The 71074-nt window shown below is 52.2% G+C and overlaps 2 protein-coding genes across 2 annotated transcripts; one reads left to right on the forward strand and one right to left on the reverse strand.

The window, feature by feature from the left end:
- Positions 1-9425: 9425 nt before the first annotated feature.
- Positions 9426-40915, forward strand: ANGPT4 (angiopoietin 4; the record flags this gene model as incomplete). Its single annotated transcript, XM_084248350.1, has 9 exons — positions 9426-9734; positions 23976-24131; positions 25506-25627; positions 28462-28694; positions 31580-31695; positions 33702-33803; positions 36037-36203; positions 39570-39700; positions 40643-40915. 9 exons carry the CDS (start codon positions 9426-9428, stop codon positions 40801-40803), a joined length of 1497 nt encoding a protein of 498 aa, XP_084104476.1. The 3' UTR covers positions 40804-40915.
- Positions 40916-61371: 20456 nt separating this feature from the next.
- Positions 61372-62259, reverse strand: FAM110A (family with sequence similarity 110 member A; the record flags this gene model as incomplete). The annotated part of the gene is made up of 1 exon (XM_084247323.1): positions 61372-62259. The coding sequence occupies one exon, from the start codon at positions 62257-62259 to the stop codon at positions 61372-61374; it is 888 nt and encodes a 295-aa protein (XP_084103449.1).
- Positions 62260-71074: the final 8815 nt, after the last annotated feature.

Below are 71074 nucleotides of genomic sequence, written 5' to 3' on the forward strand. Positions count from 1 at the left end.
AAGCTCATGGCCGGAAGATGCTGCTACTGTGAAGATTCTGTCCTGTGGAAAGTGCTTGGACACCCCGTGGGCCTCTGTTTTCTCATCTGTAGAATGGGATGGAGCCCAGCTGTGGAGAGGATGAAATGACGCCAGGCCTCTGAAGCAATCTTCCCAGAGCCTGGCGAGTGCTAAGTGCGCTTGCTAAGTGCACTTGCATTTTGGCAGCGATTCCCATTGTTATCACTAACATTGTGATGCCACATTAGTCTCCCACCCCAACTCCAGGCTTGCCCTCCCTCATGGATTGGTGTCTAATGGCCACAAGCACCAACCACCAGGGCTGAAAGAGAAGGCGGTGTCAGCACCAAGCAGTGTGGTGACCGTAGGCTCTTCAGGCCTCCTAACCCGCCAGCCTCCACCTTTGTGAGGCCCGCATGGAATGCCCTCCCTGGCTGGCATTCCTCGCCTCTGTCTGAATTCTTGACCCATCACCTAAAGCCCTTACAGGCCGCCCCCGGGCGGTATGAGAAGGAGGGCGAGATGGGAAGCTGTGTGGTCCCTGGAGTGGTCGATGGGCCAGTTGGCATAACCCTCCCTGCATCCAGGACATTTGGCTCAGCAGTGGGGACAGAACCCCACTGGCGCACACACGATCCTTTTGGGGTGAAGGGGACCCGATGGAGAGGGGTCATGGTGAGGAAGGCTCTCAGCTGGTAGCAGTGAATTTAAAGCAAGGGCTGAAGCAGCAGAGGTCTATTTCTCCCTCTTAGGAGGGAGGCTGAAGGCTGAGCCAGGACTGGGCGGACATCAGGGCCAACGACGTGATGAGGTTTGTGGCCTTTCCTTCCTGGCTGCGAGTGGCCCCTGCTCGCAGCGTCACACTTGCGTTCGAGGCAGCTGAAGTAAGGGGTAACCCCAGCAGCAGCTGCCCCTATCAGAGCAGCAAAACACCCCTTCCCACTCACTGCTGGTTTTATGGGCTGGACCCAGCACATGTGCCTGCAGCTGCAGGACACACTGGAGAAGTGGGGGCTCCGTGGGAGCAGAGGCTGAAAGGGCTGGACGCTGGGTTAGTCAGCCCCAAGGCCTCTTATCTGATATCCCTTCCCTCGGGACTTGGTTTTCACTTTGTTTTTTTGTTTTTTAAAAGATTTATTTTTATTTATTTATGCATACAAGAACTGGGGTGCAGGCCAGAGGTGCAGAGGGGTGAGAGGATTCACCAGAGACAGAGTGGGGAGCAGAACAGGTGGATCCACCAAAATACACCGCTGAGGGGAGTAGCAGGTGAGACAGGAGAGGTCTGCTGTGCCACATGGGTAACTCCCTGGCCAGGATCAAACTCATGCAACAGTGGCCGGTGATAGCCTGATAATGCTGAGACTTAACCCCTGCACCACCAGGAAGGCCTTTGGTTCTCACTTTGGTGAGATGGGGAGGGCAAGAGTGGGCGGTGTGGGTGGTCACTCCAACTTGATGTTTTTATTTCCTTTGCATAGACACCTAAGATAAACATCGCTGAGTCGTATGGTAAGTTTATGTTTAGCTTTGTAAGAAGCGGCCACACTGCTTTACAAATGCCTGTGCCATTTTACATTTCAGCCAGGGAAGAGGGGCAGCTACTGCTCTGTGTCCCCACCGGCGCTCACGTCAGGCTTCCAGCTCACAAGCATCCGGTGAATGTGCTGTGCATCTACTTGTGGTTTTAATTTGCATTTCCCTGATGACTAATGATCCAGACTAACTTTTCATGTGCTCATCTGCCATTTGTGTCTCCTTTCATTGAGAGTTTGTTCGACATTTTTGTCCATGATTTTATTGGGTTGTTTTCTTTTCTTTTTTCTTTTTTTAATTTTTTTTAAAGATTTATTTATTTATTTATACAAGCACTGGGTACAGTCAGAAGTGCAGGAGGGTGAGAGAATTCACCAGAGCCAGAGTGGGGAGCAGAACAGGCAGAATGACGAAATATGACTGTTGAAGGGAGCAGCGGGCATGGCAGGAGAGGTCTGCGGGCCATGTGGGACCCTCGCCGGTGGCCGGGGATCGAATTGGCACTGCAGAGGCTGCGGGCAGCTTCGCAGCCCAGCGCTCAACCGCTGTGCCAGCAGGGAGGTCCTGGGATGTTTTCTTATTACCAAATTTCAAGATTTCTTTATAAACCCCGACTATAAATCCTTTATCAGATGTATGCTTTGCAAAGATCTTCCCCTCATCTGTGACTTGCCTTTTGTTACTTAAAAGTATCTTTAGAAGAATAAAACTGAATTTTGATTACGTTCAATTTATTAATCTTTTCTCTGAGGATTCATGCTTTTGGGTCCTTGCTATGAAATCTTGGCTGCAGTTGTTTTATTTATCATGAATCTCTTTCTCCCATAACAGCACTTTTAATAGCTTGTTGGTTTTCCAACCCATGATCTAGCCACGGTTTCCTGTTCCCTTTCTGATAGACTAAGGTCCAGGCAGAGAGCCTCCAAATGTCCAAGGGCAGCCCTCCGGGACCTCCTTCCCATCTGTCCAAATGTCACCTCCACAGATCAGGCCCATGTGCCTCCACCACCTGCTCATCCTGCGCGGCCTCTACCCCTCCACGTGGCCAGTTCTGTGAGGAGGGGCTTAGGCTATTTTGTTCTCTGTGCTTCCCCACTGGCAAGAGAGAAGTGCTGGGAACGCAGCAGACACACAGATGTAGTAGTAGTAGTAGTAGTAGTAGTAGTAGCAGTAGTAGTCGTGGTGGTAGTAGTGAGATAAGTAGGTAATTAATAATAAATAACTTCACTTGATGAGTGAGTGTGTGGAATGGCACCTGGCACATAAAAAGTATCACCAACAGACACTGTGACTTGCTCCCAGGGATTTGTGCCCAGTGAGCATGCCAGGGTCCCCACAGCTGTTTGGAGGTGGGAAGGGGTGGTGGGGGTTCCCGATGCTAGAACAGGGTTTTGTAGAAGTCACGAGGCTCAGCCTAATGGGAGTCCTCACTGCCCCCAGGCCCTTCACCGAGCACCATCTGCCCTTCTTTGCCATCTGGACCAATTAGGATCCATCGTCCTCCACGGGCTCAGACTACAGGGGTTGAACAAGATTTTGTTTTAACTCTGCTTCAAATAAAGTGAGGTTGGTGGCTTTGCTCTGTAATTGTGCCGGGGCCTGGCCTCTATCTGTCCACCTTACAGCGACCAGCTGGTCCTGTGGTGTTTACAGTGAGCTAAAGAGCAGCTGAGAGGGGAAGACCCTCCCACCACTCCTGGCACATGGGAAGTAGCACACGTGGGTGCTACTCACACTTGGAACTGGTTTGCATGGCCACACCCAACAGCCAGGAAGGCTGGCAAGAGCAGCCTTACTCTGTACAGTCACCCATATGCAAAAACCCTTCTAGGGGAGGTGGGGCTGTGGATGCTGGGGCACAATGAGCAGTCTCTGAAAAAGATGTCTCTGTGGAACCAGACACACTTGTGACTAACAATAGGACACTTAGGTGATGACTGTGTGAGGGTCCTTCGCCAACCAGCGGGTTAGCAGGAAGGAGTATGTGTTTCCTGGGGCTGCCATCGCAAAGCACAGTGAACTGGGTGACTTAAACAGTGGGAATTCTTTCCTGGTTCTTGAACCAAAAGGAGGTGATAAAGGTCACAAGTCTAGACCACAGGTGGGTTGAACAGAACCCCTGGGTACTGAGCTGCCTTTGCAGGTGACACTCCATGCCCATCTTTCCAGATTTTCACGATGACTTTGGGGGATACAGAGCCCAAGGCTTGCAGGCACTAATGAACTGCTTGGGGGCTCTGACAGCCATCAAACAATTCCCAAAATCTAGTTGCTTAAAACAACAAATGTTGGATTATCCCCCACATTTCTGTGAGATGTTTCTTCTGGTCTGGGCTGGTAGTCTAGGCTCCCCTTACTTGTGGATCTGGGGGGTCAGCAGGGTGACAGGAAGACTTGGCCACATGGCCCTCATCATCTAGGCAGCTAGCTGGGGTCCCCCTGGGGCCCAGACCAGGGTGAGAGCCTACCACATGCTCAACCCCTCTCCAGCCTCTGAGCCTCCCATTTGAAAACATCCCATTGGCCAAAGCAAGTCACATGACCAACCTCAGCTCAAGGGCTGGAACATGGACCCTTAATGGGAAGCCCTGAAAAGTCACAGTGCAAAGGAGCATGCTCTATAAGGGGAGAATCTGTGGTCAGTTTTGCAACCATAAAAACAAAGCCAGAGTCCAACAACAGGGAATCAGTTACAGAAAGGTCAGCAGGCCTGAGTGGAGGTTTATACCACCACCCAACATGTGCTCACAGAAGACACTTCTGCGGAGGAAAGTAGCTCATAACACAGGGTTAGGTAGGAAAAGCATGCTGGAAAGCACATGCACCGTTCACAACTGCCAGATGCCACAAAGTCAAGCCCCATCATAGCAAGTGGCATCCGGGGTGCAGAGCTATGGAAGCCCTCACGCTCTGCTGGTGTGAGGTAACTTGCTACAGCTGCTTGGTGGCACAATTTGGCAATTTTCTCAAGCTGACAATGCATGTAGCCATGTCCCAGGAAGAGCGCTCCTCCATTGGTGCCTGAGAGAAACCCTAATTCATGGGCATAGGATTTATGAATAATCAGATCGCCTCATTGGGAATAAAAGAAGACTGGAATGGACCCAAATGTTCACCCGCCAGGGGTTGGAGAATTAAAGGGTAGTATAATGAGACGATGTAGAGCTGCAGAGCCAGGAAAGGAAAATAACCTTTCACTGTCCAAATCTGCATGTGTGATTTGGACAGATCTGGAAAACTGTGCACAAGAGGACAGTGCATACAGATTAATAGCATATATTTAAGTTTAGAAAATAAAAAATAGTAGGTATCATTAATGGATATATATGTAACCTATGGACACGGAGGAAGAGAAAACAAGACTGAGAAGGAGCTGTGAGGGATATCAACTTCACCTGTAATCATATTTCATATTTTTAAAAATCTGGAATACACTTGCAAAATGTTAGCATGCATCCATTGAGGTGAAGGGCATGTGGGTTGTATTATGTTATACTGAGCATTTTTCTGATCCTTTTCTTCCAAAGATTCATCCTGGAGAAGTAAAATAAAATTTAAAATGGTTTTGTTTTTCTGCTAGAAAACCCATCCTAAAATATACGCACCCATATGTAGAGGAAACAATCAGGGGGAAATACTCTAAAAGCTTAGCAGTGGTTTTTGCCTCTGGCTGGTGAGAACACAGGCAACATTTCCCGCCCCCCCCCCCCCGCCCACCAATTGCTAATATGGATTTCTGACTTTTCTACAAGGGACACACTGTGCTTGTTTAATAAAAATAAACAAAATACAGAGGGGCCTGTGGATTCTCTGGGTCACAGGCTCCTCTGGGCCTCCGAGGGGTCCTAGGTTCCAAAATAGATCTGACCTCTGACCTGGCGGGCTCATTCTTTGCGTCCTAGAGTGAGTGCCAGAAGCAGGCCCAGAGGCCCCAGCTCCCCAGGCCTGAGAAAGGACAGGCGTGGCCAGTGCCCGGGCAGTGCAACCAAAAAAGATGCCTGTCTCTCCCCTGGTCCTCTCTGCTGCTGGGGCTTCACAACCAGGGCCCTCCCAAAGTTCAGAGGGGAAACTGAGGCCAGCAGGGAGAGAGAAATGTTGCTAAGAGTAGAGGCAGCTGTGTCTGAAGCCCACGTGACTGAGACTAACCTGGGTGCTGAATGCTAGGTCGTGTTTTTCCTCTCTGGCTACAACTGACTAGCAAGGGGAAAATAAACTAGGGGTAGAAGGGAGTGGTTTTAAGTAATTGGAGACAAGACATTTGAAATTCCCCAAACAGAAGCTTCCTTTTATCCCTGTCCTGGAAAGGAAAGAGTGACTTACTTAGTCTCTGCTTTGGGACTGCAGCTCCAGCCTCAATCCTGTCTGTAGTGAAGACTAATCATTCAACACTCATGAGAATTCACTATGAATCTAACCTCAGTACAGGCAACGGACGCAGAAATGAAAAGCGTGGCCAGCGCGCTGGGTGGGCTTCGGGCTAGCCGGGGGTAAAGCGGCAAGTACGCTGTTACCAGGCAGGCTGAGTGTTTCCATGAGGGTGCACAGGCAGGGAGCCTTGGAATCCAGGAGGTGAAGGCGAGACTCCCACCAAAGGAGAGGGCAGGTGGGGAAAATCTTCCCAGAGGAGGTCACCCATGAGATAATACCCGAAAGACAGGTAAGACGAAGCCAAGGAGTGAAGTTGCGCCCGCGGGTCCAAGCAGCAGTTACGGAGAGCAAAGCCGCTGAGGCCGGAGGCAGCAGAGAGCTTGTGTGCGAAAGCAAGACTACCTGCATCCCTCAGCACAGAGTCCTAGGAACACGCGATAGGGCTGGAGACCAAACCCCGTAGGGAACGGGAGGCCACACAAAGAGCTTGGAGTTCTGGCTCGAAGGGCTTTAAGCAAAGCATTTGGGGGCCGGAGTGCATGTTTTAAAAAGCCCCTCTGACTGCAGCGTCAAAGATGGATGAACAAGAGCTCAGTTCTGAGACTCTTATTCCTCCCTGGCAAGAGGGGAAGCACCCTGGGCTAAGAAAGTGACAGGGGGCTAAGGATGCCATTATGGGCTGTTACTTAGTGGGCACAAGGTTTTCTCCATGCTCTGTGTTAACCCACTTAACGGAATTCTTCAAAGAAGGAATATTGCTAAGTAGTCACCAGTCTCAAACCCCATCTGACAGCTCAGCTGCCATCTGACTGGGATCTCATGAGAGATCTGAGCAGACGGCCCAGCTGTGTTGCTGCCAAATTCCCAATCCACGGAAACCTGAGAGATAATATGTGGTTGTTTCTGTTCTAAGACATTGAGTGTTGGGACAATTTATTGGCAGCCACAGTAACGGGAACATTGATGAAGGTGGGAGTAAGGGTGGATGGACAACAGTGTTCTGCATGTAGAAGGCAGTTCGTGCAAAGGTCCTGAGGTGAGAGAGAGACACTGAAATGAAGGTTCAGAGGTGGGCAGGGCAGCTCCCAGGCCTTCTAGATCTCTTCCTTTGAGCCTAACTTCATGTCTCCTACTTCCTCTTCTGTGCAGAAGGCCCCATGCCCATTAAGTGAAGTCTGATTAACTAAACTTGAGCAGGAAAGAAATGACTTGTCACTCTTATTCATTCTTTGACTCAGATTAAATGCATCACCTGTCCCAGGAGCTTCCACTGTCATCTTGATGACATTCTGGACAAGGGGTGCCCCCAGACCCCACAAGGAGGTTAATAGCAGAACGGGAGGTGTTTTGGTGGAGGGTGAGTGGAACATGTGCACATCTGGAAGAGCAAAACTATAACCCCGAAGTTAAAATTAAAAAAAAAAATAATCTCTCTCCAGTGCACAGATGAGGAGACTGACTGGGGCACGGAGTAAGTGGGAAGGCGGGGTGTGCCTGGCCGCTCAGCTGCCCTCCTTCCCCAGTTTCAGGCCCGGCACTTCCAGGCCGTGTGGCTCTGGGCAGATCGCTGTCCTGCTCTGGGCTTGCTTCCGTTTTCTCTGCAAAGTGAGGAAAGTGAGACACGGGCCTCGGTGGGATCAAGGCAGCTCATCTGACACAACCCCAACGACAGCGCCCTTTCCTCTGGTGCATCTGTGCCAGGCACTGCAATAAACATATGACCCCAAAACAGCTTCTTCCTCGAAAGGTCAGAGGAGGCGTGACGCTATCTACAGTGGAGACAATTGAGGCAGAGCTGGGCAAGCCGCGCTCTGAGCAAGCACAAGGGAAGCTTGGAGAATGCCGGTGGCTGATAACCAGCTGCCTTTCCTTTTCCTGCCAAAGCTCCACACACCTGGTTTAATGTTGTCAGGCCCCCGGATGAGCCCCTAAATCGCCACCTCGAGCAGCCTGCTGGGTTCAAAACTCCACCAGGATTTGGGAAAACAAAGGGAGAAAAACAATACCCAACATCCAGATTGGCCTCCACTCTGGGAAAATGAGCAGAGTAGCGGAAGGCAGCCTTCGGGGGGGAGGCCCAACCAACTCCTGGGTGCCAAATCCCTACCCATTGGGCTTTACATTCCGGCAGGTTGGAGGAGGGGAGATACATACTAACTGTGATGCTGACAACAGCAATAAAAGATACTTATTTAGTGCTCACCCCATGCCAGCACTGAGCTAAGTCACTTAATTTTCACACCTTCAGTTCCAAAAAATTCAGTTCATCAAAAGGAAGCACAGAGAGGTTAAGTGACTTGCCCAAAGTCACAAAGCTTATAAGTGGCAGAGCCAGGATTTGACTAGGTAAACAAGTAGATCAGGTAATCAAGTAGATCAAAATTCTTTATCCCCAGGCTGAGTGCTCACACACATTCCTCAGGGGAGAGATGGCGTCCCCCTGACTTACAGATGGGGATATGAAGGCCCAGAGAGGAGAAGTTGCTCTCCCAAGGCCAGCAGTTGAAAACGGGGATTTGGAGCCAGTTGCCTCTGACTCCTCAACCAGTCAGGACACTGCTGCACCCCAACTTCTTTCCCCACTCTAGCCAGAGGCAACCCCAGGACAATCTGCCACAAGGACGACCAGTTACTGTCACAGCCACAGAGACAGCCACAGAGCCGGGGCACCCCCAGGGGTATGTCCCCAGGCCCCAAGGGAGGAGGAAGACTAGAGCCAGTTGCCTGCTGGGGCAACCACTCCCTGGTCTTACAAGGATTTTTCTCGAGGAACACATCGAGCTGGCTGCCTCCTCCCTGGCCTCACCCCTCTGCCCTTCCCCTCTCTTTGTGCTCTCTGGGGGTCACTTCTCTTGTGTTCCAAGCACTAACATGAGCCGGAGGGGGGAAGGTGGAGGGAGAGAGAAGGGGAGGCGTGGGGACTGAAACTTGAGATCCCAGCCTCAGTGGGGGGAGGTTAGAGAGAGACCGAAAGACAGAGACAGGAAGAGAGAGAACTCAGTTGTGTTTGATTTTCAGAAAGGGCGGCACTGTGGGATTGGTATTTGTGTGTGTGAGTGTGCATGTGTGTGCGTGCGCATGTATGTGTATGGGGAGTGTTTTCTGGCCTCCCCTCTCACTGGGAGGCTAGACCCCCACCTTGGTTAATAGATGGATGCAGAGGCCAGGGAGAACCTGCCGCTAGAGCAAGGCCAGGCCAGGCGTGAACCAGCAGCCCTGGGGCAGAAGTGAGCAGGAAGGAAGGGAAGAGGGAAGAATAGAGGTGAGGGGGTGCCTGGGGGCGGGAGCAGGAGGCAGTGGGAGGAAGCTGAGCAGCTGTGGTATTTGGAGCAAGTATAAATAGCTGCCTGGACGGAGCTGGTCAAACAGGGGTTTGCAGCTGCAGCAGCCTGCAGGGCAGGCCTGTCCCCTCAGGGCCACGGAGGGCACATCCTGGGCACGGAGCCTGGGCACGGAGCCTTCGGCAGGCAAAGTCCCCGGGGGCTCTGACCGGACACCCCTCGCCATCGCCAGATCTCCAGATGCTGTCCTGGAGAGCCATGCTGCTGGGTGGCCTCCTCCTCATTGTGGCCACCATGACCACAGCCCAGCGGAGGGGGCAGGAGGCGGGCGGGCGGCGCCGGGCACACCGGGTCCAGCATGGTCAGTGCAGCTACACCTTCGTGCTGCCTGAGCCAGAGCCCTGCCCGCCAGAACCTGAGGCCTTTGGGGGCTCCAACAGCCTCCAGAGGGACTCCCCGGCCGCTGTGCTGAATTTAGGAGACTGGTCAAACCAGCGGGTGCGACAGCTGGAAAAGGTGCTGGAGAACAACACACAGTGGCTGCAGAAGGTAAGGGCGAGTCCTGCAGGGGATGAGCGGTGGTGGGCAGGTGAGCAACCTCCCGGGCCTTCCCTGGGCACATGGGCCAGGCCCTTGGGATACTCATCTCTGAATTGTACAGATTGGAATGAGGCCCGGAGAGGGGCAGGGACGGGCCTGAGGTGGCACAGCAAAAGTGGGTAGGGTCAGAACTGGAGGCCTGGCTCTCCAACTGCTATTCATTCATACCTCTGATAGAAACCCATTGAATGTGGGCCAGCTGACCTCGGGCCAGGCAATAGTACACAGGCTGTGAGGTGGGAAGACAGGCCGGCGGCCTGGAGAACAGGAGGGCAGCAGTGTGGCTGGAGCAGAGAAAAAGAGGGATATGGGGGAGCCAGAAAAGGTCTTGGAGCGAGGGAGGGCAGACCATATTTGGTCTTGGGGGACACAGGAAGACTCTGGCTCCTGCTGTGTGCATCATGGGGGCCATGGCTGGGTTTTGAGAAGGAAAAGACACACCTGACTGGGCTTTAACAGGATAACTGTAGGAAGCAGAGGGGGTGCAGGGAGCCCAAGGAGGAGGCCACCAGACAAGAGGTTTTAGAGTCCTGGAGCAGAACCGCGCTGGGAGAGGATGTGTCCTCAGATTCCAGAATATTCTGAAGGGATAGCTAATCAATGGTACTAATGAGCTGAATGTGGGGTGAGAGAGCAGAGTTCTCCTGTCTTCATTGTCTCAGCAGACACTCACCACCTGCTGTGTGACAGGGGAAAGAGGCAGGCTCAGCCCTGGGTGGGGCTGGGGGCAGGGAAGTCATCCTGTGAGGTTCAAGTTGGGGCTGACCAGAGAGTCCCTAAGCAAGAGCTGCCCAGGGAGAGAACTGGCCCTGGGCCCAGGCACAGGAGACAATCTGGGCAGCGGTGTGGGGCGGAGGAGGTGGGCCGTTCTCAGGCTTCAGAATGTATTGAACAGTGGTGACAGGATACGAGGGAGAGAAGAGCAGACGAGAGTGTCCCTCAGGTGCCTCTCCAAGGAGCACCTCCTTATCATCCACGGTTTCCCACCTGTTCAAACCCATGCCCAATCAGTAAATAATGCCCACCCCCTGCTATGGGCATATTTATTTAATATTTATGCCCATACACCCATATTCATGTAATGGGCACAGAGTAACACGCAAATGAAGACAGAACTTTAACAAGATGACATGGCGTCATGGACACATGTTCTGGTAGCTTCCTCCTGTTTACCAACGGGTTGCCATGAGCGCACCCCTGTGTCTCCACGGTGGAGGCTGCTTGCGTGCATGGAACCACACTCCTGCACATGCACTTAGCCTGTGCCTTGTCTTGGTCTGGTCAGCTGTCCCCTCAGCTCCCCACTCACCATCTTCCCTGAGCCCCTTGCCTGCTTGCCCTCCCCCTGCCCGGCCACTCACTCTCCTGCCCTCAGGTCCTGGTGAAGGAGCCCTTGGCCCCACACACTGGAGCCCAGGGGGGCGCCACACTGCCCTGAAATCTGCGGTTGTGTCTGCGGCAGCTGTTCCCACACCCATAGGGTCACCCCGAACTTCTGCTCCTGGAGCCTCCGTCTCACCCTTCTCATCCTCATGCCAGATCACGGACTCCCACATCAACGAGAGACGGGTCTAGAGCAGAGACTCCTCAGCTCCGGCCCGATGCTAGCAGGTTCACCCGAGCAGCCGCGGTCCCCAGGGCCTGGCTCCAGGCTCAGCGGGCAGGAGTTCCTCCACCGGCCAAGCCCATTCTTTTTTCCTCGGGATCCCCTCTCCTGCAGACCCTCATGGGGCAGGCTGGAGCTGCAGGAGCACTGGGGGCGGCCCTGGGGCCTCTGCTGTGAGGCGTGAGAGCAAGAGAAAAGCAGACGCTGAGTCCTGCCAAACACCAGCATTCAGGATGCGGGAGAAGCAGGTGTGTCTTGCAGGTGAGCACTTGCTGATGGAGTCGGTTTCCAGAAAGATGCTGTTGGTCAGCTCTACTGGGGTCTAGGAAGATGAAGACATGGAGTCATGGACACTCACTCTGCTCAAAGCAACCATCCCCTCCCACGCCGCCAGCAACTCTCCTCCCGCTCGCTTGGTCTTTCCCCTCCATGTTAATCACATCCAGTGTCTCCCTGGTGGAAAAAGGCAGAGGAGGAGGAGGGAGAGGAGTGGGAACAAGCCTCCTGTCCACCCCTCTGACCTCAGGCCTGGCTCTCGGGAGGCCACGTGTTCAGCCTCCTCTTCCCTCACGTTCCAGGTGCTCCTTCCCCTCACATCACCTCCCACGCCCCACTTCCCAAATCCGGCGGCCACAGCTCAGTCTTCATCTTCCTAGAGCCCTTGATGAATTTAATATAGCTGGCCAACAGCATCTTTCTGGAAACCGACTCCATCAGCAAGTGCTCACCTGCAAGACACACCTGCTTCTCCCGCATCCTGAACGCTGGTGTTTGGCAGGACTCGGCGTCTGCTCTTCTCTTGCTCTCACGCTTCACAGCAGAGGCCCCAGGGCCGCCCCCAGCGCTCCTGCAGCTCCAGCCTGCCCCATGAGGACACCAAATTAGCATCTAACAGGTCCTGACCCCCAAACCAATGACCCTGACCCTCCAAAGCCTCCCCGTTCAGAGCCTGTGGTGTCTGAACACTAACACCGCCTGAAACTCAGCAACCTCCCTTCCCCGCCTCTTTCTGCTTAAGGTAGTACCAGCCTCCTGCTGCCCTGGGGGTGTCCTCTGTCCCTCCTACGCCCAGGTAGCAAGTCCCCTCCTGTCGTCTCACCTCTTCTGGTCCTCCATCCTCCCATCTGCCTGGCTCACGGCCCTTCATCTTCCCCTCGACACTGCTGTCACCTCCCTCCTGGATTCCCTACCCCTAATCTCACCCCCTGTTCTCTTTGACTCCCCTGAGTGCCTGGGGCTCAGACAACACTGGCTGAGCCAAAGGGCGCGCGCATATAAACCAAGGCTTTCAGGCCAGAAAGAGGTGTTAGAGTCCAGGAGGACCGGGCAGCGCCCTCAGGGGGGTGTACCCTCCTGGTCCAGCCCCCTGCTGGTAACCCTGGGAGTGCCTGGGAGCGCTGCAGGGCAAAGAGTACTCAGGCCCGGCTGGTTCACGTCCCCTCCCAGCACTTGCCACGCGGTTGCAGACAAGTGAGGCTCAGCTTCCCTGTGTGTAAAATGGAGAAAATGACAGTGTGTAGGGGTGGCCGGGAAGGCCATGGGGCAGCTCCGGCCGGCCGTTCTCAGCCTGCTGCCCGCCTGCGGTGTGTGCCTCATGAAGTCGTGGGGTGGCTCAGTGGCAGGAGGACAGTAGCTCGAGGGGCTTTTATTTCAACACAATCTCTATCTCGAGCCCCGCTCCTCTGGGCAGAGGAAGTTCATTCTCAGTCAATTTGGAACAAAGGTTGCAGGTGACCGGAGGGCTGGAAAGCCACTTGTCCATGCCAATGTTCTCAAGGGTCCACCAATCCCGCCTGCTCTCTGGTGGGGTCCAAGCATGTGTCTGCAACGCCATCTCTTAGGGAAGAGGCCTTTTGGGTAGTGACCCCCTTATGCCCTTTGGTGTTCGGGTCCCTGCCAGGTCACCCATGCCCTTGGGACCTGGCACCTCTTTGGGCAACAGCATTGCCTAGAAGTTGAGACCCCTAACTCTGGAGTCCTCTTGGGGTTCTAGATCCATTCTACCCCTTCCTACTTGTGTGAGCTGCGCCGAGTTGCTTCACTTCTCTGAGCCTTGCTTCCCTCGCCTGTACGAGGGCGTGATACACTACCCACCCCCGAGGAGTCAATGAGATGAGGCACTGGAAGTCCCTGGTCCCCAGGGACATAGTAAACTCTCCGTGATGGTGACTGTTTCCATGAGGGTCTCTCTGGTACTAGAGACTCCAGTCCTGTAGTCCTTGGGGCCTTCCTCCTCCACTTGAGACACGTGACCCCGGCACGGGCACACACACACTTGGGTAGTCACGGCGCCCTGCAGTTCTCCCGGCCACAGTCACAGACACTGGCCACCTTCTGTGGCTATGCCGTGTCCTTAGGCGTGATGTCCGCTGGCTCTACTCTTGTGCGTTCTCTCGGCCAGGGTATACCTCAGAGTCTTTGATATTCGAGGGCCTCTTTTGGCTTCTGCTCTGACATACCAGGAGCGAAAAAATATGCACTTCAAAATATTCTTATCTAGTGGCATCATCACGATCGCCACTGGTGACACCCAGGCCTGGCTGCGGGGGACAGGCCTCCCCAGACCAAGCTCGCAGCAACATTCCATTCATCCGGGTGGGTGCAGGGTGTTGTGAGCTCCCTGTTGTGAGCTCCCAGAAGCGCACGCCTGCTCAGCCCCTACCCCAGTCTCCCCTCCACCCCCACAGCACACAGATAAGGAAACCACGGCCAGGAGAAGGGCCTTGCTAGAGTGGCAGCGATGAGAGCCACCCCAGATTGTCATTCCGAAGCCCAGGTTCTTTCTCCTGATTCTGGAGGGTGTCAAGTCTGTGGGGGAGGCAAGACCAGAGAGACAGTGGGGCTGTTCCTATCTGCCTCTGAATTCCGGACCCCCGGATCCCCAGCCTCTTCTCCTGGCATGCTGCTGGTCAGTGACCTCATGCCCGTGCCCAGAGCGGGTGGAGGGGGCGCCCTGCCCTTGCTCCCTCCCCTTCCTTCTACTGTTCTCCCCTTCCTCCACCTTTCCCCCCTCCTGCCCCACCCCCTCCTCCTGGGAAGCCTCTGCTGCCATGACTCATGTCTGGAGTTGGCCATCAGCGAGGCCATCGGTGGGCTGCACTTCAGTGCTTGGCTCTGCTCCACCTCCCGCATCTGGGTGAAAAGCTGAAGGAATGTTGAGGGGGTGGAGGACAGAGCCAGCCACACAGCAGGCTTCCCGAGCTGGGCCTCGCAGGCAGTGGTTAGGCACATGCCCGCGGGCATCCAGCACGGACCAGCTCTGGCCCAGGGCCTGCCCTTCTCTCAGTGCCTCGTCGACGACACCCGGGGGCAAGCCCTGCTCCTGACATTTGATATGGGGTCCAGAGCCTGTCCACGTAGCTATTTGATTCATGTGTAATGGTGGCTCCCCCAACTACATCGGGCCTCCCAGACAGAAAGTACCAAACTCACCAGGAACCCTTCTGCACAAAAGGACCAGACTCAAGTCCCAGGCTCCCCACCCACCTCCTGCACTTGAGGGCAGCCCAGCTTCCTCTGAGTCTCTGGGATCCCAGGGGCAATGTGGGGTCCTCCACCTTCTTGCCTGTTCAGGCAGGAGCTGGTCCTCTCTGCCTATCTCCCTGTATGTCTCTGACTCTCTGTTCTGTCTCTGTGGGTCTCTCTCCTGGGGCCCGTGATGGGGGGCGGAGGCTGACTCACAGTATGTGCTCCTATTGCTGTCTGATCCCCTCTCCTGGCTGGCTGGCACCCCCCTGAGTCTCTCCCTGTCTCTCCGATCCTCCTCCCCTCTTGCCTCTACCTCCCCCAGCGGCTTCGTGCTCTGTCTATGCCAGAGGACCCAGTGCACACAGGAGAGCCAGGCTGCTTGGCTGGGGCTCTTTCTTTTCTCGTCTGTACCCAAAGCTGAGCAGGGAAGGGTCAGGGGCTGGGCAGGAGCCTCCCAAACTGGCACTGCCCTCAGCCTCGCTGTTTGCTCCAGGTCCCTGACGTCAAACCTCAGAATAACTTGGCCCCCAAGCCCCACGGTCAAAAAGCCTTGCCTGCCTGGACATGGGTCAAAAGCGCACCCAGGGGGAGCATAGCGTGGGGTCCTGGCCCAGCCCGAGACCCTCCCTAACTGGAATGGGACTCCCAACTGCTCCGGCCTCCTCAGGCTGCCCGTAAATTCTTGGCATTTTCGGCCTTTAGTTATCCAAACAGAAATGAATCTCGGTTGCAGAACAAAATATCTTGGGATTTGATTTCCTAACCTCACCACTGGCTCCTTTCTGAGTGTGAGGCTGGAGGATGGGAGCACAGCATCTGCTTCTTGGAGGAAGGGGGCTATTTTTCCAAGAAAGGGGCCTATAAATGGCTGGCACAGATGGCCTCAGCTGAGGCATGACCCAGGCAGCAATGACAGGCCCTTGCACAGCCTCCCCAAGGACAGATTTATTTGTTCAAGTGGCTTGGCCAGGCCTTCCCAAGGGGACAGGCCACATGTTTCTGGCTCTCTCCTTCCAGGCCCCAAAGCTGAGCCGACCTGGGATGTACACAAAGCCTCTCCTCTTCTCTCCTTGGGCAGGAATTATGAGGAATCAGGCCCCAGAGCCTGCTCCTCGGCCCAGACTCTGGTCATTGAGCACTTGCCTAACCTCAGAGTCAGCCCCGACAGCCAGCTGTGGGGTCTGAGGTGACTGAGCCCGGGGCGGGGGAACCCTGGGGAAGCTACCTATTAACAGATGAGAAAATAGCTACTCACCTATTAACAGATGAGAAAACTGAGGTACCAAGAGGTTGGGTGACTTGCCCAGGGCCACATGGCCAGGAGGTGTGAGGTCAGACTCATACCCAGCCGGTCTGAGGCCAGAACCCACATGCTCAGCACAACAGCCAGTTTCCGGGCTAATAAACAAGACATTTCCCTCATGACCTGGTCCCCTGGGCCCCCAGTTGGCGCCTGGGGAGCAGAGAGCCGCTGGCCACCAAAGGGGAAACTCAGGTACTAGATTTTTCCCTTCCCAGGGAGCCCCTCAGCCAAGGAAAGCCCTGCTATGCTCTTTCACAAAGGCTGGGCTGAGCCGTTGGAACTGAGAGGACCCAGGGCCTCCATCTGGGTGTCCTCATGTTCCACCCCCATCCTTGGCCCAGGGCCTGGGGTAAATCCCACAGATGCTGAGTGTGGGCCTCAGGGTCCAGCGGACTCAAGTAGAATCCAAGCTCTGCTGCTTCTGGCCTGTGTTGTCAGTCACTTGGGCACTCTGGGCCTCGCTGTCCTTATCTGCGAAATGGGCTCTAGTGGAAGCTGCTTTGAGGTTATCTCCGGGGCTTGGTAGAGGGCTCAGCAGGGAGTGAGAGCCTCGTGAAGGCCAGCTCAGCTTGGTCAGGAAGGGAGTTCACTCCAACTTCTCTGCTTCCTGCCTTGTATGACCTAGGGAGAGCCCCCTTTTCTCCTCCCTGGGCCTCAGTTTCCTCATCTGCAAAGTGAGTGTCATGACCATAAACACCTCAGGTGAGGACAAAACAAGGCAAAGCATGGGGAGATCTGGGGCTTCTATAGGTGAGGTGACTGGGGGCCCTCGAAGCTGGGGACCCACCTCCCCTTATACAGAGAACAGCGCCTCTGGAGTTTAGGCCCCTCACTCCTGACTCCAACTCTACATCCTTTGGTCTAGAGTGTGGCCACCAAGTGGGGCCCAGGAAGGAAGATGAGGGGAATCCCCCACAGGAAACCTCCGTGGGAAGTGCAAAGGGGCCCACTGGGAGCATAGATGAGCAAGTAAGAGACTCAAGTGACAGAGGCAGACGTGGCGTGTCCTCCCTCCCTCTACAGGGCTCTCCCCAATATACCTTGTCCTCTCCCTGGCCCCCTCGCCTTGGGCAAACCCTGAGCACCATCCATTCCATGCAAGTTGAGGCTCAGAAGGCAGGATGGCCACAGATACTCAACAAATATTGATAAGCCCTACCATGTGCCGGGCACTGTACGGAACAGATAAGCTCCAGACCCCTTGGAACACACAGACCCTCTGCAAGGAGAAAACATGAGCCCTGTTTGATGAGGCTACTGAGGTTTTGAGAAGCTGCATCACTGTCAGAGAAAGGGAATGGCAAGGCTGGGACTGGAGCCAGGGCCCGACGCAGTGCTCCAGGCCACACTGGACTGGGCTGCAGCTGGGAGTGGAGAAGCCAGGCCTGTGCCGGGAATGGTGCTTGGCTGAAAGTGGACAAGTGCATCCCTCCGCGAGAGCCTGTTGGCCCCCGACACTCTCCAGCCCTGGCTCCCTGCCCACCGCTCTGCAAGCTCTGAGCCCTAACCTAGAAGAAAAGCAACAGAATCTTGTGTAGGAGGGAAGACAGCCAAGGAATCCTGGTCTGGCTGCTCAGAAAAAGCCAGTATGCATTGAACACAGGGTCAGGGCTTGTGCATTCCAGGGTGGCGAGTGGGGACCCTAAAACAAGGCAGAGGAGGAGAGGCCAACCCTTAACATCAGGCTCACAAGCTGCAAAATTAGCCCAAAGACACCGAGGCTGGGGGTGATGGGGTGGGGTTGTGACCAGCCAAGCAAGGGGAGCAGAACCTAGAAGCAAGAGGGCCAGACCTCTGTAATCTCTGCCAAGAAGTCTCTGCTATCCGTTGTGGAGCAACAAATTACCCTAAAATATTTAGCAGCTTAAAATAACAAAAAACATGTAGTCTGTCCGACAGTCAGGAAAATTAAAAGGAGCAACTTAACAGGTAGCTGTGAACTGGGGTTTCTTCCTGAAGTTACACTCAGATGTCACTTGGGGCTGATGGCATCTGAAGGCTCAACTGGGGCTGGGGCACTGGCCTCCCAGTGATCTGTTCACAGATAGGTGGGAACTGTCAGTGGTGGGACCTCTCAGCTCCTCTCAAGATGGGCCCCTTCACAGGCCTGCTTGTGGGTCCTCAGCCTCTTCCAGAGCAGGGGAGGAGGCAGAAGCCAAAATGTAATGACATCGCACTCCAACATTTTGACAATATCCCCATTGATCACGGGGGGGTGGGGGGGGTGCTGTTGGGGGAGGCGGGCCTGTCCCAACTCAGCAAGGGAGGGACTACACTCGAGTTGTCAGAGGAGGGATCTCTGGGCTCCTCTTGGAGTCTGGCTGCCACAAGCAGCTCCCCTCCCCTCTACCCCTAAGTGGTAAGGATGTAATCTTTGGGCCCCAAAGGCCCACTTTCCAATCCAACCTCTGCCACTCATAGCTGTGTGACTTGGGTAATGATCTCATTCTCTCTGTGTGTCTTCTTCATCTGTCAAATGGGAACGAGGAGAGAGTGGAGGACTTAAGGGGCCATATTTGTAAGGTTGTAAGGCCTCGGAGCCATGCCCAGCACCTCAGTGGTTCTGAGATCTGCCTGCGGAGGCCATGGCAGCTGACAGAGCAAGTCCATCCTGGCCACTGCTGTCTCCCAGCACAGATGTGTGCAGCCTCTGCACAATGTACAGATGAATGAGCCCCAAACTGTCTCATGCTCGTATCTAGAACATTCCTTCTTCACACACCCCATGCTGGTTCCCCCCTCACTGTGGGCCTCCTTCTGTTCCTCTCCCTTGGCAGCTTCCCTTTCTTTCCTGATCTTGTCTATGTTCAGTCCTGCTCTCTGGCCTTCTGGCCTCCTCTTTGGCTTCACCTCCCATCACAGGCTCTAACCATGGCTGGGCTGGATCAGCAGAGCCAAACTAATTTTTAGGAGCCCAAAAATCATTTTATGGCAATCCATTGCCCCCTACGTGAACTGACCCATTTGCTCTCTCAGCAAATAGTCACTGCGTACCTCTTAATGTGCCTGGCACTTCTGGAGGCAGGAGTGAGTGTATGGCCATGAACATGGGGACTCCCCTCCCTTCTACCCCACAGAGTGGTACTGTTATCACACCATCTACGGAGGGGGAAATGGAGGCACAAAGGCGGGAAGCGGCAAGTCATGAGCCAGCATGGGCTGGGGCTTAATTTTTCTATAAAGGCTGTTCTTCCCTTTCTTGCTGTTCTGTTTCCTGATGGCTGGACCACAGAGCCTTCTGGCATCCTTCATTTCAAAGCCAATTCTTCCAGGAAGGCAGGGGACTGGGCAAGGGGTGAGGGCAGGGTCCAACCCCCTCACTCATTCAATGTAACAAATATTCATGAAGCACCTGTGACTTGCCAGGCCCCTTTCCAGCAGGAAAGGCCCTGCACTCTTGGCCCTGTAACAGTTGAAGACCCACTGGGGGCTCCGCCGAGGAGCCCTCTAAGATACATCCATGTTGTTGCAATTATCAGAAGTTCAGGCCCTTTTATTGCTGAGTAGGGTCCAATGCACGGATGGGCCACAGTTGCATATCCACTCGCCTGTTGAAGTGTGTTTATATAAATAATGCTGGAGAAAGCAGATTTCCTTCTGCTAAGACTGTTCATCCATCGATACCCATCTCTTACCTCTCCAACACCCTTCCTCCCTCCACCCCCAACCCCTGCCTGTCAAAACTCCCTTTCTTTCACTGTCATTTTCAAATGCTCTGTCCCCAACAGGAGCAGGGTTTACTGTCCCCGTGTCACAGATTAGTAAAGAGATTCAGAGAACTGAAGCCACAGCTAGAAGGTAGAAGAGCCAGGCCTCAAACCCAAAGCCAAGGGGAGTGGCTGGTAGCCGAGGGCCAAAATTCAGCCCTTTGCAGGATAGAGGGTGACGGGGGTCAGGCCCGCACGCGTCTCACCTGAGAATTTGTCACCATGAGGGTGACAGAGAAGGGGCAGGTCTGATCCTGGAGGTTGAGGGAGGGTGGCGATCCCGTCCGGGTCAGTTCCTCCATTGCTGTCCTTACCCCACCCTTCCAGCTGTTGCCTGAGGTCTGGGCCATACCGCTGGGTCAGACCCAACCCCCACCACCACAAATGCTGACATTAGTCACCAGAATCACAGCGTGGCCCAACTGTGCCCATCTGGGCCACATTATCCATCCCAGAGCCCATGCTGGTGGGCGGGTATGGCAAATTGGGTGATGGGCCCCAGCTGTGGGTGGCCTCTGCCCCACCCACCCAACCACTTGCAGCCGCCATACAAGTGAGGGACCAATGAGGGCAGTGAGGTAGCTCACATCACTTGAGATGACCCCAAGTAACCCAGAGTCCTCAGCCTAACTCTGCAGAGCTGAAGAAGCCCCTGCGCTAAGAGTCACAGAACCCAGACTGCCAGGCGGTGACCGTGGGCAAGTCTCCTCGGCCTCAGCTTGTCCATCTGCAAATGAGAGACTTGGGAGAGATGCCAGAGAAGGTCTCACTGCAGAAACGAACTTGCTGCTGGACCACCTAGGGCAGCTCAGGTTTTACTGTCAGGTCTGGGAGTCTGCATCTCAGCAGGTTCAGTTTTGTGACTCATGGAGAAGTCCCAGTGCAGCCTCAGCGTAGCTCTGCTTACCCCGTCCACCCTGGCAGCCCAGCCAGCCAACATTAGAATCCCAGCGGAGGTGGGGGTGGGCACTGATAGAGGCTTGGTGGGGACGGTGAGAGGCTGACCAGGGGGTGGGGGTAACTGGCTCAGGGTGGAGGGACAAGATCGGATTCGAAACTCAGAGAGAGATAGTAGTGAGAACTTACTAGTGGACTGAGCGCAGCGGGAATAGAAAAGAGTCAAGGATGAGGTCTGCGTTGGGGGTTTAAGACCTGGAGGAGGCCACTGAATGAGGGGAAAACAGAGGAGAATGAGGTGAGCATGCGGAGATGGGGCAGTGGGAGCTGAGGAATCAGGGTTCCATGTTGGATGCTTTGGCATGCAACCCCTGCTGGACACCCGCACGGAGATGGCAAATCGGTGGACATTCACGGGGGAAGTTTGGGTGGGAGGTGGAGACGCCCCCATCAGCACATGGGATGTGGGAGCCCCACGACCAACTCTAACGCCTGCCACGGGGTTCTGATGCATTTGGGGCCTCAGCCCTTTGGTATCTGGAGGCGGAAGCAGCTGGGTGAAGCTTATGGATCCTCCTGTCAGAATAATATTTTTAAAGGCATAAAATATAAGCATAGGAATACCTAATAATATCACAATCAAATCAAAATACTAAAAGTTAAATCTGCACTATAATTGTAGTGTTACCCAGTGGTGAGTTTGAGTATCCATTATTCTAAAATCTTAAGTAAAAATAGCATTTGAAGACACTGTAACTATGTTGTGACACGAAAATATTTTTTTTTATTTCTATCCTAATGAAGTTGCAGGGTTAACTAATAGTGCTCCGGTTTGTGGCCTGGGCTCATAATTGAAGGAAATGCCAAATTTTTATTACGGGTTCATGAACAAAAGATGTAAATTTTTTTCTTACACAAATTTATTATCCCTGAATTCTTTTCACAGAACTTTGTGGGTTCTTAAAGGGTCCCACATTAAGGACCCTGAACCTCAGGAGATCGTGTACAGAAAGATGAGGCATCAGAGAGGGGGTGGCCAGAAGGTACAAGGGGTACATGGAAAACTAGGAGAAAGTGCATCTGAGAGATGATTCCAGAAAAAGGAGGTTGCTCTCTGGGTTGAAGGCTGCTGAGTTGGAGAAGATGATAACACAGATGTCTCCCTTGAATTCAAGGAGGATGACAAGGAGGCAGTTTCAAGTACAGAGGGGTTCCCAAGAGCTAGGGAAGCAGACCTGGGGGTGCACAGGACTCAGGTTACATATTTTTTTGAACTTGGTAAAACACACAGATTTCATTACATTATTCTTTATTGTAAGTGTGACATAAACTGTAAGAATATAATATTTTTAAAGATAAGGGTAAGTATGGAGTTGAGAAAATTGTTCATTTGTTGTTGAGGGGAGCAAAAAATTTGGAACTGCTGCTGGAAGGGGCTGCAGGAATCAAGGACATTGTTCTCTAATTTTTAGAAGACAGTCTTTATTAAAAGACAGTACGTGTGTGCAACAGGGGACTGAGAGTCGGGGAATGGACAATGCAAGGAGGAGGGACAGGGCCAAGGGCACCAAGGTCTTAAGAAACCTGGACGTGCTTGTTTCCCTCAGGTCCCTTTGGGACCTCTGCGCCATGTTCTCACATTGGAGGAAGCTTCAAGTTCACCTGCAGGGCTGGGCAACACTGCTGAGTTCGTTATTCTAGGGGTGGGGTGGTATCTGGGGTGGGACCCAGAAATTTGCATTTCCTATAAGTTCCCAGATGATATTGATCCAAGGAGCACACTTGGAGAGCACACCGGGAGCACACCAGGCCTAGAATCACTCCCAGTCCTGCCCATGTACGCCCCCTTCAGGATTTGACATTGCACTACAATGGAGTGTGCTCCTTCACAAGCACTTGGAGGGGCGGAAGGAAAGAGGGATGGGAGCAGACAGTGGAAATGGAAGAGGGAAGAGACACAAGGAGGAAGCAGCTGGAGCCTGGCCCCCCTGCCAAGGTCACCACCTCCCCTGGAGAGCATCAGTCTTCCCAGGAACCCTGGGAGCTGCCCTGTTGGACCTCCAGGAAGACTGAGCACGAGGGTGAGAAGGAACCAGGGCCAGGGGTAGGGAAGGTGGCGCAAGGCCAGAATGAAGAGGGAGTGGAGGAGGGGCACCAGCACTCTGCCCATGGGCACTGAGCCCTGAGAACACACTGTTCACCTTTGCAACTCGATCCTGGCCTCAAGCCAAACCAGCTCTCCTGATCTTGGGAAAGAAAGCAGCCCTGTCAAAGAAATGAACGTTAGCATATTGGATCAGAGCTGGGAGTGCCCTTGGAAGCTGGCTGGTTCAGCCCTGTTTGGCAAATAGAGAGAACCATAAAGCAGAAAGTTCACTTTGGCAGAGGGATCTGCAAGATTGTATGAAGGAAGATAGGGCCCCCCCATCTGCTGAGTGGCTTAGCCCTAGGAAGTTGGGTGATGGGCATGACATTGGGGGCTATGCTCTGACCCTTACCACTCCCCTCTTTCCATCGATTCATTGACCATATACTGATTGAGCACCCAGTGTTCACTAAGCATTGCGCTAGATATGAAGTGGTGAATAAGACCAAGTCCCTGATTTATATCAAACTGACAGTAGACAAATAAGCACTATAAAGTCAGAGTGTGATAAGTACTAGAAAGAAACATGAAATGACTGTAGCAAGTGAGCCATGCAGATGGGAATGGGGGAGGGGGTGAGCTCCAGGCAGAGGAAACAGCATGTGCAAAGGCCCTGGGGTAGCCACATGTTCTCTCTGTTGGAGAGGTGTCATACAGGCCAGGTTTCTGGGGTGGGATGAAGGAGAAAAAAATAGGAAGGAAATCAGGTGGTGGCAAAAGGCTAGGTCATGGAGCAGGCTACAGTCACGGGGAGGATTTTGGCATTTCTTCTGAATGTGATGAAAACCCAGGGAGGGTTTAGAGCAGAGGACGAATATAATTTGACTTAAGTTTAACAGGATCCCTTTGGCTGGCGAGTGGAGGATGGACTGTGTAGACCATGTAGGGGACAAGAGAGGCCAGGGAGAAAACTTCTGGAAAAGTCCAGGTGAGAAGTAATGGTGGCCTGGCATATAGGGAGGCCTCCCCTGTTTGCTCCGTGTCCTTCCCTGAACACACGTGGAGAAGACAGGAGCTTTCTTCTAGACCCTACCCATGACCCCAGCCCTTGGTCTCCCCACAGCTAGAAAGATACATCCAGATGAACTTGAAGTCAGAGCTGACCCAGGCCCAGCAGGACATGGTCCAGAACCAGACAGCCACCATGCTGGAGCTGGGCACCAGCCTCTTGAACCAGACCACCGCCCAGACCCGAAAGCTGACTGATGTGGAGGCTCAGGTACCCAGGGGTGAGCGGGTGGCACTGGAGGTGGAGCCTCTTTGGGGGCAGAGGGTGGCCAGTAAGGCTGGCTCACAGCCCAGGTTGTCTTGCCTTGACCTTTGTCCCTGGCTGAGTTTAGGGCCTCCTCTGGGGCTGGAACCCCTGAGGCCCCCACCATGATGCTGTTGCAAAACCCTCCCACCAGGCCACGAGCCCCCTGAGGGAAGGCACTAGATTTGGCTCTTCTGCCTGTGACTCTAGTGTCCAGGGATGTGCTGGGCCCTGGAATGAGGGGGCAGCAGCACATTTGCCCCCGCCCTCAGGGGACTTACTGTACACTAGAGAAAATGGATAATAAAATATTCTGTCTGAGAGAAGAGGCACTGGGAGCAGAAAAGAGGGTGGGGGGAACAGGTGAGTAAATGAATGGATGAAGAGATGAATGACACGAGGCCCGGGTTTTGTTGAATCCCCATTACATGACAGGTGCTGTTTGACGTTTATAGCTGTAGATAAAATGGGCATAGAGCGTCCTTTCTAATAAACACCAAGAAAACAACTAGTATAAATAACACGTGTGTGTGTGTGAGCTGGTGAGAGTGCTAAGGAGAAGCAGCGTGGACGTTATACTGGAGCAATGAGGAGTATGTGCTGGGAGTGGCAGCAGGGAATGAGTTGCAAGTTTCGACAGTGAGGCCAGGAAGGCACACTGAGAAGGTAGGAATGGAGCCAGGGCCCCGGGGACAGTGTCCCAGACAGGAACCACAGCGTGTGCAAAGACCCGCAGGTGGGGCTGTGCTGGCAAGCTCCAGGAACATGCAGGAGCCAGTGCAACTGAGGTGACCTAAGGAGATGGTGGCAGCAAAGGGTTAGAGGGATGATGGGGCCATACTGAATCAGCAGGACTTGTGGGCCATGGAGAGGCCTGGGGTTTTTGCAGTGTCCTGTGGGCAGCACAGGAAGATTTTGAAAAGAAGGGCGACATTTAAAATGCTGCTGAGCAGAGACTATACCATAGGGGTAGGGGTGGGTACAGGCACCCATTTGGAAGGTGGAGTTGGCAGGACTTGCTGATGGACTGGATATGCAGGTCAAGGATGACTCTTCCTGGGGCCTGATCAGCAGGAAGAAAAGAAACGCCATGTGCAGTGACAAGAGTGAAGAAATTTAAGAAGCAGATCCTAAACTCAATGAAGACCAATGAATGAATGAATGAATGAATGAATGAATGAATGAATGAATGAAACAATGACCACAGTAACCAACCACTGGGAGGGAGGAAATAGGTCAGCAAGTTTCTGGAATGACAATGCCTTTGAGTAGGGGGTTGCTGCTGGGCAGGTTATGTGCAGGGCATGCTTAACCCCCACCTCCTCCTGCTTGCTGGGGCAGGTTCTAAACCAGACATCAAGGATGGAGATCCAGCTGCTGGAGACCTCACTGTCCACCAACAAGCTGGAGAAGCAGCTGCTCCTGCAGGGCCATGAGCTCCACCAGCTGCAGGGCCGCAACAGGTGGGCACTGGCACCCTGGCACCAGGCTGGGTGAGGGCTGGGTCTGGGGGCCAGGGCCAGGCTGGGTTCCAAGTGGGCTTGGGGCCCAGGGTCAGTACCAGAGCCAGGACCGGGCTGGGGCCAGATCTAAGGGCCTGGGTTAGGACTGAAGTGAGGGATCATTTCGGGGATGTGGACTAGTACTAAGGCTGGGGCAGGTCAGGCCAGTCAACAAAAAGTGACTTCAATATAATTAGGACATAGTAAGTCATCCATATGCTGAATAAGTGATGTGATTGAGTCTTGAGGGACAGAAAGATATTTATTGCATTGGGCCACTGATATGTTAGGCACCGGTTTCTGTTATTATTCCAACTCTTCTACAGTCTCTTCAGCCAGAGACACTCGAGAAACCTTGTATTGAAACACCTATCTCAAGAAAACTAATTGGCTTGAATCTAGGGCCTTGCACTGGAAGCCAGGAGAGAAGGTGAACGCTGGGGCTGGGCTGAGGGCCAAGGAGTCACAGCCTGGCTACTCTGAACTGGGTGGTGCAGGGACAAGCATTTTCCTTGTACTCAGAACACCCTGATTCTTTCTCTTTTTCCTTTTTCTTCCTTTTCTCTCTCCCTCCTTCCCTCCCTTCCTTCCTTTATGTATTTTAGAAATGTTTAAAGTTTTATTGAGCTACAAAGTACTTACAATTTACCCTGTACATTTTAATTGATTTACTTATTTAAAATTAATAAATCTGATGTCACCCAACAATTCCCCTCCCCAGAAGCAACCATAGTTCCCAGTTTCTTGTCTATCCTAGCAGAGTCTCTGCATTTATAAGCAAACATGCATGCAGGGAACACCCTTTAAATTACAAAGGAAAAAAAGAGTCATGGGGAGCAGATAAGGCCAAAAAAACCCCGGATGTCTGAGGCTGATTTATCTTAGTTTCCAGCTGAGCAGAGGAAAAAAACTGCCTAGGTCAGGGAGCTGGAGAGGCAATGCCCACGCAGCCACTAGCAGCCTGTGTATGGGCGCAATGCTATTTTACACCTGCTGGGTCCTGATAAGGCCCCAGGACAGGCCAGCTCCCTCTCGTCTGTGCACGGTTAATGATAGTGTGCCCACTACTCATTCTGTCCTCCCACCCCAAGGTGTGGGAGAGCGAGGACTGGGACACTGTCAATCACTCTAAATTGGCAGCAGATGCCTAGAAACCAGTGAAGATGGAGTATGTCATGAATAGGTTCTGGGCCCAGACAGACAGCTAGGGCTCCAGAATCCAGGTGTGCCCAAATTCTCTCTGCCTGTGCCATATTTGGGGACCCAGGGGAAATTCCTTCTGCCCTGGCTGGCCTCTTTTTTTACTCTGGAGAATGGGCCAGCACAACCTCAGATACAGGAAAATGTTTCCCTGCCACCCCGCCCCCTCAGCCACCCAGCAGAGAGACTGCTGCTCCATACTTCTTGTGTGTTCTTACATTCATTCAAGCAACGTTTACTTTTTGAGCTCTTACCATGTGTTAGACGTAATTGTAAATACTGGAGTTACAGAAATGAACAGACAAAAATCCATGTCCTTGAGGAGCTGATATCCTATAACTTATACTCCAGGGTTTCTCACGGATGTGCAAACAAACGTGAAAGTATAGGCCCCTTTTTGCTTTCTTAAAACGCAAATGCAGCATTCCATCTCTTCTACACCTCGGTTGTGTTTTTTTCAGTTACCCTGAAAAAGGTTCTATAATTGCATGACACACTTGACTATTCTTTTCTCCAACTATATGAAGTCTGGCTGCGTGGCTGTCCCTCTAGTTACACCCCCCAGTCCCCAGGGAGCAGGCAGTGAGGTGGTTTCCAGTCTCTCACACTCCAGCCAGTGATGCCACCGATAATATTCCGAGATCTCATGGCACACACCTGTGAGCAAATCTGTAGGCTAAAATGACCAAATCAGAAGTGCTGAGTCAAAAGCATCTTTCTTTTTTAAATTCTTCTTTTTTTTAAACCCGTTACCAAATGCCTCCTGTGTGTTATATCATCAGACGACAGTGATCTACACGGAATGAAAGAGAATTTGGTCCCTCCACCTGCCCCCTCTTTCTCCTGCCATCTCCATCCACTCAAATCCTGCCTTTGAAGTAACAGCACGTAGTGGATTTCCCTTCACTTTCCCTACAAGCACAGACACCACTGTGTCCTCCTCCTTTCTTTCCACAGCTTTCCTGTGAGCTCACCGGTGTCCTTCTATATGGACATTAATACTTTTCTTCTCTTTCTTTTTTCTCTTCTGACCAGTGGAGTTAGACTAGAGGCCCTGATGTGCCAGGGTTGTTCCACGCCAAGTCCTGGGCATCTTACCAATTCTGTGCAAATGCACACCGCCTTCTTCCTCTCTGTGGCTCCAGAACATTTTCAGGGACATCAAAACAGAACAGACTCAGGCAATCTTGGCTGAGCATTTAGGCTGACTTCCCCTCCCCCCCCCCATTATGCTCAGTCTCCTAATGGGCATTCTTGCCCACCTCCCTGGGGGTTACCTCCTGCGTGTGGACAGCTCAAAGGGCAAGCATGCTTGGGATTTGATAATGGCCTCCTGGTTGCCGCATGTCCTTCGCATCCCCATTTTCTTCCTCTACTGGACCCCAATCATCCTTACCCAAGGCGAGTCTTTTTCCCCCGTCTCCCCAATTCCATCGGTGGGCACAGAGCCTCAGACTGTAACCCCGGGCAGGTTTCTACCTCTCTTGACCGCGATCACCCCGGGACCCATAAGAAAGCGCACGAGAGTGAATGCATGGTGGAGACACGGGGCTCACCCCTGTGCGTCCTCACCTCCGTGCGTCCCCACCCCTCAGCGCGCTGGAGACTCGGGTGCTCGCCCTGGAGACGCAGCAGCAAGCGGAGCTGACCAGCCTCCGCGGCGAGAAGGAGCGGCTGCGGCGCCTCCTGGGCCGCCAGAGCGGCGCCCTCGCCGGCCTCGAGCGCAGCCTGCGCGCTGCCAGCAGCAACTCCAGCCTCCTGCAGCGCCAGCAGCGCCAGCTGCTGGAATCCGTGCAGCGCCTGGTGCGCGTCATGGCCCAGGGCCCTGGTGAGCAAGCGGGTGCGCTTGGGTGTGGGAGGAGGGCAAGTGAGGGGAGGGAGACCCCACTTTCCCTCCGAGTTGACGCTGGGGCCTGGAAGCCACCTAGGGAAAGGCTCCTTCACGTGTGAGATAGAAAGAAGGACAAACCACAAAAATGACGGTGTCCACAGCAAAAGTTCTCAGAGGAACCAACCCAGACTCTTTTCACCCCTGACTTTATAACTTTTACCCCTGACCTTGGCATGACCTTGTCCTTCACTTGACCTCAGTTTTCCCATCTATTTAATGGAGGTGATGATGGTGGTAATAACAAAGACACCATCAACCCAAACTGGCACATTTGGGCTCCAGGATCTAGCCTCCATTCCCACTTGCTTAGGCTTGCCCCACCCGCTGTGGAATCAGTTTCCCAATCTAAAGAACAGAAAGTTTGGACCCAATGAGCCCCAAGAAGCCTGCTTCTAAGCCCAAGAGAACCCAGCAGAGGTGAGGAGGCATCTCTGGCCCTGGTTTCTGAGAAAGGAGAACAATGCCTAGGCCAGCTCCCCAGCCCTTGCTGACTCCTGGTGGGGCCCCTCCGGGTGGCCAAGGCATCCTGGGTTTCAGTTCCAATCACTCAGTCAACAAATACACCCACTGTGTGCCAGCCCCAGTGCAGGATGCTGGGGACACAGCAGCGAGCAATATCGCCACGGCCCCTTCTCTTGCAAAAATGCTGAGCACCCTGTCTGCGGGTCTCTGAGGGAAGGAGAGGAAGAGCAAGATGTAGCGATGCCTCTGTGCCAGGTGCTCTGCTAGCTGTGTTCCTGAGATTTCCCAACCATGAAAGGCCAAAAATCTGCTAAGGAGGAGGGACTTTAACCTGAGGGCAGCGTGGAGGGGAGCATGGGAGGATTTTGAATAGGGTGAGACAAGGTTTTAGGAAGCCTGATGGGAACCCGGAGATGGAGACTGATTTGATGAGCGAGAAAGGTCAGGGGGAGCATTCCCACCGGTGCTGGTTCTCCATGGGGGAGTGGGAAAGCCTTTGGGGCACAAGGAATCAAGCAATAGTGATGAGTTCCAGGCACTGTGGCTGGCAGTGATTTGGGGGGCAGAGGTTCCATCGAAGGCAGCCCTCCTGGGTAGGGGCTTGAGGCCCCAAGGAAGCCGCTGGCGGGACAGGGAGAGACCTTCCAAGCCAGGAGATGTGGTGACCTGACCCATCGCCGGCTTGTGCAGAGTGCTGGCAGGAGGCTGCCGAAATGAATCCCTCATGTGGGTGTCTTGTAGCTCAGTCCAAGGAATGGGGCCTGGGCTCCATGCCTCTCCTCACCGCTAACCCAGTCTCCAGCTGTGGCCAAAATATCTGAGCATCTGTCTGGGTGGGAGGTCCCTCACCTTGGGCACCCTTTGCCCAACCACTAGGTCCTCCTGCCCCACTGTCCCCAGGGAAGGCACTAGAGAGTTCGCCCCCACCTTGGTGGAAAAACTAGATTAGTCACCAGGTGTAGAACAGAGGTGTGGACAGAGGAGGCACAGGAACCAGGCCTCCTAGCAGGCAGCCTGCACCCTCTCTGTATGACTTTGTCCTGGGCAGGTAGAGGCTGGTCAAGTGGGGAGAACTCAGAGGGCACACGTGGTTGGATGGAGGGGGTCATGGCTAGGAAAATCCTGACCCAGGAACAGTATCAGCGGAGGCGCTCATTGTAAGGTCTGCTAGCTGGGTCTGCTCTGGCTCGGAAACCCCCAGGGAGGGGAGCAGGAAGAAGGGCGCTGGCTCTGCAGCGGATGCACCAGGGTCCACGCTCTGGCTGCTTCCCTGGGACCTGCCCAAGTCATTTAATGTCTCAGAGCCTCAATTTTCCTCGCCTATAAAATGGGAATAATCATAGTGCCTATCTCGGAGAGCTCTTGCACAGATAGTCATGCACACAAAGGGACTGAACTCAGTGCTTAGGGTTAAAGGGGATGAAGCTGGTATAGTTTCAGGGAGAAGGGAGGGCAGGGCAGATCGGGACCAAACTGTGAGAGTCCATCCTAACTCTAATCCCTCCAGAAAATATTTTCCCGGCCCCCAATTGCCCCTTGTAGTACCTGGCTAAGAAACACTACAATATGTGGTGGTTTTTTCACTTTTGCTGTTTATTATAGTTGTTATCACTACTGGTGTTAACTAGGGAGTCTTGAAAGGGTGGCTGGCATCTGAGGCCAGCTCCCAGCTCTGCCCTCACGCACAGGGTAAGTTGGGTTGTTCCTGCTGCTTCCCAGTCCAGCATCTCCCAACCCAGCCCCTCCACCCCTACCCCCTTACCACTCCACCCTCGCCTGGCTGGACAGCAGTTCCCCAGGGACCAGGGACTGTGGAGACTCTGACCCTGGAGTTTGTGCACAGGTTCCAATGGGAACAAGGGGCCTCCTTCCAACAGAAGTCCAGATCCAGGACCCAGGGTCCAGATTGAAGGGTGGGACCAAAACAGGAAGTCTCACCCCACTGAAATCCAGCCTCATTGCTCCCTCCTTGGTGACCCCATCCTGCCAGCCCTGCCCCACTCTTCTCAAGTCATCAAAAGCCAGAGCTCTCTGGCCTGAGCTCTGCCCCTGTGGTGTGGGCCGCAGGAACAGTCATTTCCCCTCACTGCACCCCTTTCTTGCATACCCCAGATGGCTCCTACCTTGGACCCTTTGTATATGCTGTTCTCTCTGCCGGAACACCCTCCCCTTCTCCAGCTGAGTGACTTCTGATCCTATTCCATGTTCCAGATCTCTGCCACCTCCTCTAGGAAACCTTCCCAGGTCTGATTCAGCTCCCTGTCCCCAGCACCTCCACTCCAGGACCTGGCCCACAGCAGGACCTGGCCCCTTCCCTCTCTTAGCTCACTTCCAATTGTTTTTGCTTTGTCCCATTGCAGCTTCCGTGAGGACAGCTGACCAGGTGTTCCAGGACTGTGCAGAAATCCAGCGCATCGGGGCCAATGCCAGTGGTGTCTACATCATCCATGTGGCCAATATGACCGAGCCCAGGAAGGTCAGGGGGTTTCCTGGGGAGGGAGCCAGGGGCCTCTCAGACAGACCCACCTCCATCAGCTTCGGGCCTGGTCCCGCATCTGAGATACCACAGAAGATGGGATGGTCCTCCCTTCTGGAGCCCCCCCCCCCACCCGTCAGGGATCAGATGATGGGGTTAAAGCAGAAAGTTGGAAGTGCTTTTCCTCTGCATCTTCTCCAGAAAGCTTTGAGCTGGAATGGTAGGAAATAGTTCTGTGCTGGTTGAGGTAATGCTAACTGACATAACAGATAAACCCTGAGCTTCCAGGGACTTCATGCAAGGAAGTTTATTCTAGTATACATGTAGTCCTGTCGAAGGCAGCTGTGGGGGCTCTGCTCCACGTGGGAAATTAGGGACCAGGCTGGTAGAGATCCCACCACCTTCAAGGAATGGCTCCCAAGGTTGCCCTGAGCTTTGAGGTCCAGACACCAGATGGGGAGGGGTTCAAGGGAAAGTATGGGCATCAAAAGGGAGTTTTGGGCAGTCAGGCCCTGATGTGGCAGAGTCTGGGGAATAACTGGCCAATCTTCCCACTTCATAATTCCCTTTTCTTTTTCTTTCCTTTCTTTTCTTTCTTTCTTTCTTTATGTATACAAGAGCTGGGGTACAGGCCAGAGGTGCGGGGGTGAGAGGATTCACCAGAGACAGAGTGGGGAACAGAACAGGCAGACCTACTGAAATACACTGCTGAGGGGAGCAGAGGGTGAGACAGGAGAGGTCTGCCTCACCATGTGGGTTGCTCGCTGGCCCGTGGGGGATGGAATTCATGCTGCAGAGGCTGCGGATTGCTTCATAGTGCGGTGCTTAACCCCTTGCGCCACCAGGGAGGCCCAAGGACATCATTTTTTAAGTGAATGTTCTATATGAAATTAAGTAAACACAGGCACTCAGGCAGCTGTGAATGGCTGACATTCAAAAACCCTCATAGAGAGGGAAACTGGCTTTGGATGCAATAGATCTGCACTCAAACCTCAGCTGTCCTTTTAACTGACTTGACTTGGCCAAATCCATCCTGCTCTCTAGGCTTCAGTTGCCCTTCCTGCCCTCTCTGCCACCCCCACCAGATACCACTGTCTTCTCTCTCTGAGCAGACCTTTATCATCTCAGAGCCTCTATTCCTACAGCCAAAGTCCCTGGCAATGCCATACCCACTGGTGTCTCCCTGGCAGACGTGTCATCATCCAAGGTTTTCTTCCAGTGCACCCATTCTAAGGGTCCTTCTCTGGGGCTTTCCTTGTAATTACCCAAGTGCTCACAATCACAACCTGCCCGCCCTATCACACCCTTCTTCAGACCATGCCAGTTCTGGGGGTCAGTTTAGCTCTGATTTGCCTCTTATCCATTTAGTGCAAGGCCAGAGACCAAGTTTGTCCTTGTTGAACACTGAACATGTATTGCCCTGGCAGGGAAACTAAAAATTACACTGAAAGATGTGATTGTGGTAAATGGTTAGTTCTTTGAAAGGAAGAACCTTTCCTATCTTCTCCATGGTGGCATCCCAGTGCCTTCAGCACATAGCAGGTGTTTGGAACACATTTGTCCACTAAACATAATACCATTTCCTGAGTCTATGTTGTGTGCCAAGCACTGTAAATCTATGGATATTTGATCCTACAGCAACCTTGCAGTTACAGTGAATGAAAAGCCTCTATGTACTGAGTTCTGAGTATGTAGCAGGCTCTGTTCTTTAGATGATTCCTCTCATTTAATACTCACAATTCCTGTTTCTAGGAGAGACACTTAAGCATAACGAGGTTAAAGTGTTAATATCCGTTTTTGCAAATGAGGAAAGGAAGGCCCTAAGAGAGCTTCACTTGCCCCCTACTTGAGAAAAATGATGACAATGGGTGGGAATGTGAACATGTATCTCTCTGATCCTTAACCACCAGGCTTACCACACTCACAAATCACACTTGGGCCAGCCCAGACCTAGCTTCTGGCTGCCTCCAAGTCTTCCAATACTCCCCTCCCCCAATCTCCTCCAGGTTTTCTGTGACATGGAGGCCAATGGAGGTGGGTGGACCCTCATCCAGCGCCGTGAGAATGGCAGTGTAAATTTTCAGCGGAACTGGAAGGATTACCAGCAGGTAACATTGTTGCCCGATGCCGGGGTTTTCAGCTCAGAAACCTGGGGCAGGAAATGGAATGTGAACAGGGGACTGGTTTGACCTTAACCCTCCTCCCCCCAAAATAAAAATAAGCCCACCTAAAACCAAACCCCTTCCACGGGTTGGCCCTGTGCATATTCACTTTCGGGGACTCCATCACCTAAAGTTGAACCTGTTTTGTCTTTTTTTTTTTTTTTTTTTGCAAGTTCTGATATATAGCCTGAAAATTAAATTTTAATTTTTTTGTTTTAATTTTTAGAACAGAATATATATATATATAGCTTAAAATATTTAAAGAATATCAAAAAGGGAATAAAAAAGGGACTCCATCACCTAAAGTTGAACCTGTTTTGTCTTTTTTTTTTTTCTTGCAAGTTCTGATATATAGCCTGAAAATTAAATTTTAACTTTATTTGTTATTTTTAGAACAGAATATATATATATATATTGCTTAAAATATTTTAAGAATATCAATAAGGGAATAGAAAAGAATCTACCCTGCCTATCCCTGTCTGCATTGCTTAAATGAATTTCCTTATCTTTGCACATATGTGACCCCATCTGTAGAAGAAATTTGTTAATATGGAATTGCTACTCAAAGGCCATGTGCATTTTACAAGAATGAGAAACAGTGCCTGATTTTCTTCCCATTTTTTTTTAAGATTTTTATTTTTATTTATTTATTTATACAAGCACTGGGTACAGTCAGAAGCGCGGGAGGGTGAGAGAAATCACCAGAGCCAGAGCGGGGAGCAGAACAGGCAGAAGGACCAAAGTACAGTGCTGAGGGGAGCAGCCGGCAGCAGGAGAGGTCTGCGCGCCATGCGGGACCCTCCTCCAGTGGCCGGGAAGCAGCCAGGGATTGAACCAGCGCCACAGAGGCCGCGGGCAGCCTCGCAACCCAGCGCTCAACCACTGCGCCACCGGGGAGGCCCTTCTTCCCATTTTTTAAAGCAAATTTTGAATAAAGGATTTTTGGCAAATTGATGTAAAAGCTCATGAAGTTTTCAAAAACAAAAGACATAGAAAGTATACCTGCAGGAAAATACAATGTTATTCTTTATGTCTGCTTCCTGTTCATTTGATAAATACTTAAAAATAATATCAAATTAAAATTAAAACAAGTTTTTGAACCCATTGGGTTTTAAGCAGTCATTTAAAGAGAAATAGGGTGCTCAGTGCAGGAATACACAAGTACACAGGAGAATGCTGAATATTAGCTGACAGGATAGTCGGGCACATGCCATCTAAAATGGGGAGTGGGGCCTAGGTGTGCCCCTGTCCTTGGTGCTGAATTGCTGTTCTGACAGAAGGCACCGGTTTCTTGTAACCGTGGGATACTAATGGCAACCAAGGACCTTAGCTTTCTATTCCTATATTGCTGAAATTTCATAGTGGCTCTCATTTCACTAAGCAGAGTGTGCTCTACCATTTATGCAGCTGACTACATTTTGGAAGTTTTTGTTGAGGTTTAACATGCATGCAAATAAGTGCACAAATCTTAAGTGTAAGATTTAGTCAATTTTTACATAAGTATTCACCCATGTGACTACCATTCAGAACTAGATATAACAAAGTCCCAGCACCCGGAGGCCCTCCTTGTGCGCCCTCCTGATCAATTCTCACTGGGGTAGTCACTATCCTGACTTCTGTCACCACAGATTAGTTTTAACAGCTCTTGAATTTCATGGAAATATGATTTCAATTATCTTTTAAAGATTTATTTATGCATACAAGAACTGGGGTACAGGCCAGAGGTGCAGGGGGTGAGAGGATTCACCAGAGACATAGTAAGGATCAGAACAGGTGGGTCTATTGAAACACACTGCTGAGGGGAGCAGAGGGAGAGACAGGAGAGGTCTGCTGCGCCATGTGGGTTAGCTGCCTGGCCGGCCGGGGATCAAACTCATGCCATGCTGCAGTGGCTGTGGATAGCTTCATAGTGCTGTGACTTAAACCCTTGCACCACCAGGGAAGCCCTGATTTCAATTATTTTTAACAGGCATTTACATTCACAAAAGTCTTAGTCTTTTTGTTCTAGAAGAGGGAGTGTCCCACCCCCAGGCCTGCCCACACTGCACTTTATGGATTTGATTGTTAGGCAAAGAGGTTTGGATAAGTGATCCTGGAGCCTGACCCGGTCCAGTTCCTCAGTAGGGGCATAGCCTCCCTCCTCGGCAAGCAGCCCACTCCCACTCTCCCCGCCCCATAGGGCTTCGGCGACCCGGCTGGGGAGCACTGGCTGGGCAATGAGGTGGTACACCAGCTCACCAGCAGGGCAGCCTACTCTCTGCGCGTGGAGCTGCAAGACTGGGAAGGCAACGAGGCCTACGCCCAGTATGAGCACTTCCAGCTGGGCAGCGAGGGGCAGTTATACAGGTGGGTTTGGGGCCCAGGCTGATGGGCGGGCTGGGGGCCCCGGGATAGTGGTTGTAGAGTCTGCAGCAAGGGTCAGTCCCTGGGCGTCTCCTGTTGCTACCATCTGTCCCCCATTTGAGCATACGTCATGGGACCTGGAGGCGGCTGGTTAGCACTCAGCACATCCCCACACTGGGTGGGGTAGAGAGAATGTTGCTGACGCTGCCATCTGGGAGGGAGAAGGGGCCTTCCAAGGTCAGTCACCCAGAGTCAGTCATTTGACAGAAACCCAGAAGGGGGAGGTGACTTTCCCAGTCTATTATATGCTAGGGGGCAGGGAAGCTGAGGTGGAAAGGTCTCTGGGCTGGTAATTGGGGGCCTGGGCTTGTTCTGGTTCTGCCCCAGCTCACTTTCTGAACCTGGGTGAGCCAAGGTTCTGGTTTCTCTTTCCCTCTGTTCTTAAATATGAGTGTATTGTAAAATCATCCAAATCTCTCAGCATGAGCATGAGCATTTATTGAGCACCTACTATGTTCCAGGCACATTACTCCATTTAATTCTCCCCATGACACTCCAAGGTGAGGATAGCTCTACCTACTTTAGTAATATGGAAACTGGGGCAACAGAGCTTAAAACCCCTGCCCAAAGTTACAAGTTAGGTAGATCCTGGATTTAAACTCAGCTCTCCCTGCTACCAAAACACATGGTGTAAAGGATTTCACATGTCACATGCTATGATCCTCTCACAGACACAATCCTCCAGGCATGCTGGTTGCATCCAATGATGGGGTGGTCTCTTCCCCACAAGGAATCTCTGTTGTCATTCTGTCCCTAGCACTGTCTGCCTAATTCTATCTCTGGGAGCTTTTCACAACACTCCAAGGTGAAAAGCCTTAAATCTTCTATGAAATACCTTATTAAATGCCTGTGGTTCCTCCAGTTAGGTTGTTCTGACATCTCCTTATGGGACCCACCCCAATCTGATAATATTCCTCCTTAAAATGCAAGGTCCAAAGCTGAATGAAATATTGCCTGGGCTGAGTCCTGCTAGGGCTGAGCTGGATAGCCCCCTTCTCAAGCTGACCCGTGAATGGCCACAACACCCTGCTGAGTCCTATTTAAGCCACTGACCACCAACATCAAGGCTCATATCCTGACCCACCCACCTCTCCCTGAGTGACCCCGAGCAAGTCCCTCCACCTTCTCACCAGTAAAATGGGTGCTACAGGGGCCCCTGCCTCATTCGCAGTGTTAGGAAGCTCAAATGAGATGCTGCACTCAAAGCATGAGCACAGCCCACACCTACTGAGCACCCAGTAAATAGCAGTCATGTGTCACTTAACAATGGGGACACGCTCAGAAAAAATGTGTCCTTGGGCAATTTCATTGTTGAGCAAATGTCAGAGATGTAGGCAGCCACTGCTGACGTAAAACCCACAGCCTCACAATGGTGATGAAATCACTAGGCAATAGGAATTCGGAGGCCACCATTACTTATGCAGCCGCCATGCCAAAGCATAGTTATGTTGTGCATGACTGTGTAATCGCTGTCCCCAAGGCAGCCCTTCGCGTGCGGCTGGCCTGCGTGTGAGCAGGCTCCAGAACTGCCTTGTTTCTTGCTGTTCCTGTACCCGGGCCTGGCACAAGGTAAACACATAACAGGAAGCTGGGGGAGCCTCTCAAGTCTCCCCTACTCACGTGGCAGTTCAGCCTCATCTACTTCACCCAACTCTTGAGCAACAATATCTGTGGCTCTAAGTCCAAGATATACTATTTTTTTTTGAGGAAAAAATATCAGAAGTATCTGGTTATAATAAAATTCACACACCTAGAGCACACACCTAGACTCACAATAGATATTCCAGCATGAACTCAAGCACACACACAGGCACAAAGACTCTTGTCCAAATGCTCACAACTACATACATACAGACTCACACACAGATGCACAGACACATGGAAAACACCTTGTCTGCCTAACTTGAAAATCTCCAGAGACTTGTGTGTTTGGGTTCCGCAGGCCTGAGCCATAAACATATTCAATGTGCATCTGAACAGTGAGACAAGTGGGTTTCCTGGTGCATGACTTCAGCACTGCATAGAAGTCACAGATCCCCATTCTGCCTCACAGAGAGGGGTGGGGAAAAGAGGCAGAACCTGAGCTGAGGATTTGGGGGCAGTGGAGGGACCAGTGTTGCAGGAGTAACCCCATGAGATCGAATCAGCTTTGTCCCATCCCAGACTGTGACACCAAACCTCAGCCCTGGCCCCTAATCTGGCCTTGAACGGATATCACTGAGACTTCAAGGGGAGCCCACTGTGGCCATCAAGATTAGCCAGGAGTGGGGGAAGGGCAGCCTGCCTATCCCACCCTTGGGAACCCCTGGTCAAATGGACCTTTTGGTGAAGGATGGGGGGCTAGGGGTGGAGTGGGGTGGGTTTGCAACACTCAGCATGACAGCCCAGGGTCACATGTTCAAGGGCACGGCTAAGGCTTCATGGCTGGCCATAGCTATTTGGACCCTGCAGGCCATGCCCCTGCCTCACCACAAGAGAAGGAGCCCATGGTGGGAGATGCAGGAACTGACCAGGCCACATGCCCAGGCCCCACAGGTCCAGGCCCTGCCCTGGGGGAACTAGTGCTCCATGAGCTGCCCCAGCCACATCTAGGCCCCACTTACCTTTGCCCATTGGAACTTAATTGCTCCTAAACCAGCCCCACTGGCCCCTCAATTTCCAGTAAGTCCCCTCTCCTGCTACAATCACCCAACACAGACTCCAGCCAGGCTCTACGGTGCCAGCCATGTGCCCAGAGCTGGGAACAGGAATAACAGCTTGCACTAAGCTGAGCATTTCCCATGCGCCCACACTGCTCTGCTCCGGCCACATCCTGCCACATCAGGCCACATCCTGCCACATCAGGCCACACTAGGCTGGGATCTGGCAGTCATCTCCTCCCTTCTGAGACCTTGGGATCTCCATTTCCCATCTGGAAAATGGGAATAATAGGGTGTTGGGAGGATTAAATTAGTTAATCCATGTAAAACACTTTGACCAGTGCCTGGCACATACTAGATGGTCAAAAAAAAGTTAGCTATTATCCTCATTATTATTATCATTATCATGTTCAATCCCATCCAAGACTCAGATCCATGAGATGAGGAAGGCCCAGCACACAGTGGGTAATCTGTTCCTGGGAGGCAGCAGGCAGGGAGGACTATCCAGGAGTCGGGGGGCAGCCTAGGCACCCCAGGGCAGGGCTCTCCCTCCCAGGGCAATCGGAGGGAAGACCCAGCCTTGGACAACACCTCCTGGAAGGCCCCTTCTCAATCAGCTCCATGCTGACTCTGATCCCCTCTCGCATTACCCCTTCCGGATGGCCTCTAGGCTTTCTCTGAGTGGGTACAGTGGCTCAGCAGGACGCCAGAGCAGCCTGGTCCTGCAGGGCACCAACTTCAGCACCCGTGACGCGGACAATGACAACTGCCTCTGCAAGTGTGCCCAGATGCTGTCTGGAGGTAGGTGCAGAAGGGGTGAAGCCCACATGCTGCAGGCTTCCCCCTCTCCCTCCCACCCAAGTCCTGTGCAACAGGGTGCTGTCAGGAAGTGGACACAGGTCAGGGTGTCACCTACCCTCAGGCTGGCCTGCCTATGCCCCATCGATACCCTCTGCCCCCATGGTCACACTTCCTCCTAAACCTGGCACCACCAGTTTTCTGAGGGTGGGCTCTCCGGGGTGGCACAAGGAAGGCACAGTGCCCCATCAGTCCCAGTCCAGGCCCAAGAGTTCCCCAAGCAGGTCCAGACTTGCGCAGAGGGACACAAGGGCAGTTCCCCACCACTTTTGGCTCAAGCAGTGGCCTTTGGGGAGTACAGAGATCAGAAACTGGGGGGTGAGGTGGGTCAGAGACAGAGTGGAGGCACAAAGATAGGAGGGACCTATCAGGGGCAAATGGAGATGGCTATAGCAGGACATGAGGACAGAGGCAGAGATGTAGGCCACAGAAGGACGATGGACACAGTACATGAGATAGAGACACCCAGAAAGACGGGGCAGCCAGAGACACGGACTATCAGAGAAATAAGCACAATTTGCGAGAGAGCGACATCAGCCCCGAGACCATCAGAGAAAGAGGCAGAGGCAGAGTGAGGACAAAGTCTCAGCAAGTGAGACTGTAACCAAGGCTGATGGATGGAACTGGGGAGGCAGAGGGGTTGGGGGAGATCGGGACCAGGATGTTGGGGAGAAGTGAGGAGCAGAGGGCTAGGAGGGGTGGCGGGAGCCCAGTGCTGCCTCCAGAGGCCCCAGGCTGACCAGAGGGCGTGGGAGACTGCCCCACCCTCAAGCCCACTCCTGGAGGCGATCATAGTCCTGATTAGTCTTTGAGCTAGGGGGCTGCCCTCACCCAGGGCTGGGCCCCTACTCCCCAGAATCTCTTCCCTTCCCCCCCCTCCACCAGGGTGGTGGTTTGACGCCTGCGGCCTCTCAAACCTCAACGGCATCTACTACCCGGCCCGGCACCATGTGCGCAAGCTCAACGGCATCCGCTGGCACTATTTCCAGGGCCCCAGCTACTCGCTGCGCGCCACCCGCATGATGGTGCGGCCCGTGGGCATCTGAGGAGCAGCAGTGCCAGAGGCTGGACCCACAGGAGCCGGAATAACCTGGACCCACATGCTGGACACAGTGCCGTGGCCTTGTCCTGGACACCCAGGGCTCTGGGCCAGCCCTCTTCGCCCCAGGAGTCAAGGAGAGTTGGCTGCTTCCCTAGTCCCCTCAAGTGGTGAAATAGAGGGCATTTGGGGGTTCCTGCCTCTGCAAGACTCCTCTTCCATCTGGTCTCCTGCAGGGAGCCCCTACCAGCTTGAGAGTTGCAACATCCTGAATGTGCTGAGAACAGACTTATCTTGGCTCCTCAAAGGAATTCGTGACTAGCAGTAGAATGTCTGGCAGGTGGGAAGGTATTTCCAAACTGGCAACTGTTCAGATACTGACCCAGATTCTATAGCAGGGTGGGTAAAAGGGTTGTCTCTTGCTCCAAGTTTTCTCAACCTTGGACGTCCTTGAACTTTCTGTTCAAGGCCAACGAGGTTGCATCCACCCCACAGTGGGAATAATTATTTCCACCACACACTGCCCAACACTCTGGGGCCTCCATGTCTAGAGCTCAGATCTGATCTCCCAGGGCTTCCAGATAATGGAGAGGGCTCCCCTTGAAAAGTACCTCTGGTCGAGTAAGAGAGGTAACACCAGGTTAAATCCATATGAGCAGGCATTCTTAGCGTGGGACTTGTCAGAGCCTTTAATGTGGTCATGTGCCTCGTGACTGCCTGTGAAGGGGGCTAAAGTGGGAGCTTTCTCCAAATGTACATGTTTGAAAATGGGTCTTGTTTGTCCCAGAGCATCTCTGGGGACTGTGGATGCCCATGGAAAAAGCTGGTGCTCATATATCATGAGGAGGTACGCCAAGACCCACCACCCCCCTTCCAGCTGTACTCACCGTTTTGACTAAAAAGGCCCCAGTGACAGTCTTACCCTCTAAAAACAACTGGAAGGAAACTTTGGTTAAAGTAGACACACATGCCTGAAGAGGGTCTAGGACTCAGTTTCCCCTCTGTGCTATGGGCCGGGTCCTCCAATGTTCCTTTGGTCCTAGGAAGACAAGTTTCTGCCTGGGGCTGCCCCAAGTGCTCCATGTAACCCCAACTCACATTCAGGGCCTTCTAGGGACTGTCTGCTCTGCCGTGGGCAGGACATCCATCCCTGGTCTAGATCCTCTCTGCCTCCAAGCCAGAAACCCAACTTATCCTCCTGCCTCATCCAACAGTGATGCTGCAGCTGGGAGCAGGTTGGAGGTTGGGGGGGCACTGGGCCTTTGCCTAGGCTTGGGAGACCAAAGGCTTCTTGTGAGCCTCTTGCAGAGGACAGGGTGAGAGATGAACCTTAGCCACCCTGTCACCTGCCTCAGCCCTGAGGAGACCACCACAGCCAAGTCATCATCAGCCAACATGCAGGCCAGGATCCACCTGCCCTACCACGGAGATGTGCTCCTGTCTTCAGAAAGTTTTGCCCCACCTGAGCCCGGAATGGTGAAAATGGAACCCCTTCTTCCCACTTGACTTTGCTGCAGCCCCTGCATCCCACTCCAGCTAATGCCCTGACAAAAGCGTGGATTAATGCTGATCTCCTGGAAGCAAAGGTGGTGGCTAATGGTGGCATTTCAAGCAGGGAGAAAATTACATGGGGGCATGTCGATGTTCTGAGGGCTTCCATGACCTTCCACAGCATTGCTCAGTGGGCCTTTCTTTAGCATCTACCATGCACCGTGTGGTGCCAGGGGCAGGGTCTTGGGGATGGGCAGACATGCTTCACCTCGGACTTGAGGTTTCAGTTGTCTTATCTGTGAAATGGATTCATGATACTTCTCCTCACTGGATTGCAGTGAAGAGGGGACAAGACCGTGTACGTAAACTTCTTACCACAGCCTGGCATGAAGCAGGTACCTAATAAATGTTAGTTCTCAAAGAGGTGAATGAATGGGGAGAGGAAATCTGCCCCTAACACTTGTCACCATTCCTTCTCCTGGACCAGATAAGTTAAGCACCTTAACTTTGCATCCACAGCTTTTATTTTTGCACTGCCTCGGCCCTAGCTGGATCTCCTGGGGACCACAGGATGCAGGAACTGGCTTCTGGAAATCTGCACCTGCAGGTTTCTATGCAGAATCTATCACTTCTTCCTGCCTCAGATCAGCATTCTCCCCATTTTACTGATAAAGAAATTAAAACTCAGAAAAGTAAAGGGTTTGATCCAAGGCAGCATTGCCAACCACCACCTCCACTGCACTTGTATTTATGAGCTGCCTCCCTAGTCCAGAGCTGTCTGGAGATATTTTGGCATCTAACATAAAAATGCTGGTGTGATGGTGTCCCTTCTGCCTGCCTAGATCTGAAAGAACTTTCTGGAAAGCTCTCAAGACCAGTCTTTCCCAATGGCACCTGGTAGGCCCCGATGGAGGCAGATGGGCAGGATACAATGTTCCTGAGGAATCTGCGTGCTCCCAGAAAGATGATGTCCTCACCAGAGGAGAGTCCACTGTGCACACCCATGGCTGTGGTGGAAGACGGCCCTTTACAGGAAGCTGGGGGCAGGGAAGGCAGCTGCAGGATAGTTTGTCTCAGTAGCTGGGGCTTTGACCACCATTTCCAGATTTTCCTCCCCTCCCTGTCTCTGTGGTCATTCATTTCTCCCTTTTAAAGATGCTTCAAAAGCTAAGGGTGTGGGCCTTCCTGGTGGCGCAGTGGTTGAGCGCTGGGTTGCGAAGCTGCCCGCGGCCTCTGCGGCACCGGTTCGATCCCCGGCTGCTCCCCGGCCACCAGAGGAGGGTCCCACATGGCGCGCAGACCTCTCCTGCCGCCCGCTGCTCCCCGGCCACCAGAGGAGGGTCCCACATGGCGCGCAGACCTCTCCTGCCGCCCGCTGCTCCCCTCAGCAGTGTACTTCGGTCCTGCTGCCTGCTCTGCTCCCTGCTCTGGCTCTGGTGAATTCTCTCACCCTCCCGCGCTTCTGACTGTACCCAGTGCATGTATAAACAAAAACAAACAAACAAACAAACAAATAAAACATGCCTCTAAAAAAAAAAAAAAAAAGCTAAGGGTGTTACCCTGGCAACACCAGCATCAGCATCTTTTGAGAATGAGGCCTGGTCCAGGGCACATCCAGCACAGATGTGTTCCTTGTGTTGGATTCAAGTGAGATGGCACAGCAGAGGTTCTTGGTGTTCTGAGGGCAGGGAGGTCTCCTGGCCTTTAACATCTGCCGCTTTCTTGCCCGCTGCTGTGAGACCTCTCTTAGCCTTCCTTTATGGACCTGCATAGTGGAAAAGCTAGGTATAGCTCACAGGGAAGTCGTAGAGGTCAATGTGATGAGCACATCCAAGCCTGGCACACTCATTTATGCATTTGTTAGTCCTAAATTCATTCATTCATTCATTCATTCATATAGCAACCATGTATTGAGGACCTACCTGCCTGGCCAAGGCCTGATAGGGCCATGGGGTGGGGAAGAAACAAGACAGATGCCCAAAGAGCTTTGCAGGCTACAGGGAGAGACTGGCCAAAAGCAAGTTTTTAAAACAATTTTTGAAAAACTGAATTAGCATGTCAATATATTACAAATGAAAAAGAAAAACAGGAGGTAGAGATAAAGATTACAGAGAGTCCAACCTAGGGTGATGAGGGGAAGCCTCTCTGAAGAAGTGATACTTAAGTTGAGGATTAATAAGGTAAGAAGGCAGCCATGGAACTGTGGGAAGCATAAACCCACTTAAAGAGATAGCAAGTGCAAAGGCCCTGGGGTTGTCATGGGGAACCACAGGAAGCTAGAGCGACTGGAACACAGTGAGCAAGAGGATGGAGGTGGGTGTCCCCTCTGTGCACCTATGTCAGAGATGGTCTCCCCACCCCACGCCGGCCAAAGGCGGGATCCAGCCTCACCCTGGCTGAGTCTCTGTGGAGCTGGAACAATCCCTGCCCCTCTCTAGACCTCAGTTTTCCAAGCTGTAAAAGGGAAGCAAGGGATCACCCCTGTCTGAAAGTCATCCAGATTTTGTTATTGTATAAGTCTGGGTCAAGAGCCTATTATGTCCACTGCCCCAGCTGGGTAGCACTGGGGAGTCAGAAGGAGGAGGAGGAAGAGAGAATGAGGGACATGCCCTCAGACTAAATGGGGAACTAGGAGTGTGCCCTGGGTGGGCAGTAGGCATTGGTGGTGCGCTGCCTCCCTGCTCATTCCATGCACCCTCTCTGGCTCCTGGCTGATGCCGTCATTGCTCCTATTTTACAGTTGTGGAAACAGGCTCAGAGAAGCCAAGTGCCTTGCCTGAGATCACAATAAGTTAGGGTACAGCCCCCCAAAACTCAGCAGGTTAAATATTCCTCTTCCATGTGAGTCTGGGGCTGATCGGTTCTTGGCTGATAAGCTGGCTGGGCTACCATCCTCTACCAAGCATCCCTCTCTGGGGCCAGAGTCCTGCACCCAAAGATGCCACTTCCCAACTAGCAGGAAGGGAAACACCAGTAGTTTGTTCCTCCAGCACCTTTCCTCTCACCCCAGCCTCATCTTTAGCCTGGAAGATCCCCTCAGATAGATAGGTCCCCATCTATTTCACTCCCTCCTGGCCTGCAGTCATGTCACCCCCCCTGCCTGGAGCCTTCAGCGACTCCCTGGTACCCTGCTCTCAGCCTGCAACCAGGGCTCCTCATGACCTCGTCCAGTCCTTCTCCAGCTCCACATCTGCTCTGGGGTTCAGAGGGATTCAGAGGCTTTAGACTTGACTCATATCTTCTGAAGAAGGAGCCCCAGATGCCCACCAGTTATTCTGGAAGAATTACCCGTTTCCACTAAACCTTTGTTTCCCTATGGCACAGAATGCAGGGCCCAGCATGCAGTGGTCCTCTCTAAAGCCATATGGTTTACAGGCTTAGCCTCAGTCCTGAGAGAGCGATCCAGGTCCCACTCTGCCCTTAGTAGGGTAACAACGGAGCCAGCAAACTTCCCGTGAGGCTCAGTAAGCTGTAAGTCACCCGGGACAGGCACGGGCACAGAATGAGCTCCCTGTGACGCGACCTCCCATTATTTCTATTGGTCGTCACAAAGAACATCCCTTAGAATGTCTGTGCAAGGCCCACCACAACCCCGTGGAAGAGGTGCTGTTATCCTCTCCCCCACCTTAAGGTGCAAAAACAGAAGCTCAGGGAAGTGAAGTCATGTGCAGAAGTGACTGTGCACTGGGAGCTAAATCACCTGCTCGAGCCCATGTGTACCTGGATCTTCTATTCCCTGTCACCAAGGTTAAAGGAAAATAAATACATACATGAGCTGGCCCCGAGTTCAAGCTGGCCAGTGCTCGAAATCAGCCAGGGAGATATAGGCCCACTGTCCCCGCAGGACCCTCCCGGGCAGGGACGGAGCCTTCCTTCCTGCATCTGACTTCCTGCCTACCTGTCCTGGCTGCAGAAGATGAGGCAACAGACCTGCCACCCCTAATTGTTTTTGGAGAAGGACTTCGCTTTCTGCCTTGTCAGCTTCCTTGGGCTCGCCTCTGTGCCCTGGGGAGAGGAGGGGCAGGAACAGGCCATGCTTGTTGGTTCTAATCTGGGGAGAGAGGGAAGGGTTATGGGAGCTCAGAAGTCCCCTGGCTGGCTAAGACCTCTTCCCTCAGCCTTCACCTGCCCCCTTGAACTCAGCTCAAGTGCTACCCTTGCAAGGGGGTCACTAACTGGGTCGACACTGGCTGAGCCCCCACATCAGAGCAGCTCCCACACACAGGGACACTTACTCCCTCCTTCTGCCTCCTGACACGGCTGCAGCGCAGCTGGGCCCCTTAGTCCGAGGGATTCCCCATAAGCCCATCTCCTGGGCACCGATCAGTTCAGGAGCCCAAACTGCTGCCAGCCAGCCAACTCATGATACTCCCTGGCCATGCTATGGGGCTGGTCACAAGACTAACTAGTTCGCTCATGCTAGAGCACAGGATTTGGGCATATAGAAGGGTTTTCTCTCCAGCTAATCAGAGGGGGTGGCGAAAAGCACGAGGGACCCACGCTTGGGACCAACCTGACAAGGTGGGTGACTGCTCAGAAAGAGCCTGGGGGTGTAATGACGTCACCCAGGTGCTGAGTTGCCCGACCCTGATTATCTGTAGATAACAAATTTCCTTTCTACGTAAGCCACCCAGAGTCGGGCTTCTGGTACGTGCAGCGTTGTGGATGAGGCATGCCTGCTTCCCTGTTTCCTCTTTGAACTCTGCCTTGCTCTGGTCATTTTCATGGCGTGGACATGCCGTGTTCTGTGCTCAGTGGTCTTGGGTTGGTCTCGGCTCATCACTCACAGAGCACCTTGGCCGACACTGGTGTATATGCTCAGCAGACATCAGCTGCATCCTGCATCAGGCCAATTCCAGCAACCCCCAGACCCAGCAGATACTCACCAGGCCAGTTCCTGGCTGGAAGGGCTGCTTTTCTCTCTCTATTTAAGGCAACACTGGGGGACTGGGAAGAGCCCAGGTGTCTTCAACGTTTTAGGTTCCCTCTCGCTTCATGTTGCTTCACCCTTACTACATGGCTTCATAACCAAGGTCACTGTTTTTTCCTTTTTGCAAAGAAGAACTGGGGTGTAGACCAGAGGTACAGGGTAGTGGGGGAGAGGATTCATCAGAGACACAGTAAGGAGCAGAACAGGCAGATCTATTGAAACACACTGCTGAGGGGAGCAGAGGGAGAGACAGGTGGGGTCTGCAGCGCCATGTGGGTAGCTCCTTGCTAGGCCAGGGATCCAACTCAGGCCATAGTGGTGATAGCGCTGAGACTTAACTAACCCCTAGGCCACCAGGGAGGCCCCAAGGACATCTTGATCCAAGATGGCTACTGGGCCTTCAGCCATAATGCCTGAGTCCCAAGTAGGAAGAAAGAGAAAGAAGGTCAAATTGACTTTCCTTCCATCTGCATCGGCGTCTTCTAAGGATATTTCCCAGCATACTCACCTAACAACTTCTGCTTGGCCCCCAGCAGTGAAGAGAGACTGAGAGTATGTCTTATACCTGGGAACATTACCACCAGAATAAAATCAGGGATGAGTCAATAAAGTCAAAGGAGAGGAAGAAATTGCAGGCAGTGCTAACAGTTTTTCAAGTGCTGTCATAATTTCATTTGAGAGATAAGAAAACTGAGACTCAGAGAAGCTGAGTGAGCTTCCAAGTCTAGGCCAAGAGGAAGATGGATTAGAATCAGAAATCATGACCCCGGAGACCACGCCCCACCCCCCGAGTTATACTGCCAGAGCATCATTGTAACAACATTAAATAAATTATATGGGTGGAATTGCTTTGCTCAACCTAACCTGGCACTGGCAGAGTGGATGTGGAGCACCCAACTGCATGCCTCCTGTCCCTTGCTGTGCTTCTGTTGGGTGTATCACAGGCTTCCACCCAAGTCCATGTGACGACTTTACTCTCCCACCACTTGGCTGTGCTTTACCCATGGCGAAATTCCTCCCCACGCTCTCCTCTCCATCGGTTGGTGTTCACATAGCAGGAATTCATTTTTGCATATCAAGGTCATTTCTGTCCTTTTCTCATCATCCAGAGCTGGTTACAATATCGCAGGGAAGATCACAAGCTCCAGAGTCAGCCTGAGTTCAAACCTTGGCTACATCTCTTTGCTGTTGATCTTGTTGCAAGTTACTTAACCTCTCTGAGCTTCAACTCCCTGATCTGTGAAATGGGGATGTATTAGTACCTGTCTTATAGGGTTGTTGTGAGAGTCACATGACTAATACATGACAAGTATAAAGCACAGTGCCTGGCCAATAGTTAGTTCTCACTAAATGTTATTCTTTGGTGCCAGTGTGATGCCAAGTCCAAATACAACCTCAGGTAGGATTCACCTGTGGTCATACAAATTTGAATTAGTTTCTTAAGGTTATCACCAAAATGAAAGCAAACAATTTAAAAGTTCTTAGGGAGAACTTAATAACCACAAATATATCCCCAGATAGCAACTTGAGAAATACTGATTAAGAGGAAAAAGCATGGGCTTTTCAGCTCTGGTTCAGACTCCAGTTCTGCCATGAACTCATGTGACCTTGGACATGTCCTGCTCCTGCTAAGTCCAGTTGGTCAGTTCCCAAAGGGGATGTTGATCCAAAGGGGTCAAATGTGACAACTGGCTGGGAAAGGAATCTGTGATGTGTGAAGTGCTTGGGGACCTATAGTTTAGCTAGGGGAAATAGACCCTATGATGAATGAGATAAGCTTCCTACTCCAGGGACTGCCCCCCAGGCTAGACAGCTCTCCAGGGTCCATCCTAACCCCACCAAGTGACTTTAATGAAAGCCCCTCCTCTCTCTAGCCCTTGGTTTCCATCTGCTCATTGAGGTTCAGCCCACTGGACCACACAGGGAGGCAGAGTGACTTGCCCAAGGTCACATAGCCAGGAATTTGTGAGGAGCCAGACTCTGAATCCACAGCTCTTTTTGCACAGAAGCACCCAGTGTTGACTGCATGGGCCACAGGGGCCCCTGCTCCATCCCCATCCACCTCACCCCCAACAATGCTGTCCCCTCAATCATCACATTGAGGAAGGGAATCAGTGTCAGACACCAGAAAGTGACTAACCAATGATCTCTGCGGGGAATTTAAGGGAGGAATTACCAGGCTGGAGGGAGAGCAAGCCCCCGGCATGAATACTCCTTGGGGGTCTCAACTCAACTTAGATGTGTTTTGGGGCTCCTATACCTCTAACAGTCAATTATTTTAGGATTCAAATTCTGGCTCTGCTGCTTACTAGCTGTGTGATCTTGGATAGGTTACTCAAGCACTCTGAGCCCCAGTTTTCTCACCTATTCAAGATTCAAATTCCCAGGAGAGACTCTTGCCCACCCAGCCTACAGTCAGGGGTCTGTGACCACCACAAAGCAGCTCTGGTCAGAGGAGAGCATGCATCATTCTAACATGGCCAGTGGGACATGGCAGTGACGATCACGCAGTTTGTGTCTGACACACATTACCACCTCCGGGTATTTGCACCAGCTATGCCAGCATTTTAGAGAAAATCAGGAGTAGTTCTAGAACTGGGAACAGAAATAAATGCTTTTTTTCATTTCCCAAAACCTCTGTGTGGATATGTGCTTTATAGGTACAGTGATTCTCAGGCCTGGTTTTAGAGGGGTACAGGGCCCCGGGGTGGGAGGGGGTGGAGAACTTATTTGTTTTCCCAGAATGTATGCCGGGCCCAGTCCAGCCCACAAACATTTGTCTCCAAGGAAACCAAACTTCCTTCATCCTGTCCCTGGGAGGCTTTGCCCTATCACCACTTCCAGCACGCACTTACCACCTAGCTTACACCCTAGGAATGATGACAGTGAGGAAGGTAATAAAACTAGCTGACATTTTTGGAGACACGTGACAAGGTATCTGACCTGCATCTCCCATGTAATGGTAGATATTAATAGCCACATTTTATAGGTGAGAAAACTGGGGCTCAGAGTGCTTAAGTAACCTATCCAAGATCACACAGCTAGTACGTAGCAGAGCCAGAATTTGAATCCTAAAATAATTGACTGTTAGAGGTATAGGAGCCCCAAAACACATCTAAGGCACAAGATTATTTAGCAGGTGAGAAATTGAGGGGCTGATAAGGAAGAGGTTGGGGGCGTGAATTTGTATACTTACGGGGCTCCCCCATGAGCTTCACGCACTTTAGTTCATTGACATCTGAAGGAAAACACCCCTGGGTCCTGTTCCGTAGATGTGGACACTCAATACAGCAAAGCCAGGGGGAGCGGATATCCACTGAGCATGTCTCACAGCTGGTGAGTGGCAGAGCTGGAGTTCCAGCCAGGGTCCCGCTGACCTAAGCCTGTGCTTTATTGCTTTCCTGGGGGGTGCGGGGGGGTGTTGTTCTAGATTGGGGCCTGGTTCCTGCACCCTTAGGTCATGCTCTGCTGTGGGGGCGAGGGCTCTCTGGCCACCTGGCCTGGCTCAGAGGGAAGCCTGCCCGAGCTTGCTGCCCCTGAAGCTGAGGTGTTCAGTGGGTGGCCAGCTCTCTGGGGGGTCATTGCCTTAAGGGGTTGGCAGAGGGGCTGTAGTGCTATCTCCTAGTTGATGAGAGGTTGGGCCTGGCAGGGTGTCCAGAGCCGGGCCAGCTTCTGCCTGATGCTTCCTGCCTGACGGAACCAGGGTCCAAGTCCTGTATGTTCTCAGACCTTGTGTCACCTTCTGCACAGGCAGAGGCTGCACCCAAGGCTGGCTAAGGACACTTAGCTCTGACATTGTAGGATTCTGGGATGCGTACAGCAGTCATCTACAGCATGGGAAAAAATCATCACAAACTTACTAGAAACAACAATCTTACACTTTCTATAGGCCAGAATTCTGGGCTGGCCTAGCTGGCCTCTTGGCTCAGGGTCCCCACAGACTGAAACCAAGCTGACACTCAGGTGCGCTGCAAAGTTCAGCTCCTGGTGGTTGCCAGACCCATGTGAAATTTCCTTGCTGCCTGTCGGCTAGGGGTCACCTCAGGGTCGAGCCATCCTTCAAGTCCCTGTTCCCTTGGCCACCAGCAGCCAATACTTCCATCCTCTCACCCTCAGAGCAGATCCAGAACCTAACACTGCTCATCCTCACACCGCCCTCTCTCTCCTCCAGGACCACCGCAGCAACCTCCTCGCTCGCCTCCTGCCTCCTCTGTGCTGCTCTGCAGCCCACTTTCCTCTTGGCAGCCTGGGGGGACAGGGCTGTAAAAAAAACACACAATTATCCTGGCCCACCTCTGCTCAGAACCCTCCCATGAGTCCACAAAAAGAAAATCAACATCCTTGCCATGGCCTACAAGGCCCCACAGCATCCAGCCCTGTTCCACACTAACCACTCCCCCACCCTGCACTCTCCCCTTCACTCACTACACCCAAAGCACAAGCCTCCAAGCTGCTCCTCGAACACAGCAGGAGCACCGTCCCACCTCCCATTCCCTCTCCCGTCAACACTCTTCTCCACGGCATCCACGGAGCTCCCCTCACCTCCTTCCAGCCCCTGCTGAAATTCCAGCTGGCCAGTGAAGCCTGCCCTGGCCACCCTACTCAAAGGCAGGATCCCCCTTCTAGCAAGGTTAAACAGACACCACTAGCCCCACAATTCAGCCCGAGGCATTTACCCAAGAGAAATGAAAGCGTGTGTACGCGAAGCCTGGTACACACAGCAGCTCGCTTGCAATATGCAACAAGCAGGAACAACTCAGGTGTCCATCAGTAGGCTGGATGGGTGGGCAGACACGGGCAGCCAGCTTGGAATGCTCGGCAGCGGAAAGCAACACACACACAGCAACTTGGGTGAACCGCAAAAGAGCGGTGCTGACGAAAGTCGCCAGTTCCATGTATATGAAGTCCAGAAAAGACAAACCCAGCCTACGGTGAAAGAAAATGACCAGCACTTTCCCAGATGAGAGGTGGTGGGGGGGTGGGGTTGAGGACTGGCTATAAAGGGGCATGTGGGAATCTTGGGGTGACAAAACCTTTTATGGCTTGTCTGTAGATATAGACAAATGTCCAAAGTCACCAAACCGTATGTAGCAAAAATGGTCAATTTTTACTTCCATTGTGTATCAATTATACCTCATTAAAAGAAAAAAACTAGAGTCCCCTTAGCCTCCCTGCCTGATTTTTTTCCTCCACAGCACTTCTGCTCTCTGGTACGCATTGCCTGTCTCCCAGCTGGAGGGCAGGGAATTTTGCTTTATTCTTTGCTGCATCTTCAGTGTCTTGAAGAGTATTTGGCACTTAGTGGGGTCAAACATTGGGTGGGGTGGACGTTTGGATGCATGAATGGATGAATAGGTCAAGAATGGGCAGGTAGAAGATAAATCATGGATGGATGGGTGGATGGTGGATGGGTGCAAGGATGAATGGCTGCATAGATTAATAGATAATGAATGGATGGGTGGATGCATGCATGGGCGGATGGGTAGATGAATTCAATCCCAGAAGGCTCAGCGCTAGTTGGTAAGGATGGTTGTTGTGAAGTGTCTGCACACCCACCTGGAGGATGCAAGACAAACGCCAGAGGAGCAGGGCCTGAGACTGTGGGAAGCGTCATCATTCCATCCCAGGGCTGTGTCATCACTCAGGCATTTGGACGACGCCATTCCTGGGGCTGTGTCATGCCCACCACCAACCTTGGCAGGGGGCCCAGTCCGGAACCTGAGCCCCATTGGCTGGAGTTTCCCGTGGGCATTGTGGATGTGGAAACCAAAATATTACCGTAGAGGGTGGAGCCACAGCACCAAGCTGGGCTGAGCCTAGTGCCTCAAGTTCCCCCCAGGGATAGGGAGAACTCGGTCTGTACGTTTGTCTGCCTGTCTTCGTTTCAGGTTTCTTGTTGTCTAGCTTATTTCACTTTATTTTAAATTTATTTTTATTTTTTCTGCATAGATTCACATGGTAGGTGCTTGGGCCTCAAAGATGCTCATGAGTTGGTTTGCATGTATGATTTTCCCCAAGGTTTAAATGCTTAAGTTTTGTCAACTAATTAAATTTGCTTTAACCTGGTCAATGTATATAATGTTAGTGCTGATGGGTCCAGTGTTAAGGGATTTGTTCTACTGGCAGACACTGAGATGGGGAGGACAATGAGACAGTCCACCCAATTAGGGAGGTGGGGTTTGACCAGGGCAGCATGGTCCCAGGGACTGTTAACCACCCCTCCTCATCAGAGACCCATGGGGCCAGCAGTGAAAGGAAGGCACTGCTAGTGAGGTTCAGCCTCAGTCATGTGACCCTACACATGCACACTCTCTTCACACGCACACTCACACATGCATGCACACACACTAGCAGGCCAGGACTAGGCCAGACCTCAGTTCCAATTGCAACTGCACAATGACTTAGCTGTGCAACCTCTAATGAGGGAGCTGCCCTCCTGAGCCTTAGTGTCCCCACCAGTAAAGTAGCTATCATACAGAGTGAAATTAGATATGGAGCAGAAAGAGCTTTGCAAGCTGCAAAAGCTGCAGGCATGTAGAAGATTAAGGGATTTATTCTGCTGGAGGACAATGAGGGAGGAGGGATAGGTAGGGAGGGTGGTCAGGAATATCTAACAGACCGATTTGCCCTTAAGAACCTCCTGGGGCTGCCTGGCCCAGCTGTCAGGCAGCCTCCAGCCCAGCCCAGCGCCAGGCTGGCAGGCTCCAGAGAGAGTCCCCTGGCTCCAGCCAGATGCCACAGTGAGGGTAGGGGCCCAGTTTAGGGCCTAGGCTGGGTTATTTTCATCCCTAGGAGGGCCCTGTTCCCTTTCTCCCCAAAGCCCTGTCCCCTCCACAGACTGGAAGCTTCCTTTCCAAACCTAGTAGCTACCTAGAGAGCATAAATGTTTTGTAGCCCAACTGAGGAAGCCAAGGAATGGTAAGTTCACCAAATTGGGACTTAAACCCAGACCTCCTCACTTCTGGGAGTTAGTTCTTTCTAGCACATCATTCGTTCATTCATTTTCACTTGTTCCTTCACCCAATAAATGTTTGTGAAACACCTACTGTTCCCCAGGATGGGGCACAGCCTAGAGTAAAGCAAAATTCCTGCTTCCTTGAACAGCATTCAAGTGAAAGACAGCGACAAGAAACAGATAATGTGGCTTCTTTTTGCTGTATGTCAGGGGATGGATGATGTGGTTTTTTTCTGGCAAGGCAAATGAACCAAGGTGATGAAACAGAGATTATTGGAATACGATTGTTTAGCTGGGGAGGGTAGTGAGGAGGTGGATCAGAAAGGCCTCTCTGAGGAGGTGACATGTGGGCAAAGACCTAAATGAAGGGGGAGAATGAGTCACATGGGTATCTGGGGTAGAACAGATATCAGCAATGGAAATAGCAAGTGCAAAGGCCCTGATGTAGGAATGTATCTGGCATATTCCAGGAAAGGCAAGGAGGCAGTGTGGCTAAAACAGAGTGAGTAAAGAGGAAGAAAGAGGAGAAACATGGATCCAGGTCATGAGGCTTTATAGACCAGTTAGACTTTTGGGCTTTATTTTTAGGCTGCCTGGCAAGATAAACTCACACATTGTTCCAAGGTTCCCATAACCCCACATGGTCTGGTCCTAGTGCTTCAGGTCTAGCACTACCCACCTTCTCTCTCTGTTCCTAGAATCTACTCCTCTCACCACAGGGTCTTTTGGCACATGCTGTTTCTCAGTCCTCTCCCACTCACATTCCCTCTTCTTCCAGTTATTTTCTACCAGTCCTTCACATCTCGGCTCCAATATGTCAGGATCCCAAGATCCCTGGTGAGCTCAGCAACCCCTCCTTCCTTCCAGGACCTAATCTTAGTGATCATAAAATTATTGGAATTATTGATTAATGTCTGCACAACCTAGACTGAGCTTCCCAAGGGCAAGAATTTTGCTCCATTTTGTTCACTACAATTAGCCCCAGGGTATGCCTAGGACTTCACACATAGTAACCCTACTAAATGTTTTGTATTAATGAACACATGGATAGCATCAGTACTTTAGAAGGATCCTCTCATATCATTCATTTTTTATCCAGTTTCTGAAGCTCAGAGGTGAGGCAACTTGACTAAGGTCAGACAGCAAGTTCAGTCACGCATTGTTTGATGATTTTTTAGTCGCGATGGACCACAGAGGGGCTGCTGGTCCCCACGGGCTATGCTAATGCCCAGGTGTGCAGTGGCTAGACCACCTAGGCTTGTGTAAGTGCCCTCTGAGATGTTCACACAACCATGAAATAGCCTCATGACACATTGCTCAGAACACATCCCATCATTAAGGGACACGTGAGTGTCAGCGGTAGCACTGAGAAATCGGGTTTCGCTGATTCCAAAGCTGGGAACTTTCCCCAGTACTTTACCTGGCACACAAAGCCTGTGGTAAATTAAAAACCAGCTGCAATAATTTCTCCATGCCAGTACTCATGCCAAGGTAATTAAGAAATGGAGTCTACTTCCCCACCCCTTGAATCTGACTTGGCTGTGTCACTTCGTTTGGCTCATGGGACATTACGTTAGTAATGATGACACAAGCAGAGACTTAAAGAAGCACTTGTTCTTTAGGGGTGATGCCCTCCTACTGAACATAAACTCAGATTTCCATATGAATGAACCTGAGCTAGACTCAGAGGTGAACTGAGGCACCCTGCAAATACTCATCAGGTTCTAGACATGTGAGGGAGGCCCTCCAAGACCACCCAGCTCCAGCTGACTGCAACTCTAAGGATGAGTCTGGATAAGACCAGAACTGTCCACTGAGCCCAAACAGATAAACCAAGTCATAAAAAAATAGGCAAATAAATTGTTGTCTTAGGCCTCTGGGTTTAGGGTGGTTTATTACCCAAGACTGATACACATACCTGGTGAATACGCATGGTGCACACAACACCTACACACACAAGTACAATAAATATACAAAAATGGCCAGAGAAAATCTGTCTGCACCCACACACAGACTCACGTGGCCATTACAGGTCATATATGCACATACCCAGCCATCATCACTCAATCCCACACACATCTTTATGCAGGCCACTGCTAGCTGCTCACATGTCAATGTAATGCCGACCTGGGAATGAGTGGGTTGGCATTGCCCAAGTTCTACATCCTGGCACAGTCCAGTGCAATGTGGGGCATGGAAAAGGACCCTGCAGACTGTTGGGTGAGTGGATGAATAAGCAGAGAGTACATACTGAGTTGGAGGTTGGCACCAGTGGCAGACAGTGTTGAAGGGTACCAGTGGGTAAATGGAAAGGCCTGGCAATGGGGCACAGCCTCAATTTTTCTCCATCTGAGAGACCCACGTGGACAGAGGCATTCAGTATCTGCTTATCTTAGAGCTTGTACTTATCCTTGAGGCTATTTTTATTATTGGCCCACTTGTTTTTAAGGGGTTGGAGGGGACTGTCAAAAAGCACTTGAAGGGTTTCAAGAAGGAAATTGGAAACAGTAAATTATCTTCTATGTATGTAACTATGGGGAAATTAAGGATGTCAGAGAATTAAGGGTAGATTAAAAGGAAACTGAATGAAAAGCAAAGCAAGTAGTTACTCCAGGAAGAGCAAAGAGTTTCACAAGAAAGGAACTGTAATATGAGCAACTGTAATAGGAAATTTGGCTTGGCAGGACACGATATTTATATAGTCACAATATAAACATTAAATATTCATTTACTGTAGATTTAAAGGATAAATTATGATAAATGTAGATTTAAAGGAGAGAAGGATGAGAAAAGTTAAGTGTCCTTTGATAATAATCATGAAAAGGGCCTCCCTGGTGGTGCAGGGGTTAAAAACAACGCTATTAAGCTCCAGCCAAACACTGCAGCTGGAGTTCAATCCCTGGCCGGCCAGGGAGGTGACCCACATGGCACAGCACACCTCTCCTGCCTCACCCACTGCTCCCCTCAGCAGTGTATTTCAGTAGCTCTGCCTGTTCTGCTCCCCACTGTGTCTCTGGCGAACCCTCTCACCCCCACCACCTCTGGCTTACACCCCAGTTCTTGTATGCATAAATCAATCTTAAAAAAATAATAATTATAAAAAGAAAGTTCTTACCCTTCCTGGATAATATGCATTATTCTAGGCACCATTTGTGTTAAATTCACATAACAATCCAATAATTTAAAGATTCTTATTACTCTCACTGTACAAATGAGAGAACTTAGGCACAAGGAGTTCATATGCCCAAGATCTTATGGCCAGAAAGGGGAAGGGCTGGATTCAGGTCCAGTCATACTATGAAGACAGCAGACCAGAATGTCGGTCAATATTTGCCTAATATTCATCAAGAAAACAGAAGGAAAAACATGTTATAGAAGGAATAGTTGGGAGGGTTGAATGCGGTTGCTTTGGGGAGGCAGACAGACAGACAGACAGACAGACAGACAGCACAAGGAAATGTTTATTAGTACTATTTAATGCATATAGACGCATGGATCCATGAGATGGGGACAAGAATGGACAGGAGATGGGAATGAGGGAACTTGCTGGGGTGATGGTTTTGCTCTGTATCCTGATTGGATTTGGGGTTCGGCAGGCACTTGTCTACACTCGGCAAATGGTACAGTATATTTCACTGTATATAAATTTACCTTACTTCCCCCTCAAAATAGAAGGAACTATAAACAAATATTGAACTCCATCTACACTCCTGCTCTGGGGCACTGTGCATATAGTGTATGTGCACCATATTCTATGCACTGTATTAGATGCATGATATTGTGTGCACACTATGGGGCACTTTGTATGCATGCTAAAGTGACATACCAGGGAAGTCAACTTGCTTTGAAAAGCTTCCCAGAAAATAAGTTGCCTTAGTGGATGGATATAGGCCTGATGGAACAAACCCAAGGAAGTATTAAGAACTGTACATTTAATAGGTATAAAAGTGCTTACTGTATAATTCTTTTAACTTTTAAGTTTGAAATTTTTCTTAATAAAGTGTTGGGAAATACATGACTGCATTGTCTGAAAAATAATAAATTTTTAAAACCTGTATGGAGTGTTGTGTCTTGGGCCTGGAGGACCCGCACAACTCCAAGCCCTGCAGTGTGCAGTTCGCCTGGGGCAGCTAACACAAGGCTCTCACCTGTGCCTCCTCCTCCCTGCCCTGGGATCCTGGAGTCAGGGACCTAATCCTCAGTCTATCCCCACTCTCCCTGGACATAGAATGTTAGGTAGGATAGGGGTCTTCCCTGCCCCGCCGACCCCCCAGTCCCTTGAATGCCTCTGGAGCAGACACAGTCCACTAGGGACAGAAACTGGCCCTCTAGCTACTTCCCATCCTCTTCCAAAAGGGTAAACTGAGGTCCCACAAGAGGGACAGGTACCTTTCCCAGGGGTCCATCACACCTTCAATGACAGCAGTGAGCAGCCAGGTTGCCGGTCTCCCAAGCCCACGTGTATATAATTAGCTGCTGGGAAATAGATCGGGGAGCAGATCTCATCTCTACCTAATTAGGGGCTAGGCAGCTGGGACCAGTCTGGCCTAGGGAGCTGCTAGGAAGGCCAGGCAGCCTCGGGGGATGGAGCAGCAGCTGCAGGCCCTCGGAGGGGCTGAGATGCAGGGGCTGCCCCTCGCACTCCTAATAGAAGCAGAACAATAGAGGGGCTGTTTCTGAATGTCTACAAGGCTGAGAGGCTGTGATGGGGGATAGAGGGGAGTAGAAGAAACTCCTAGCTGTTACCCCCGACCCCTTATGCCCATGTGGGCGGTTGGGAGATTCCAGAGTCCTGGTGAACCAGACAGTCCCTGTTGGTAAAGTCAAGGATAAGCCTGGCACCTTCCCCACTTTCAGGAATCCCTCCCTGCTCTCTTCCTGACAGTCCGTCCTAATGCATTTTTCAGCTACCTCCTGGCCTAGCTTCTGGGGACAGCACTGGTCTTAGGGCAGACATCCCTGATCAGATCTGCTCTACATTACGTAACTATTGATATGCTTGTCGCCTAGCTGCCCATTCCCTCCCCCGAGACTAGGGCAGGGGCCACGTGTGTCTTATCGACTGCTGGATACCCAGTAGGTGCCCAAGAAAGTGACCGGGAGCAAAGGCTACCAGGATGGGGAAGTGAGGCACAAGTTAGGAGAATCAAGGAGCAAGGCTGCTCACTGGGGTGTCCAGCAGGTCGTGTGACCCCAGGCTGTAGTGCATACCTATTCTGACAGCCCGCCAGCCACTACCCTCCCTGCATTCAGACAAAAAATGACCTTCTAAGGTGACCCTTGAAAGGTCACCTCAAAGGTTCAATGAAGAATAGTGTAAAGAGTGTGAGCCCAGCATGGGAAACTCTTCCAGGATTCATGGATCTCCCAACTCTCTCGGCCACCAGCCCCTTGACCTGAATCTCAATTTCCTCACATGTAAAAGACAGTCAAAACCCACTCTGGGTTTCTGGGGAGCTGGCAGATCACAGCAAGGGGTAATGCTTAACATAGAATTCTGGCCCGGTTACACCTCTGCATGACCTGCCAAATTGTCCCCATCGCTCCTTTAACATGGGGACCAGGATCAGCTCCTGCATCGTCAAACCTGCCAGGTACCTGCGGCAGGTCATCACTCCCCTTGTACCTTATCTGTGTCACGGGGTGGGGAGGGTAGATGCCACTCTTGTGAGTTGAACACCATCCTCTTCTATGACCCAATTTCCCCTTGTTTCCCCCAACAACCCAGGCCCAGTCCAGTCCCCTGGACACTGGTCGTGGACTATCAGACAGACAGCTGGACTGACCTGGATGTTGGTCAATAGCCCAGTGGAAATTTCCTCTTTATGCTTAAAATAAAACCTACATCAAACCTGTCACCAGGGCCCCCATTAGAGCTTCCTGTTTCTGAGTGCTGTAGCGAAGACAGCCTTTGGGAGAGGAAGCACCTCCCAGCCCCTCCCACCCCAGGGCCGGCAGAGGCCACCCAGGTTTTCATCCTTTGTGCACCCAGCCCTAGCCCCAGGTACTCCACCAACCAAGGTGGGGTGTCCTAGCAGGTAGCTAACCTGGAGGGAAACTGGAAGGAGCTGAGACCTCACAATGCCAGCTCCCTTTTTTCCCAACCCAAAGAAGACTGTCATCCAACTCTCCCACTGAGGCTCAGAGAGGGAGACTGGCCTGTCCAGGGCCACCTAGAGTTGGAGACAAGACCACCCATGTTGCAGTCTCTATCCCAAGTCCCCCTTCCTCCAAAAACTCCCACTTTCAACCCTGAATCCTCAAGCTCGAGGTTGGCCCGGAGCTTCCTTAGGAACTGGACAGGGAGTAGGAGAGGACAGACAGCCGTGGTAGGGGAGGATCCATGCGCTCATCACCTTTCCTCTGCAGGGCCGCTTCCTGTAGAAGGGAAAAGATCCCCAGGCCTCGTCCCAATTCTGTTCTCACTCTGGCTAGATCCCATTTCTTCCTCGTTGAAAGAGGCGCAACTGCCTCCCAGAGTGGTGTCTCGAGCCACTCCAGCCACTGACCTCATGCCCCACCAGATCCTCAGGTGGACAATTACTAAGTTTTGAAGGCCCTACCCCAAGATTTCTCCCACCCTATCCTCCTTAGAAACACAAAACAGTCTGATGGTCGTCCTTGAAAAACAAGCATGTGTGTTTATTAACCAAAAGGAGTGCAGACTGCCAACCAGTCCCTCCTATAGCCCCGGCTCCCCAGCCAGGTTGCCAAAAACCAGGAAGAGAGGTGGAGAGGCCACTCCTCCTTGTCCCCACCCCAGGGTTCAGTTCCAGGTAACCAGGACCCACTGAGCAAGAAAAAGGAAGTCAGCCAATGACAGAGACCAAGGAAGGAAGAAGGAAGCAGAGCCACTGGGTAGATAGGCCTGGCAAGATCCCTTGGCCCCCTCACCCTCAGTGGTGAGGAATAAGTGGCCCAAATCCAAACCCACAAGAGGATCCAAGCAAGGGGTACACTTCATGTCAAAACCCCTACAGATGAGGGGGACAGCAAGGGGCATCCAAGACCAAGAGGCAACTTATTCCAGGGTCAGTCTTTGCCAGATGGACGCTGGTCCAGCCTGAGCCTTTGCTTCCAAGCCAAGTTCATACACGGCAGCTGGCACGCGTTTGCCCCAAGCCAGGGAAAAGGTGCAGGAAGGGTCCGAGAATGGCCTCTCTGAGATCTGTCTGGTGGTGAATACCGAATCCAGAGATCTAGCCCTCAGCTGCTGGGGTCTCCCTTGCTTGCCGCAACCCATACAGCCACTTGATGACACGTGCATTGCGCTCCACCACGGACACACCATAGGGGACCCGCTCCCGCGCCCGCTCCTCAATAGTGGCAGAGCTGCGGTGGGAGCAACCCCCTTCAGAGCTGCCCGGCCCGGCACTGGGTCCAGCCAGGGACACGATGTCTGAGTTGGCCCTTGCCAGGTGGGTCACCCCCAAGCCCCGTGCCTCCTCTGGATCCAGGCCACAAAAGTTAAAAAATCGCTCAAGGTCAGCTGCTGCCCTTGAGAAGCGCTCACTCAGGTCCGACTTGGAGCGTTGCAAACCCGGGGTCCTGGCTGGGCTGGAGGCCGTAGGAGTGCCTGGAGATGGGCAGGGCTGGGCAGGTGAGGCAGGCAGCGGGCGGACATCCACTCGGCGGACAGCAGCAGTACTAGGTGGCGGGCGTGGGGAGGTGGCTGGGGGTGCCTGGTGGTCTCCCTCTGCCTGTCCAGGGGTATGGCTGGCCTCGGCAGGGGACACGGGACTATCACACAAGTTGATGAGGCTGCTAAGGATGTCCAGGTCCAGCTGGGGTCGGCGGCCAGGGCCAGGCAGGGCTCGGCGGCTAGGAGTGAGCACTGTGCGGCGAGTCCCAGGACTGAAGAGTGGCTGTTTAGACAGCAGGGGCTGTACAGGTTCCTGGCGTGTATTGGCCACGTGCAGGCTCTTGACGTACTTGGCTTTGTCAGCCTCCAGCCGCTCCACAGCACTAGGTTTCCGGGCCCCACCGTCTGTCGGGCGCCTTAGCAGGTAACCAGGGACTTTAGTTCGCAGGCGAAAAGGTAGGGCAGGAGGATCCCGAGTTCCAGGGGTCAGGGTGTCCACAGGCATGGCTGCTACATATCCTGAGGGCTGCGATGTAAGGGGACTGGAGAAATGAGGAGCCCGAGATCCAGACAGAAAGTTGGCAGCTGGACACCAGCAACGGCTGCTAGGAGAAGAAAAGAGAGGGGCTGAGCTTGCTCAGACAAAGGCTCAGGCAGAGACTGGAAGAGCCCAAAAGAAGCCTTGCTATTAAAAGGTAAAGGCCACGCCCCTTTTTCACAGGGGCCAGTCAGCAGGCAGACGCAACCAAAGAAGTGTCTGTGGCTCCACCCACACCCCCACCCTCCTTAGGGACCAGACCCTGATGAGGCAAAGAGAAAAAAGGTGCCAAAGACAAGGGCAGTCTGAGCAAAACAGACAGGCAAGGCATGCTTTTTAAAGGAAGCAAAGTGGGCTCCCAGCCTTGGGCGAGACACCAGGGGCCTAACTTCAGTGGGTCTCTTAACAGCTCCATTTGGCAGATGGGAGGCAACCAAGTTAATAAGTTAACCCAGCAAGTTGGTGACCGACCCTTGCCTCCAAGCAGGGAGGTGCTAATGCAAGGATCTTGGGGTTAGGTGACCAAAAGAAATTGTCAGGGGGAAAGGATGTCCTGAGCTAATTCCATGCAGGCTTTGTGGCCTCCACCCCCACTCCAGACCAAAGCCATCAGGACATTGGGAAAGACAAATCCCGTCACCACCAAAGGGAAGGTTGCTGGGACCTGAGGGTGGAGTTAAGCAGCCAGGTTTGGTATAAAAACCAGACACGTGGGCCTTGGGGGGCTCGCTCTCTCGCTCATTTCCTGGCTCCACGGCTCCTAGCTCACGGGCAGCTCTCAGCGTGCCATTTTGTGATTCCTGATCGGTGGATCGGGTAGGACGCATTTAAAACTTTGTCTCCCACTTTTCTCCTTGAGTTGTACATTTCCTCATTTCCCCTTCCCTTGTAAATAAACCTTTTATTAGCCTTTCGTGTGTGCCTGCAGTAGAGCATTGATAAGTCCTTTTAAGCGCGGGGGTGAGGACCCACAGTCAGGCACCCCGTTTTGTATCGGGACTGCCCTATAACAAAAGGACTCCAATGCCATCCCCCAACAGGCCAGCCCACAGAGAGCCTAGTACCACCTCCACCTCTCATTTGACCAGGCAGGAAGCTGCCCTGTGCCATCCACCCGCCTAGACATGCCAGGCCCCAGGCACAGCAGCAGAGCTTGTTCGGGAGGAGTGCAGAAAATCCCCTCCCCCGCCCCAGCTGAGTAGACACCCGTCAGTTGCCAGTAAGGGACTCCAATGCCAGGCCCAGAGTGCAAGTGCCTGTCAAATGGAAACCTCAGCCCTGAGCTATATTGCCCCAAGAGGTGCTGGAAATGCCCAAGATCACACAGTTGCCCAAGATCAAACTGTTGCTCTGCCAGCAGCTATAGGATGGGCACCCATACACAGAATGGGCACCCATACACAGGAGGGGTGCACAAGTGCTCACCTAAGCATCAGGGCCTGGTACCCCAACACCATGCCACCCCATCACATATTCCAAGAAAGGGCTGGGGCCACAAAGTGCAGCCCACCACAGCCAGCCTGGAGATGGACCAGAAGAAAATCCATAAACCAAGTACCTTCCCATCCATAAAACAGGGGAAGAGGGCTTTATCAAGATCGCCTCCAAAAGTCTTTGTAATTCAGGCCACCTAGATCTGTGTTGTCTAATTCAACAGACAAGGGCCCTTTTTGGCCACTCAGACTTAACTTTAAATGGAAATTAAACAAACACGTCTTCAGTTCCTGGATCATGCCAGCTGCACTTCTAGTGCTCAGCAGTCACATGCAGCCAGCAAGGATTAGAACATTCCATCCACCGCAGAAAGTTAAATTTGAAGTCTTGCCTAGACATCCAGAATTCACGCAGGGAGACTCTGGATTGGGGAAAGGTAGTGGCAGACATCTGCTGTGTGCCAGACACTTGACACCATCCTCTCCTCAAATTCTCCAAAGACCCATGAAATGGGTCACTGTCACCTCGTTTTCACAGATGGAGAAAGACTCAGAAGTGACCGACCTACATCCCAGGGCCGATTTATATGAAACCCAATTCACTCATCTATGAAGTTGATGGTAGTTTTATTCTTTCTTGTTCCCACTCCTCTAAAATATCAGCTCCATGAAGGCAGGGGATTTGTTTTGTTCACTGTACCTCAATTTCAAAATATCGCTCTCGACATATAATCAAAATAGTGTTTTTGACACATAACCAATTAACTTACCGAACTGGAGTGGAGGGGGGGGGGTCCAGCAAAAAGAAATGGGCAAATGGGAATAAACTAGAGAAAGCACATCCAGCCTCCTGCAAAGATCCCCAAGATGGAACGTGTAGCGAGTCCTAGGATGCTGGAAATCCAAAAGCACGTGGACATTCTAGATTCCTAACCTTGGCGTGCCTGGCTGTAATTTTTAAAACATTACAGATATGGGGCTAACGTATCCACCCCCACACCGGCCCCCAGCCTGGTCTGACACCTCTGCAGAGATGGCAAGTTGAGAAGAGAACCTTGGGGTCTGTGGTCCAGAGAGCCAGAGCCACGGGCAGAGGAGATGGAGTAGGGGGTAGAGGAGGCCGCGGCCGGGAAGGCTGGCAGGAAAGGCAGTCTAGCCCTGCGCCCCACCCCGGGCCGCCGCCTCCCAAACCAGTCCAACCCGTCGGCGACCGCGGTCCCCTCCCGTCACCCTCCGGGGAAGGAGAGGGAAGGAGGTCAGCCGGGCAGGGCCCCGGCAGAAGCCCCGCGCGCCCCCAGAGCAGCCCCCACCGCTCTCGGCCCCGGGGCGCCCCCGACGCCGGGAACAGACGCGCAGCGCCCGCCGGCTTCCCCCGCTGCCACCCTCGCCCGGGGCTCGCCGCCGCCTGCTGCGCGCCTTGCGCAAGCAGCTGCGCCTCGCACAAAGACTCGATTTCCTTATCTGTGAAATGTAGTTAAAAATAGACCTTCCTGAGCCTCCAGGTCACTGCAAGGCTGGAAGATAAAACAGGCCGGGGACTCTCAGCACCTGGCATAAAGGCCGCGCTGCACCTCCGATTCTTTACTTTTTATTGGGATTTTGAGGACCCAGCTGCGCAGAGCGCCCAGCCCCCGCGGGGGTCTCTAAAGACGCCCCAGATGGGCCTGAGGCAGAGTCGCGAGCACAGGAGGCACACGAGAGGCTACCCAGCGAGCTGACCCCAAAAAACCCATTTCAGTGGCGGGCAAAAGGAGGGGCGGCGGCTCCTGCAAGTTGAGGTCAGAGTCCCAGGGCCGAGGCGGGACTCAAGGTCCTCTCGGAAGCCGCCTCGCACCGCTCAACCACCCTCCTACGGGTTTCAAACGCTCCCCATGAATGGCCCCAAATGCACTGGCCCCGGCCCAGCCTGGTGCCTTCTCGGCGGCAGCCCCCGGGCCTGCGGCCCCAGCTGGCCCCTTCCACACCGGCTCCCTCGGGATCAACCTCAGGAGGCTGCGGCGGGAAGTGGAGCTCGAGCCGCGGCGAACCTCCTGCCCTTCCCGACTTCGGGGTAATTTGGGGGACGCCCAGTGGCGGAGGAGTCCGCGAGCCCAGCGGCCCGGTGTGACCTGAGCCCCGACGGGCCCTCGAGGAGTCCAGGTGGGCCTGGCTTTGAAATAAGGGGGTTACCAGCACGATCCCTGCGGTGTCGTCCAGGCAGGAACGGGAACCCCGCCAAGTCCCCGCTTTCCCGGGAAGGGAGAGGTGCCCGAGCTGCCCCCCACCGGAACCCGCCACCCGGTTCACACGTACCTGACAGCGCCCGCGCCCCCGCCGCAATGAGCTCCGCCCGCCCGGCCCACCTGGGGCTCAGGTAACGCGCGCTTGCGCAACTTCCGGCCAGCGGCGAGCAGGTGAACCCGCCGGCGCAGGTACTACCCGAAGTGGGGAAAGGACAGCCTGGCGACCAGCAGCCGGAACCCGGTCCAGGCGCGCCACCCGCCCGTTCTAACCCGGGAAGCTCTTCCGGGGCCCGGGGCCGCCCCCTCCACCGCTGGACGGGCCACATCCGCACATCTGGCTTGTGGCGTCCTCACGGCCCCCTCCAGCAAGGGCACCAACCCACGGATGGAAACCCCGAGCCGCCCTCCTCAGAGTCGCGACGACCACGGGTTAAAGTTCACAGCGCCGGCACCGAAGCGATTTTCCTGTTTAGTCCATTATGAACTTCCCAAAACCCCCTTTCGGCCAATGGAAAACGGAGGTTGGGACCCGGTGAGTCAGCTGCCTGACATCACCCCAGGAGTCCAACTTGGGCACCTTCCCTCCAGACGGGCCTTATACAGCAGGAGTTTCCGGGCAGGCCGCTGGACCTCTGCGGCTCTGTCACTTGAGAGTCCCCCCTCCAGGCCACTTCAGGACAGGACCTTAGGGTCCATGGGCGCCCACAACCTCTGTGCAGGCTGTAAACATTAGTGATGACAGCACAATAATAATGAGAATTTTTATGTGCCAGGCACAGTACTTATTTAAATTCTGGACCCCCTGGGAGGGACCCTGCAGGAAGGAACCCTAGGTGGCAGGTGATCATCTCCTTTGCCAGCCTGAAGCATGTAATGTCACCTCAGGTGTCATTTTCATTAGGCCAGTTTCCCTGGGATCCTGAAGCCCAGAGGAGGTGCCCACCTGATCCCTGGAGAGGACAAGCAGGCCCAATTCCCTATCTGTGCCTGGTGGGGCTACATGCTAGACCTGGGGTGAGGTGGGGGGTGTGGGAGGTGAGGGGAATAGGAAATGACTCAGGGAACAGCTTTCCTTCCTCCCTGCTGGGAGTGAGTCAGCCCTGAGGCCTCCTCTAGTCCCTGGGGCCTGATTTTAGGGGGATGAGGAGGGCTGTCTAGCCCTCCACTGAGTCAAAAACTTTTCATACATTAACTCACTTAATCCTCACACTCACCCTGTGAAGTAGTAGTATGCTTATTTTACAGTTGAGGCACAGGAGGTGAGGCCACTTGCCTGAGGTCACACAGATATTAAAGGGCAGAGCCAGGATTTGAACCAAGGGTCTGGAGGAGAGCGTGGGGGTGTGGAGAAGAAAATCTCAGTGTTGGAGTCACCGGGGAACTTAATCTACAGCCTCTCTCTGGACCCCAGAGTGAGAAGCAAGTCAGCTTAAGAAGTACTTCCTCGCTGTGGTTCTGGGGCACCAGTTTCCTCAGCCATAAAGTAGAGACAATGTTTTCCCAACAGAAATCAGATCTCATCACTGTCCTCCTTAAACCTAACCCTGTGGCACCCCATCACTTTAGAATAAAACCTAAACCCTCTACTCAGCCCTCAGGCCCTCCAGGATCCGTCCCTGCACCTTCTCTCCCAACTCCTCTCCAACCTTTCCTGCTCCAGCCACAGAGCCTTTCCTGTCTCATCTGTTCTTTACCGGAAACCTCCCTTACCTCCTGCAGGTCTCGCTTCACATGTCACCCCACAAAGAGACCTTCCTGATCACTTTGAGGCTTCTGCCACCTCTCATGGGTTTGTTCTCTTCCAAATATTCCTCACATTCCTATCATTTTAGATAGCCACTTAGCTAGCACTTATTTCCCATCCCTCTGGGCTGGAAGCTCCATTATACTCTTCCATATTTTCTTCCTCCAGGGACCAAAGGCAAAAGGGAACAAACCATTGCCCAAGTGGCGTGGCCAGGCCACTTCAAAGGCCAGAAGCTCCTCAGCACCAAGCCTCCAACCAACCCTGACCAACTCCCCGGCCTCCCCCTGCCTGTCCCACTTTTCCAGTCTCTTCACCCCCAGTCGAGATGGGATCCTGCCACTTCTAGAGAAGCCCTGGTGTTTTCCCAAAAACACCATGTCCGCACCTCTGTACATGCTGGGTCAACTGCCTGCCTACCCTTTTCTACTCCGTCACCCTGGTCATCTCTAGATCCATCCTGTTGGTTTCAAGTCTCAGCTCCCAATGATTAGTACTGAGACCTTACCATTAGTAATGGTTACGATTCTTAACTTCTCTATACTTCGGCATCCTCAACTGTAAGGCAGGACTGTTAACAGGGCCTCCTTCCCAGCATGAGGCCTGTGCATGACAAATGCCACCAAAATGAACAGTGACAACTATTCAACCCAACAGAAGCTCCAGTACCCAGCTCCTGAGCAAGGCCTTCATCAATCCAGAATATTGATCCACTTCTGTCAGAGATTACAAATCTATGGGGTCAGTTAAGAGCATAGTCACTTGAACAGACATTTCTGTCTGTTCATTTCAGAGAAGGTATTTGAACAAATGACCAGTAAGCACATGAAAAGATGCCACACCTCATACATAATGCATTAGCAAAATGTAAATCAAAAGCATGGCGAGACACCCTGTCACATCCATTAATATGGCCACTAACAAGCAAAAAAATAACAAGTTTTGGTGAGGATGTGGAGAAATTAGTACTCTTGCGCTCTGCTTGTGGGAAGGCAAAATAGTGCAGCCACTAGGAATAGTATGGCGGTTAGGGAGAATATCAACAGAACTACCAAAAGGTCTGGCAACTCCACTTCTGGGTACATGCCCAAAAGAACTGAAAGCAGGAACTTGAACAGCTATCTGCATGCCAGTGTTCACTGCAGCATTACTTGCCATGGTCAAAAGGTAGAACTAACCCAAGTGTCCATCAGCAGATAAGCAGATAAACAAAATGTGGGGTGTGTGTGTGTGTGTGTGTGTGTGTATCACAGATTACTACTTAGCCTCAAAAAAGAAGGAAATTCTGACATGTGCTACAACACGGATGAGCCCTGAAAACATTATGTTGTGAAATAAGCAGGCCACAAAAGGAAAAATCTGCTTCTGTGAGGTATCTAGAGTCATCAGTCAGAAAGTAGACTGGAGGTTGCCTAGGGCTGGAGAGAAGGGAGGACACGGTGCATGGACAGTTAATGTTTAATGGGCACAGAATTTCCATTTGGGGAGATAAAAACAACTCTGGAACTGGATGGTGGTAACAGTTACATAACACTACTCAACTGCCTGGTTAAAATGGTTTTATTTCACACACATTTTATGGAGACAGAGGAGTCTGCACAGCTGCCCTAGGTTTGAATGGATATGACCCTGTATAAGTTACTGACCTCTCTTGTGCTCAGCTGCCTGAAAGGCGGACATAATAGCAGCAACCTACTTCACAGAATTGAGGAAATTAAATGAGCTCATACTTGGCAAGTACTTAGACTGAGTGCTCAAAAGGTGTTAGGGATTTTTATTCTTTGCTGAGGGGGCAGGAGGTGTAATGTCTTATGTTTATAATTTTATGACATTCTGCACCCCTGTCCCACCCCTTACTTCCACCTGCTTCTGTCTCTTTAGCAGAAGCCCAGCCCAGACTTGGGTGGAAACAGGGAGGCCCTCACCTGCCCCAGAACAGGATCAGAAAGGCTCCAGGCAGCAGGGAGGGGTCAGCCAGTAGGGCAGCCCCAGATCAATTTCACCCAGCTGTCGGGGTCAGAGACACCCAGCTGAACATCTTCCAGGGCCACACCAAGCCCCATGCTATTTCTGGAGTCTCCCCAGACACTCGTGCCCTGGCCTGCCTGAAGTCAGCCTTGCACAAACCTCAGGAAGGGAGAGGTGAGCAGACTTCAGGAGGGGTGTGGGTGCAGACACCTAAGATTCCTATTTAGTCCAGCAAAGGCCCACCTCCACCAACTCAATCCTCTGGACCTTGTTTTGCACCTAAGGTTGCAAAATGGGGACAGAGGGGCTTATAGAAGAGACTGAATAAGACACCACATATAAAGCCTGAGGGAAGGGCCTGGCACTCAGGGTGGGGAAGGAGAGGGTTAGTGCAGACCCACAGGCAAGGCCGTTCCTGTCTTGGACTGCCCTCACTATCATGGTTTTTTACCTTGTTCCAGAAAAGTAAAGAAATTGCCCAAAGTCACACAGCAAGGCAGTGCAGATCAGACAGGACAGGGCAATAGTCTCATGATTAAATATATATTCTCTCTGTGTGTCTGTCTCAATATACATATATACATATATATGTGCACACATATATTATGTAATCTTTATATTAAAATAGTTTTTCCAATCAGGTCATATATGCAAATAACTCAAAATTCAAAAGCTATAAAGGAGAGGGAGTTAAAAAACAAACTCCCTCCCACTCTTGTCCCCATCACCCCTAATTACCCTCCCTACAGGAATCACTGTGTCCTGACAGTTGTATGTTCTTCCAGGGAGTTTTAAGCACATACAAACACATGGCAACATGCTGGATGTACTGTTCATCCTACTCTTTATACTCAATACTTTGTTCTTAATAATGTCATAATTTTTAATTATTTAATTATAATTGCACTAATGAACTTAATATTAACATACATTATTGTTCAATAATATGTTGTCACAAAAATGTTCCCTAATACAAAAAGAGCCCACCCGCCCCTACTGATGGACTTAGCATGTCCCGCCTCTGCCCATTACAAACCACACACACACAGCATTTTGTAGAGAAGCTGGGTGAAGGGGAATGCATTTGTAATTGACAGAGGTGGGGTGACTGTGCTCCAAAGAGACCAAGTTAATCTCCCACCAGCATTGCTATTGACAGAGCAAACAGTCAACAAATGTTAACTTCGTTATTTTGATGACTGTGATTTTTGGCACTCCTCAATGTTGTGCCAGAGGCAAGTACCTCGCTTGCCTCATCCTAGCCCTTCCTTGCATCACATTCCTGTCAGGGAAGATAACAAACTTGATAATAAGTGAAATTATGGCACATCGGATGGGGTGAAATGATACTGAGAAAAAAATAGGCAAAGGGAATGAGGATATAGGAAGCCAGTAAATATTTCTTTAAAGAGTGA

Source organism: Talpa europaea (assembly GCF_964194135.1).
Source record: "Talpa europaea genome assembly, chromosome: 11".
In the NCBI taxonomy this organism is placed as follows: Eukaryota; Metazoa; Chordata; class Mammalia; order Eulipotyphla; family Talpidae; genus Talpa; species Talpa europaea.